Below are 67,190 nucleotides of genomic sequence, written 5' to 3'. Positions count from 1 at the left end.
CCGAGCGCAGAGCCGAGCCTCGAGCCGAGCCCCGAGCCCAGCCGAGCACAGAGCCCAGAGCCGAGCCTCGAGACGAGCCCCGAGACAATCCCCAAGCCCAGCCTAGAGCCGAGGCGAGCCGAGTCCAGAGCCGAACCCAGATCCGAGCCCCGAGCCCAGTCTAGAGCCGAGCCGAGCCCAGAGCCGAGCCCAGATACAGGCGCGATCTGAGCCTCGAGCCGAGCCAAGAGCAGAGCCGATACCTAAGCCCAACACAAAGCCGATTGCAGACAAGCCCAGAGCCGAGCCCCGAGCACAGCCTAGAGCCGAGCCGAGGCTAGAGCCCAGCCTAGAGCCGAGCCCAGAGCCGAACCTCGAATCGAGCCCCGAGCCCAGCCGAACACAGAGCCCAGAGCCGAGCCTCGAGACGAGCCCCGAGACAATCCCCAAGCCCAGCATAGAGCCGAGGCGAGCCGAGTACAGAGCCGAACACAGATCCGAGCCCCGAGCCCAGCCTAGAGGCGAGCCGAGCCAGAGCCCAGTCTAGAGCCCAGCCTAGAGCCGAGCCCAGAGCCGAACCCCGAGCCGAGCCCCGAGCCCAGCCGAGCAGAGAGCCCAGAGCCGAGCATCGAGACGAGCCCCGAGACAATCCCCAAGCCCAGCCTAGAGCCGAGGCGAGCCGAGTCCAGAGCCGAACCCAGATCCGAGCCCGAGCCCAGCCTAGAGCCGAGCCGATCCCAGAGCCCAGCCTATAGCCGAGCCTCGAGCCCAGCCTAGAGCCGAGTCCAGAGCCGAGCACAGAGCCGAGCCTCGAGCCGAGCCCCGAGCCCAGCCGAGCACAGAGCCCAGAGCCGAGCCTCGAGACGAGCCCCGAGACAATCCCCAAGCCCAGCCTAGAGCCGAGGCGAGCCGAGTCCAGAGCCGAACCCAGATCCGAGCCCCGAGCCCAGTCTAGAGCCGAGCCGAGTCCAGAGCCGATCCCAGATTCAGGCGCGATCTGAGCCTCGAGCCGAGCCAAGAGCAGAGCCGATACCTGAGCCCAACACAAAGCCGATTGCAGACAAGCCCAGAGCCGAGCCCCGAGCCCAGCCTAGAGCCGAGCCGAGGCTAGAGCCCAGCCTAGAGCCGAGCCCAGAGCCGAACCTCGAATCGAGCCCCGAGTCCAGCTGAGCACAGAGCCCAGAGCCGAGCCTCGAGACGAGCACCGAGACAATCCCCAAGCCCAGCCTAGAGCCGAGGCGAGCCGAGTCCAGAGCCGAACACAGATCCGAGCCCCGAGCCCAGCCTAGAGCCGAGCCGAGGCTAGAGCCCAGCCTAGAGCCGAGCCCATAGCCGAGCCTCGAGCCGAGCCCCGAACCCAGGCGAGCACAGAGCCCAGAGCCGAGCATCGAGACGAGCCCCGAGACAATCCCCAAGCCCAGCCTAGAGCCGAGGCGAGCCGAGTCCAGAGCCGAACCCAGATCCGAGCCCCGAGCCCAGCCTAGAGCCGAGCCGAGTCCAGAGCCGAGCCCAGAGCCGAGCCTCGAGCCGAGCCCCGAGCCCAGCCGAGCACAGAGCCCAGAGCCGAGCCTCGAGACGAGCCCCGAGACAATCCCCAAGCCCAGCCTAGAGCCGAGGCGAGCCGAGTCCAGAGCCGAACCCAGATCCGAGCCACGAGCCCAGCCTAGAGCCGAGCCGAGGCTAGAGCCCAGCCTAGAGCCGAGCCTCGAGCCGAACATCGAGCCGAGCCCCGAGCCCAGCCGAGCACAGAGCCCAGAGCCGAGCCTCGAGAAGAGCCCCGAGACAATCCCCAAGCCCAGCCTAGAGCCGAGGCGATCCGAGTCCAGAGCCGAACCCAGATCCCAGCCGCGAGCCCAGCCCAAAGCCGAGCCGAGTCCAGAGCCGAGCCCAGAGCCGAGCCTCGAGCCGAGCCCCGAGCCCAGCCGAGCACAGAGCCCAGAGCCGAGCCTCGAGACGAGCCCCGAGACAATCCCCAAGCCCAGCCTAGAGCCGAGGCGAACCGAGTCCAGAGCCGAACCCAGATCCGAGCCCCGAGCCCAGCCTAGAGCCGAGCAGAGCCCAGAGCCCAGGTTAGAGGCGAGCACAGAGCCGAGCCTCGAGCCGAGCCCCGAGCCCAGCCGAGGACAGAGCCCAGAGCCGAGCCTTGAGCCGAGCCCCGAGACAATCCCCAAGCCCAGCCTAGAGCCGAGGCGATCCGAGTCCAGAGCCGAACCCAGATCCCAGCCGCGAGCCCAGCCCAAAGCCGAGCCGAGTCCAGAGCCGAGCCCAGAGCCGAGCCTCGAGCCGAGCCCCGAGCCCAGCCGAGCACAGAGCCCAGAGCCGAGCCTCGAGACGAGCCCCGAGACAATCCCCAAGCCCAGCCTAGAGCCGAGGCGAGCCGAGTCCAGAGCCGAACCCAGATCCGAGCCCCGAGCCCAGCCTAGAGGCGAGCCGAGCCAGAGCCCAGTCTAGAGCCCAGCCTAGAGCCGAGCCCAGAGCCGAGCCTCGAGCCGAGCCCCGAGCCCAGCCGAGCACAGAGCCCAGAGCCGAGCCTCGAGAAGAGCCCCGAGAAAATCCCCAAGCCCAGCCTAGAGCCGAGGCGAGCCGAGTCCAGAGCCGAACCCAGATCCGAGCCCCGAGCCCAGCCCAAAGCCGAGCCGAGTCCAGAGCCGAGCCCAGAGCCGAGCCTCGAGCCGAGCCCCGAGCCCAGCCGAGCACAGAGCCCAGAGCCGAGCCTCGAGACGAGCCCCGAGACAATCCCCAAGCACAGCCTAGAGCCGAGGCGAGCCGAGTCCAGAGCCGAACCCAGATCCGAGCCCCGAGCCCAGCCTAGAGCCGAGCCGAGTCCAGAGCCATGCCCAGGTTCAGGCGCGATCTGAGCCTCGAGCCGAGCCAAGAGCAGAGCCGATACCTGAACCTAACCCAAAGCCGATTGCAGACAAGCCCAGAGCCGAGCCTCGAGCCCAGCCTAGAGCCGAGTCCAGAGCCGAGCACAGAGCCGAGCCTCGAGCCGAGCCCCGAGCCCAGCCGAGCACAGAGCCCAGAGCCGAGCCTCGAGACGAGCCCCGAGACAATCCCCAAGCCCAGCCTAGAGCCGAGGCGAGCCGAGTGCAGAGCCGAACCCAGATCCGAGCCCCGAGCCCAGCCCAAAGCCGAGCCGAGTCCAGAGCCGAGCCCAGAGCCGAGCCTCGAGCCGAGCCCCGAGCCCAGCCGAGCACAGAGCGCAGAGCCGAGCCTCGAGACGAGCCCCGAGACAATCCCCAAGCCCAGCCCAGAGCCGAGGCGAGCCGAGCCCAGAGCCGAACATCGAGCGGAGCCCCGAGCCCAGCCGAGCACAGAGCCCAGAGCCGATGCTCAAGACGAGCCCCGAGACAATCCCCAAGCCCAGCCTAGAGCCGAGGCGAGCCGAGTCCAGAGCCGAACCCAGATCCGAGCCCCGAGCCCAGTCTAGAGCCGAGCCGAGTCCAGAGCCGAGCCCAGATACAGGCGCGATCTGAGCCTCGAGCCGAGCCAAGAGCAGAGCCGATACCTGAGCCCAACACAAAGCCGATTGCAGACAAGCCCAGATCCGAACCCCGAGCCCAGCCTAGAGCCGAGCCGAGGCTAGAGCCCAGCCTAGTGCCGAGCCCAAAGCCGAACCTCGAATCGAGCCCCGAGCCCAGCCGAACACAGAGCACAGAGCCGAGCCTCGAGACGAGCCCCGAGACAATCCCCAAGCCCAGCATAGAGCCGAGGCGAGCCGAGTACAGAGCCGAACCCAGATCCGAGCCCCGAGCCCAGCCTAGAGGCGAGCCGAGCCAGAGCCCAGTCTAGAGCCCAGCCTAGAGCCGAGCCCAGATCCGAACCCCGAGCCGAGCCCCGAGCCCAGCCGAGCACAGAGCCCAGATCCGAGCCTCGAGACGAGCCCCGAGACAATCCCCAAGCCCAGCCTAGAGCCGAGGCGAGCCGAGTCCAGAGCCGAACCCAGATCCGAGCCCCGAGCCCAGGCTAGAGCCGAGCCGATCCCAGAGCCCAGCCTAGAGCCGAGCCCAGAGCCGAACCTCGAGCCGAGCCCCGAGCCCAGCCGAGCACAGAGCGCAGAGCCGAGCCTCGAGACGAGCCCCGAGAAAATCCCCAAGCCCAGCCTAGAGCCGAGGCGAGCCGAGTCCAGAGCCGAACCCAGATCCGAGCCCCGAGCCCAGCCCAAAGCCGAGCCGAGTCCAGAGCCGAGCACAGAGCCGAGCCTCGAGCCGAGCCCCGAGCCCAGCCGAGCACAGAGCCCAGAGCCGAGCCTCGAGACGAGCCCCGAGACAATCCCCAAGCCCAGCCTAGAGCCGAGGCGAGCCGAGTCCAGAGCCGAAACCAGATCCGAGCCCCGAGCCCAGCCTAGAGCCGAGACGAGTCCAGAGCCGAGCCAAGGTTCAGGCGCGATCTGAGCCTCCAGCCGAGCCAAGAGCAGAGCCGATACCTGAGCCTAACCCAAAGCCGATTGCAGACAAGCCCAGAGCCGAGCCTCGAGCCCAGCCTAGAGACGAGTCCAGAGACGAGCACAGAGCCGAGCCTCGAGCCGAGCCCCGAGCCCAGCCGAGCACAGAGCCCAGAGCCGAGCCTCGAGACGAGCCCCGAGACAATCCCCAAGCCCAGCCTAGAGCCGAGGCGAGCCGAGTCCAGAGCCGAACCCAGATCCGAGCCCCGAGCCCAGCCCAAAGCCGAGCCGAGTCCAGAGCCGAGCCCAGAGCCGAGCCTCGAGCCGAGCCCCGAGCCCAGCCGAGCACAGAGCGCAGAGCAGAGCCTCGAGACGAGCCCCGAGACAATCCCCAAGCCCAGCCTAGAGCCGAGGCGAGCCGAGTCCAGAGCCGAACCCAGATCCGAGCCCCGAGCCCAGTCTAGAGCCGAGCCGAGTCCAGAGCCGAGCCCAGATACAGGCGCGATCTGAGCCTCGAGCCGAGCCAAGAGCAGAGCTGATATCTGAGCCCAACACAAAGCAGATTGCAGACAAGCCCAGAGCCGAGCTCCGAGCCCAGCCTAGAGCCGAGCCGAGGCTAGACCCCAGCCTAGAGCCGAGCCCAGAGCCGAACCTCGAATCGAGCCCCGAGCCCAGCCGAACACAGAGCACAGAGCCGAGCCTCGAGCCGAGCCCCGAGCCCAGCCGAGCACAGAGCCCAGAGCCGAGCCTCGAGACGAGCCCCGAGACAATCCCCAAGCCCAGCCTAGAGCCGAGGCGAGCCGAGTCCAGAGCCGAACCCAGATCCGAGCCCCGAGCCCAGCCTAGAGCCGAGCCGAGTCCAGCGCCGAGCAAAGAGCCGAGCCTCGAGCCGAGCCCCCAGCCCAGCCGAACACAGAGCACAGAGCCGAGCCTCGAGACGAGCCCCGAGACAATCCCCAAGCCCAGCCTAGAGCCGAGGCGAGCCGAGTCCAGAGCCGAACCCAGATCCGAGCCCCGAGCCCAGCCTAGAGCCGAGCCGAGGCTAGAGCCCAGCCTAGAGCCGAGCCCTGAGCCGAACATCGAGCCGAGCCCCGAGCCCAGCCGAGCACAGAGCCCAGAGCCGAGCCTCGAGAAGAGCCCCGAGGCAATCCCCAAGCCCAGCCTTGAGCCGAGGCGAGCCGAGTCCAGAGCCGAACCCAGATCCCAGCCCCGAGCCCAGCCCAAAGCCGAGGCGAGTCCAGAGCCGAACGCAGAGCCGAGCCTCGAGCCGAGCCCCGAGCCCAGCCGAGCACAGAGCCCAGAGCCGAGCCTCGAGACGAGCCCCGAGACAATCCCCAAGCCCAGCCTAGAGCCGAGGCGAGCCGAGTCCAGAGCCGAACCCAGATCCGAGCCCCGAGCCCAGTCTAGAGCCGAGCCGAGCCCAGAGCCGAGCCCAGATACAGGCGCGATCTGAGCCTCGAGCCGAGCCAAGAGCAGAGCCGATACCTAAGCCCAACACAAAGCCGATTGCAGACAAGCCCAGAGCCGAGCCCCGAGCACAGCCTAGAGCCGAGCCGAGGCTAGAGCCCAGCCTAGAGCCGAGCCCAGAGCCGAACCTCGAATCGAGCCCCGAGCCCAGCCGAACACAGAGCCCAGAGCCGAGCCTCGAGACGAGCCCCGAGACAATCCCCAAGCCCAGCATAGAGCCGAGGCGAGCCGAGTACAGAGCCGAACACAGATCCGAGCCCCGAGCCCAGCCTAGAGGCGAGCCGAGCCAGAGCCCAGTCTAGAGCCCAGCCTAGAGCCGAGCCCAGAGCCGAACCCCGAGCCGAGCCCCGAGCCCAGCCGAGCAGAGAGCCCAGAGCCGAGCATCGAGACGAGCCCCGAGACAATCCCCAAGCCCAGCCTAGAGCCGAGGCGAGCCGAGTCCAGAGCCGAACCCAGATCCGAGCCCGAGCCCAGCCTAGAGCCGAGCCGATCCCAGAGCCCAGCCTATAGCCGAGCCTCGAGCCCAGCCTAGAGCCGAGTCCAGAGCCGAGCACAGAGCCGAGCCTCGAGCCGAGCCCCGAGCCCAGCCGAGCACAGAGCCCAGAGCCGAGCCTCGAGACGAGCCCCGAGACAATCCCCAAGCCCAGCCTAGAGCCGAGGCGAGCCGAGTCCAGAGCCGAACCCAGATCCGAGCCCCGAGCCCAGTCTAGAGCCGAGCCGAGTCCAGAGCCGATCCCAGATTCAGGCGCGATCTGAGCCTCGAGCCGAGCCAAGAGCAGAGCCGATACCTGAGCCCAACACAAAGCCGATTGCAGACAAGCCCAGAGCCGAGCCCCGAGCCCAGCCTAGAGCCGAGCCGAGGCTAGAGCCCAGCCTAGAGCCGAGCCCAGAGCCGAACCTCGAATCGAGCCCCGAGCCCAGCTGAGCACAGAGCCCAGAGCCGAGCCTCGAGACGAGCACCGAGACAATCCCCAAGCCCAGCCTAGAGCCGAGGCGAGCCGAGTCCAGAGCCGAACACAGATCCGAGCCCCGAGCCCAGCCTAGAGCCGAGCCGAGGCTAGAGCCCAGCCTAGAGCCGAGCCCATAGCCGAGCCTCGAGCCGAGCCCCGAACCCAGGCGAGCACAGAGCCCAGAGCCGAGCATCGAGACGAGCCCCGAGACAATCCCCAAGCCCAGCCTAGAGCCGAGGCGAGCCGAGTCCAGAGCCGAACCCAGATCCGAGCCCCGAGCCCAGCCTAGAGCCGAGCCGAGTCCAGAGCCGAGCCCAGAGCCGAGCCTCGAGCCGAGCCCCGAGCCCAGCCGAGCACAGAGCCCAGAGCCGAGCCTCGAGACGAGCCCCGAGACAATCCCCAAGCCCAGCCTAGAGCCGAGGCGAGCCGAGTCCAGAGCCGAACCCAGATCCGAGCCACGAGCCCAGCCTAGAGCCGAGCCGAGGCTAGAGCCCAGCCTAGAGCCGAGCCTCGAGCCGAACATCGAGCCGAGCCCCGAGCCCAGCCGAGCACAGAGCCCAGAGCCGAGCCTCGAGAAGAGCCCCGAGACAATCCCCAAGCCCAGCCTAGAGCCGAGGCGATCCGAGTCCAGAGCCGAACCCAGATCCCAGCCGCGAGCCCAGCCCAAAGCCGAGCCGAGTCCAGAGCCGAGCCCAGAGCCGAGCCTCGAGCCGAGCCCCGAGCCCAGCCGAGCACAGAGCCCAGAGCCGAGCCTCGAGACGAGCCCCGAGACAATCCCCAAGCCCAGCCTAGAGCCGAGGCGAACCGAGTCCAGAGCCGAACCCAGATCCGAGCCCCGAGCCCAGCCTAGAGCCGAGCAGAGCCCAGAGCCCAGGTTAGAGGCGAGCACAGAGCCGAGCCTCGAGCCGAGCCCCGAGCCCAGCCGAGGACAGAGCCCAGAGCCGAGCCTTGAGCCGAGCCCCGAGACAATCCCCAAGCCCAGCCTAGAGCCGAGGCGATCCGAGTCCAGAGCCGAACCCAGATCCCAGCCGCGAGCCCAGCCCAAAGCCGAGCCGAGTCCAGAGCCGAGCCCAGAGCCGAGCCTCGAGCCGAGCCCCGAGCCCAGCCGAGCACAGAGCCCAGAGCCGAGCCTCGAGACGAGCCCCGAGACAATCCCCAAGCCCAGCCTAGAGCCGAGGCGAGCCGAGTCCAGAGCCGAACCCAGATCCGAGCCCCGAGCCCAGCCTAGAGGCGAGCCGAGCCAGAGCCCAGTCTAGAGCCCAGCCTAGAGCCGAGCCCAGAGCCGAGCCTCGAGCCGAGCCCCGAGCCCAGCCGAGCACAGAGCCCAGATCCGAGCCTCGAGACGAGCCCCGAGACAATCCCCAAGCCCAGCCTAGAGCCGAGGCGAGCCGAGTCCAGATCCGAACCCAGATCCGAGCCCCGAGCCCAGCCTAGAGCCGAGCCGATCCCAGAGCCGAGCCTCCAGCCCAGACTTGATCCTTGTCCAGACCCGAGCCCAGAGCCGAGCAACGAGCAGAGCCTATAGCCGAGCCGAGGCTAGAGCCCAGCCTAGAGCCGAGCCCAGAGCCGAGCCTCGAGCCGAGCCCCGAGCCCAGCCGAGCACAGAGCCCAGAGCCGAGCCTCGAGACGAGCCCCGAGAAAATCCCCAAGCCCAGCCTAGAGCCGAGGCGAGCCGAGTCCAGAGCCGAACCCAGATCCGAGCCCCGAGCCCAGCCTAGAGCCGAGCCGAGCCCAGAGCCCAGGTTAGAGGCGAGCACAGAGCCGAGCCTCGAGCCGAGCCCCGAGCCCAGCCGAGCACAGAGCCCAGAGCCGAGCCTCGAGACGAGCCCCGAGACAAATCCCAAGCCCAGCCTAGAGCCGAGGCGAGCCGAGTCCAGAGCCGAACCCAGATCCGAGCACGAGTCCAGCCTAGAGCCGAGCCGATCCCAGAGCCGAGCCTCGAGCCCAGCCTTGATCCTTGTCCAAACCCGAGCCCAGAGCCGAGCAACGAGCAGAGCCTGTAGCCGAGCACAGAGCCCAGCCGAGCACAGAGCCCAGAGCCGAGCCTCGAGACGAGCCCCGAGACAAATCCCAAGCCCAGCCTAGAGCCGAGGCGAGCCGAGTCCAGATCCGAACCCAGATCCGAGCCCCGAGCCCAGCCCAAAGCCTAGCCGAGTCCAGAGCCGTGCCCAGAGACGAGCCTCGAGCCGAGACCCGAGCCCAGGCGAGCACAGAGCCCATAGCCGATGCTCAAGACGAGCCCCGAGATAATCCCCAAGCCCAGCCTAGAGCCGAGGCGAGCCGAGTCCAGAGCCGAACCCAGATCCGAGACCCGAGCCCAGCCTAGAGCCGAGCCGAGGCTAGAGCCCAGCCTAGAGCCGAGCCCAGAGCCGAACCTCGAGTCGAGCCCCGAGCCCAGCTGAACACAGAGCACAGAACCGAGCCTCGAGACGAGCCCCGAGACAATCCCCAAGCCCAGCCTAGAGCCGAGGTGAGCCGAGTCCAGAGCCGAACCCAGATCCGAGCCCCGAGCCCAGCCTAGAGGCGAGCCGAGCCAGAGCCCAGTCTAGAGCCCAGCCTAGAGCCGAGCCAAGAGCCGAGCCTCGAGCCGAGCCCCGAGTCCAGCCGAGCACAGAGCCCAGATCCGAGCCTCGAGACGAGCCCCGAGACAATCCCCAAGCCCAGCCTAGAGCCGAGGCGAGCCGAGTCCAGAGCCGAACCCAGATCCGAGCCCCGAGCCCAGCCTAGAGCCGAGCCGAGGCTAGCGCCCAGCCTAGAGCCGAGCCCAGAGCCGAACCTCGAGCCGAGCCCCGAGCCCAGCCGAGCACAGAGCCCAGAGCCGAGCCTCGAGACGAGCCCCGAGACAATCCCCAAGCCCAGCCTAGAGCCGAGGCTAGCCGAGTCCAGAGCCGAACCCAGATCCGAGCCCCGAGCCCAGCCCAAAGACAAGCCGAGTCCAGAGCCGAGCCCAGAGCCGAGCCTCGAGCCGAGCCCCGAGCCCAGCCGAGCACAGAGCCCAGAGCCGAGCCTCGAGACGAGCCCCGAGACAATCCCCAAGCCCAGCCTAGAGCCGAGGCGAGCCGAGTCCAGAGCCGAACCCAGATCCGAGCCCCGAGCCCAGCCTAGAGCCGAGCCGAGGCTAGAGCCCAGCCTAGAGCCGAGCCCAGAGCCGAACCTCGAGCCGAGCCCCGAGCACAGCCGACCACAGAGCACAGAACCGATCCTCGAGACGAGCCCCGAGACAATCCCCAAGCCCAGCCTAGAGCCGAGGCGAGCCGAGTCCAGAGCCGAAGCCAGATCCGAGCCCCGAGCCCAGCCTAGAGGCGAGCCGAGCCAGAGCCCAGTCTAGAGCCCAGACTAGAGCCGAGCCCAGATCCGAACCCCGAGCCGAGCCCCGAGCCCAGCCGAGCACAGAGCCCAGATCCGAGCGTCGAGACGAGCCCCGAGACAATCCCCAAGCCCAGCCTAGAGCCGAGGCGAGCCGAGTCCAGAGCCGAACCCAGATCCGAGCCCCGAGCCCAGCCTAGAGCCGAGCCGATCCCAGAGCCCAGTCTAGAGCCGAGCCCAGAGCCGAACCTCGAGCCGAGCCCCGAGCCCAGCCGAGGACAGAGCCCAGAGCCGAGCCTCGAGACGAGCCCCGAGCCCAGCCGAGCACAGAGCCCAGAGCCGAGCCTCGAGACGAGCCCCGAGACAATCCCCAAGCCCAGCCTAGAGCCGAGGCGAGACGAGTCCAGAGCCGAACCCAGATCCGAGCCCCGAGCCCAGCCTAGAGCCGAGCCGAGTCCAGAGCCGAGCCCAGAGCCGAGCCTCGAGCCGAGCCCCGAGCCCAGCCGAGCACAGAGCCCATAGCCGAGCCTCGAGACGAGCCCAGAGACAATCCCCAATCCCAGCCTAGAGCCGAGGCGAGCCGAGTCCAGAGCCGAACCCAGATCATAGCCCCAAGCGCAACCTAGAGCCGAGCCGAGTCCAGAGCAGAACCCAGAGTCGGGCGCGATCGGAGCCTCGAGCCGAGCCAAGAGCAGAGCCGATACCTGAGCCCAACCCAAAGCCGATTGCAGAAAAGCCCAGAGCCGAGCCTCGAGCCCAGCCTAGAGCCGAGTCCAGAGCAGAGCCCAGAGCCGAGCCTCGAGCCGAGCCCCGAGACAATCCCCAAGCCCAGCCTAGAGCCGAGGCGAGCCGAGTCCAGAGCCGAACCCAGATCCGAGCCCCGAGCCCAGCCTAGAGCCGAGCCGAGGCTAGAGCCCAGCCTAGAGCCGAGCCCAGAGCCGAACCTCGAGTCGAGCCCCGAGCCCAGCCGAGCACAGAGCCCAGATCCGAGCCTCGAGACGAGCCCCGAGACAATCCCCAAGCCCAGCCTAGAGCCGAGCCGAGCCGAGTCCAGAGCCGAACCCAGATCCGAGCCCCGAGCCCAGCCTAGAGGCGAGCCGATCTAGAGCCCAGTCTAGAGCCCAGCCTAGAACCGAGCCCAGAGCCGAGCCTCGAGCCGAGTCCCGAGCACAGCCGAGCACAGAGCCCAGATCCGAGCCTCGAGACGAGCCCCGAGACAATCCCCAAGCCCAGACTAGAGCCGAGGCGAGCCGAGTCCAGAGCCGAACCCAGATCCGAGCCCCGAGCCCAGCCTAGAGCCGAGCCGAGTCCAGAGCCAAGCCCAGGTTCAGGCGCGATCTGAGCCTCGAGCTGAGCCAAGAGCAGAGCCGATACCTGAGCCTAACCCAAAGCCGATTGCAGACAAGCCCAGAGCCGACCCTCGAGCCCAGCCTAGAGCCGAGTCCAGAGCCGAGCACAGAGCAGAGCCTCGAGCCGAGCCCCGAGCCCAGCCGAGCACAGAGCCCAGAGCCGAGCCTCGAGACGAGCCCCGAGACAATCCCCAAGCCCAGCCTAGAGCCGAGGCGAGCCGAGTCCAGAGCCGAACCCAGATCCGAGCCCCGAGCCCAGCCTAGAGCCGAGCCGATCCCAGAGCCCAGCCTAGAGCCGAGCCCAGAGCCGAACCTCGAGCCGATCCCCGAGCCCAGCCGAGCACAGAGCCCAGAGCCGAGCCTCGAGACGAGCACCGAGACAAACCCCAAGCCCAGCCTAGAGCCGAGGCGAGCCGAGTCCAGAGCCGAACCCAGATCCGAGCCCCGAGCCCAGCCTAGAGCCGAGCCGAGTCCAGAGCCGAGCCCAGGTTCAGGCGCGATCTGAGCCTCGAGCCGAGCCAAGAGCAGAGAAGATACCTGAGCCCAACCCAAAGCCGATTGCAGACAAGCCCAGAGCCGAGCCCAGAGCCGAGCCTCGAGCCGAGCCCCGAGCCCAGCCGAGGACAGAGCCCAGAGCCGAGCCTCAAGACGAGCCCCGAGACCAGCCGAGCACAGAGCCCAGAGCCGAGCCTCGAGACGAGCCCCGAGACAATCCCCAAGCCCAGCCTAGAGCCGAGGCGAGCCGAGTCCAGAGCCGAACCCAGATCCGAGCCCCGAGCCCAGCCTAGAGCCGAGCCGATCCCAGAGCCCAGCCTAGAGCCGAGCCCAGAGCCGAACCTCGAGCCGAGCCCCGAGCCCAGCCGAGCACAGAGCCCAGAGCCGAGCCTCGAGACGAGCCCCGAGACAATCCCCAAGGCCAGCCTAGAGCCGAGGCGAGCCGAGTCCAGAGCTGAAAACAGATCCGAGCCACGAGCCCAGCCTAGAGCCGAGCCGAGGCTAGAGCCCAGCCTAGAGCCGAGCCTCGAGCCGAACATCGAGCCAGCCCCGAGCCCAGCCGAGCACAGAGCCCAGATCCGAGCCTCGAGACGAGCCCCGAGACAATCCCCAAGCCCAGCCTAGAGCCGAGGCGAGCCGAGTCCAGAGCCGAACCCAGATCCCAGCCGCGAGCCCAGCCCAAAGCCGAGCCGAGTCCAGAGCCGAGCCCAGAGCCGAGCCTCGAGCCGAGCCCCGAGCCCAGCCGAGCACAGAGCCCAGAGCCGAGCCTCGAGACGAGCCCCGAGACAATCCCCAAGCCCAGCCTAGAGCCGAGGCGAGCCGAGTCCAGAGCCGAACCCAGATCCGAGCCCCGAGCCCAGCCTAGAGCCGAGCCGAGTCCAGAGCCGAGCCCAGGTTCAGGCGCGATCTGAGCCTCGAGCCGAGCCAAGAGCAGAGCCGATACCTGAGCCTAACACAAAGCCGATTGCAGACAAGCCCAGAGCCGACCCTCGAGCCCAGCCTAGAGCCGAGTCCATAGCCGAGCACAGAGCAGAGCCTCGAGCCGAGCCCCGAGCCCAGCCGAGCACAGAGCCCAGAGCCGAGCCTCGAGACGAGCCCCGAGACAATCCCCAAGCCCAGCCTAGAGCCGAGGCGAGCCGAGTCCAGAGCCGAACCCAGATCCGAGCCCCGAGCCCAGCCTAGAGCCGAGCCGAGGCTAGAGCCCAGCCTAGAGCCGAGCCCAGAGCCGAGGCTCGAGCCGAGCCCCGAGCCCAGCCGAGCACAGAGCCCAGAGCCGAGACTCGAGAAGAGCCCCGAGAAAATCCCCAAGCCCAGCCTAGAGCCGAGGCGAGCCGAGTCCAGAGCCGAACCCAGATCCCAGCCCCGAGCCCAGCCCAAAGCCGAGCCGAGTCCAGAGCCGAGCCCAGAGCCGAGCCTCGAGCCGAGCCCCGAGCCCAGCCGAGCACAGAGCCCAGAGCCGAGCCTCGAGACGAGCCCCGAGACAATCCACAAGCCCAGCCTAGAGCCGAGGCGAGCCGAGTCCAGAGCCGAACCAGATTCGAGCCCCGAGCCCAGCCCAAAGCCGAGCCGAGTCCAGAGCCGAGCCCAGAGCCGAGCCTCGAGCCGAGCCCCGAGCCCAGCCGAGCACAGAGCGCAGAGCCGAGCCTCGAGACGAGCCCCGAGACAATCCCCAAGCCCAGCCTAGAGCCGAGGCGAGCCGAGCCCAGAGCCGAACATCGAGCGGAGCCCCGAGCCCAGCCGAGCACAGAGCGCAGAGCCGATGCTCAAGACGAGCCCCGAGACAATCCCCAAGCCCAGCCTAGAGCCGAGGCGAGCCGAGTCCAGAGCCGAACCCAGATCCGAGCCCCGAGCCCAGTCTAGAGCCGAGCCGAGTCCAGAGCCGAGCCCAGATACAGGCGCGATCTGAGCCTCGAGCCGAGCCAAGAGCAGAGCCGATACCTGAGCCCAACACAAAGCCGATTGCAGACCATCCCAGAGCCGAGCCCCGAGCCCAGCCTAGAGCCGAGCCGAGGCTAGAGCCCAGCCTAGTGCCGAGCCCAGAGCCGAACCTCGAATCGAGCCCCGAGCCCAGCCGAACACAGAGCACAGAGCCGAGCCTCGAGACGAGCCCCGATACAATCCCCAAGCCCAGCATAGAGCCGAGGCGAGCCGAGTACAGGGCCGAACCCAGATCCGAGCCCCGAGCCCAGCCTAGAGGCGAGCCGAGCCAGAGCCCAGTCTAGAGCCCAGCCTAGAGCCGAGCCCAGATCCGAACCCCGAGCCGAGCCCCGAGCCCAGCCGAGCACAGAGCCCAGATCCGAGCTTCGAGACGACGCCCGAGACAATCCCCAAGCCCAGCCTAGAGCCGAGGCGAGCCGAGTCCAGAGCCGAACCCAGATCCGAGCCCCGAGCCCAGGCTAGAGCCGAGCCGATCCCAGAGCCCAGCCTAGAGCCGAGCCCAGAGCCGAACCTCGAGCCGAGCCCCGAGCCCAGCCGAGCACAGAGCGCAGAGCCGAGCCTCGAGACGAGCCCCGAGAAAATCCCCAAGCCCAGCCTAGAGCCGAGGCGAGCCGAGTCCAGAGCCGAACCCAGATCCGAGCCCCGAGCCCAGCCCAAAGCCGAGCCGAGTCCAGAGCCGAGCACAGAGCCGAGCCTCGAGCCGAGCCCCGAGCCCAGCCGAGCACAGAGCCCAGAGCCGAGCCTCGAGACGAGCCCAGAGACAATCCCCAATCCCAGCCTAGAGCCGAGGCGAGCCGAGTCCAGAGCCGAAACCAGATCCGAGCCCCGAGCCCAGCCTAGAGCCGAGAAGAGTCCAGAGCCGAGCCAAGGTTCAGGCGCGATCTGAGCCTCCAGCCGAGCCAAGAGCAGAGCCGATACCTGAACCTAACCCAAAGCCGATTGCAGACAAGCCCAGAGCCGAGCCTCGAGCCCAGCCTAGAGACGAGTCCAGAGACGAGCACAGAGCCGAGCCTCGAGCCGAGCCCCGAGCCCAGCCGAGCACAGAGCCCAGAGCCGAGCCTCGAGACGAGCCCCGAGACGATCCCCAAGCCCAGCCTAGAGCCGAGGCGAGCCGAGTCCAGAGCCGAACCCAGATCCGAGCCCCGAGCCCAGCCCAAAGCCGAGCCGAGTCCAGAGCCGAGCCCAGAGCCGAGCCTCGAGCCGAGCCCCGAGCCCAGCCGAGCACAGAGCGCAGAGCCGAGCCTCGAGACGAGCCCCGAGACAATCCCCAAGCCCAGCCTAGAGCCGAGGCGAGCCGAGTCCAGAGCCGAACCCAGATCCGAGCCCCGAGCCCAGCCTAGAGCCGAGCCGAGTCCAGAGCCGAGCCCAGAGCCGAGCCTCGAGACGAGCCCCGAGACAATCCCCAAGCCCAGCCTAGAGCCGAGGCTAGCCGAGTCCAGAGCCGAACCCAGATCCGAGCCCCGAGCCCAGCCTAGAGCCGAGCCGAGTCCAGAGCCGAGCCCAGAGCCGAGCCTCGAGCCGAGCCCCGAGCCCAGCCGAGCACAGAGCCCAGAGCCGAGCCTCGAGACGAGCCCCGAGACAATCCCCAAGCCCAGCCTAGAGCCGAGGCGAGCCGAGTCCAGAGCCGAACCCAGATCCGAGCCACGAGCCCAGCCTAGAGCCGAGCCGAGGCTAGAGCCCAGCCTAGAGCCGAGCCTCGAGCCGAGCCCCGAGCCCAGCCGAGCACAGAGCCCAGATCCGAGCCTCGAGAAGAGCCCCGAGACAATCCCCAAGCCCAGCCTAGAGCCGAGGCGAGCCGAGTCCAGAGCCGAACCCAGATCCCAGCCGCGAGCCCAGCCCAAAGCCGAGCCGAGTCCAGAGCCGAGCCCAGAGCCGAGCCTCGAGCCGAGCCCCGAGCCCAGCCGAGCACAGAGCCCAGAGCCGAGCCTCGAGACGAGCCCCGAGACAATCCCCAAGCCCAGCCTAGAGCCGAGGCGAGCCGAGTCCAGAGCCGAACCCAGATCCGAGCCCCGAGCCCAGCCTAGAGCCGAGCCGAGTCCAGAGCCGAGCCCAGGTTCAGGCGCGATCTGAGCCTCGAGCCGAGCCAAGAGCAGAGCCGATACCTGAGCCTAACCCAAAGCCGATTGCAGACAAGCCCAGAGCCGACCCTCGAGCCCAGCCTAGAGCCGAGTCCAGAGCCGAGCACAGAGCAGAGCCTCGAGCCGAGCCCCGAGCCCAGCCGAGCACAGAGCCCAGAGCCGAGCCTCGAGACGAGCCCCGAGACAATCCCCAAGCCCAGCCTAGAGCCGAGGCGAGCCGAGTCCAGAGCCGAACCCAGATCCGAGCCCCGAGCCCAGCCTAGAGCCGAGCCGAGGCTAGAGCCCAGCCTAGAGCCGAGCCCAGAGCCGAGGCTCGAGCCGAGCCCCGAGCCAAGCCGAGCACAGAGCCCAGAGCCGAGCCTCGAGAAGAGCCCCGAGAAAATCCCCAAGCCCAGCCTAGAGCCGAGGCGAGCCGAGTCCAGAGCCGAACCCAGATCCCAGCCCCGAGCCCAGCCCAAAGCCGAGCCGAGTCCAGAGCCGAGCCCAGAGCCGAGCCTCGAGCCGAGCCCCGAGCCCAGCCGAGCACAGAACCCAGAGCCGAGCCTCGAGACGAGCCCCGAGACAATCCCCAATCCCAGCATAGAGCCGAGGCGAGTCCAGAGCCATGCCCAGGTTCAGGCGCGATCTGAGCCTCGAGCCGAGCCAAGAGCAGAGCCGATACCTGAGCCTAACCCAAAGCCGATTGCAGACAAGCCCAGAGCCGAGCCTCGAGCCCAGCCTAGAGCCGAGTCCAGAGCCGAGCACAGATCCGAGCCCCGAGCCCAGCCTAGAGCCGAGCCGAGGCTAGAGCCCAGCCTAGAGCCGAGCCCTGAGCCGAACATCGAGCCGAGCCCCGAGCCCAGCCGAGCACAGAGCCCAGAGCCGAGCCTCGAGAAGAGCCCCGAGGCAATCCCCAAGCCCAGCCTTGAGCCGAGGCGAGCCGAGTCCAGAGCCGAACCCAGATCCCAGCCCCGAGCCCAGCCCAAAGCCGAGCCGAGTCCAGAGCCGAGCACAGAGCAGAGCCTCGAGCCGAGCCCCGAGCCCAGCCGAGCACAGAGCCCAGAGCCGAGCCTCGAGACGAGCCCCGAGACAATCCCCAAGCCCAGCCTAGAGCCGAGGCGAGCCGAGTCCAGAGCCGAACCCAGATCCGAGCCCCGAGCCCAGTCTAGAGCCGAGCCGAGTCCAGAGCCGAGCCCAGATACAGGCGCGATCTGAGCCTCCAGCCGAGCCAAGAGCAGAGTCGATACCTGAGCCCAACACAAAGCCGATTGCAGACAAGCCCAGAGCCGAGCTCCGAGCCTAGCCTAGAGCCGAGCCGAGGCTAGAGCCCAGTCTAGAGCCCAGCCTAGAGCCGAGCCAAGAGCCGAGCCTCGAGCCGAGCCCCGAGCCCAGCCGAGCACAGAGCCCAGATCCGAGCCTCGAGACGAGCCCCGAGACAATCCCCAAGCCCAGCCTAGAGCCGAGGCGAGCCGAGTCCAGAGCCGAACCCAGATCCGAGGCCCGAGCCCATCCTAGAGCCGAGCCGAGGCTAGCGCCCAGCCTAGAGCCGAGCCCAGAGCCGAACCTCGAGCCGAGCCCCGAGCCCAGCCGAGCACAGAGCCCAGAGCCGAGCCTCGAGACGAGCCCCGAGACAATCCCCAAGCCCAGCCTAGAGCCGAGGCGAGCCGAGTCCAGAGCCGAACCCAGATCCGAGCCGCGAGCCCAGCCTAGAGCCGAGCCGAGGCTAGAGCCCAGCCTAGAGCCGAGCCCAGAGCCGAACCTCGAGCCGAGCCCCGAGCCCAGCCGACCACAGAGCACAGAACCGATCCTCGAGACGAGCCCCGAGACAATCCCCAAGCCCAGCCTAGAGCCGAGGCGAGCCGAGTCCAGAGCCGAACCCAGATCCGAGCCCCGAGCCCAGCCCAAAGCCGAGCCGTGTCCAGAGCCGAGCCCAGAGCCGAGCCTCGAGCCGAGCCCCGAGCCCAGCCGAGCACAGAGCCCAGAGCCGAGCCTCGAGACGAGCCCCGAGACAATCCCCAAGGCCAGCCTAGAGCCGAGGCGAGCCGAGTCCAGAGCCGAACCCAGATCCGAGCCCCGAGCCCAGCCTAGAGCCGAGCCGAGGCTAGAGCCCAGCCTAGAGCCGAGCCTCGAGCCGAACCTCGAGCCGAGCCCCGAGCCCAGCCGAGCACAGAGCCCAGAGCCGAGCCTCGAGACGAGCCCCGAGACAATCCCCAAGCCCAGCCTAGAGCCGAGGCGAGCCGAGTCCAGAGCCGAACCCAGATCCGAGCCCCGAGCCCAGCCTAGAGCCGAGCCGAGTCCAGACCCGAGCCCAGGTTCAGGCGCGATCTGAGCCTCGAGCCGAGCCAAGAGCAGAGCCGATACCTGAGCCTAACTCAAAGCCGATTGCAGACAAGCCCAGAGCCGAGCCTCGAGCCCAGCCTAGAGCCGAGTCCAGAGCCGAGCCCAGAGCCGAGCCTCGAGCCGAGCCCCGAGCCCAGCCGAGCACAGAGCCCAGAACCGAGCCTCGATACGAGCCCCGAGACAATCCCCAAGGCCAGCCTAGAGCCGAGGCGAGCCGAGTACAGAGCCGAACCCAGATCCGAGCCCCGAGCCCAGCCTAGAGGCGAGCCGAGCCAGAGCCGAACCCAGATCCCAGCCCCGAGCCGAGCCCAAAGCCGAGCCGAGTCCAGAGCCGAGCCCAGAGCCGAGCCTCGAGCCGAGCCCCGAGCCCAGCCGAGCACAGAGCCCAGATCCGAACCTCGAGACGAGCCCCGAGACAATCCCCAAGCCCAGCCTAGAGCCGAGGCCAGCCAAGTCCAGAGCCGAACCCAGATCCGAGCCCCGAGACCAGCCTAGAGCCGAGCCGAGGTTAGCGCCCAGACTAGAGCCGAGCCCAGAGCCGAACCTCGAGCCGAGCCCCGAGCCCAGCCGAGCACAGAGCGCAGAGCCGAGCCTCGAGACGAGCCCCGAGACAATCCCCAAGCCCAGCCTAGAGCCGAGGCGAGCCGAGTCCAGAGCCGAACCCAGATCCGAGCCCCGAGCCCAGCCTAGAGCCGAGCCGAGTCCAGAGCCGAGCCCAGGTTCAGGCGCGATCTGAGCCTCGAGCCGAGCCAAGAGCAGAGGCGATACCTGAGCCTAACCCAAAGCCGATTGCAGACAAGCCCAGAGCCGAGCCTCGAGCCCAGCCTAGAGCCGAGTCCAGAGCCGAGCACAGAGCCGAGCCTCGAGCCGAGCCCCGAGCCCAGCCGAGCACAGAGCCCAGAGCCGATGCTCAAGACGAGCCCCGAGACAATCCCCAAGCCCAGCCTAGAGCCGAGGCGAGCCGAGTCCAGAGCCGAACCCAGATCCGAGCCCCGAGCCCAGTCTAGAGCCGAGCCGAGTCCAGAGCCGAGCCCAGATACAGGCGCGATCTGAGCCTCGAGCCGAGCCAAGAGCAGAGTCGATACCTGAGCCCAACACAAAGCCGATTGCAGACAAGCCCAGAGCCGAGCTCCGAGCCCAGCCTAGAGCCGAGCCGAGGCTAGAGCCCAGTCTAGAGCCCAGCCTAGAGCCGAGCCAAGAGCCGAGCCTCGAGCCGAGCCCCGAGCCCAGCCGAGCACAGAGCCCAGATCCGAGCCTCGAGACGAGCCCCGAGACAATCCCCAAGCCCAGCCTAGAGCCGAGGCGAGCCGAGTCCAGAGCCGAACCCAGATCCGAGGCCCGAGCCCATCCTAGAGCCGAGCCGAGGCTAGAGCCCAGCCTAGAGCCGAGCCCAGAGCCGAACCTCGAGCCGAGCCCCGAGCCCAGCCGAGCACAGAGCCCAGATCCGAGCCTCGAGACGAGCCCCGAGACAATCCCCAAGCCCAGCCTAGAGCCGAGGCGAGCCGAGTCCAGAGCCGAACCCAGATCCGAGCCCCGAGCCCAGCCTAGAGCCGAGCCGAGGCTAGAGCCCAGCCTAGAGCCGAGCCCAGAGCCGAACCTCGAGCCGAGCCCCGAGCCCAGCCGACCACAGAGCACAGAACCGATCCTCGAGACGAGCTCCGAGACAATCCCCAAGCCCAGCCTAGAGCCGAGGCGAGCCGAGTCCAGAGCCGAACCCAGATGCGAGCCCCGAGCCCAGCCCAAAGCCGAGCCGAGTCCAGAGCCGAGCCCAGAGCCGAGCCTCGAGCCGAGCCCCGAGCCCAGCCGAGCACAGAGCCCAGAGCCGAGCCTCGAGACGAGCCCCGAGACAATCCCCAAGGCCAGCCTAGAGCCGAGGCGAGCCGAGTCCAGAGCCGAACCCAGATCCGAGCCCCGAGCCCAGCCTAGAGCCGAGCCGAGGCTAGAGCCCAGCCTAGAGCCGAGCCCAGAGCCGAACCTCGAGCCGAGCCCCGAGCCCAGCCGAGCACAGAGCCCAGAGCCGAGCCTCGAGACGAGCCCCGAGACAATCCCCAAGCCCAGCCTAGAGCCGAGGCGAGCCGAGTCCAGAGCCGAACCCAGATCCGAGCCCCGAGCCCAGCCTAGAGCCGAGCCGAGTCCAGACCCGAGCCCAGGTTCAGGCGCGATCTGAGCCTCGAGCCGAGCCAAGAGCAGAGCCGATACCTGAGCCTAACCCAAAGCCGATTGCAGACAAGCCCAGAGCCGAGCCTCGAGCCCAGCCTAGAGCCGAGTCCAGAGCCGAGCCCAGAGCCGAGCCTCGAGTCGAGCCCCGAGCCCAGCCGAGCACAGAGCCCAGAACCGAGCCTCGAGACGAGCCCCGAGACAATCCCCAAGGCCAGCCTAGAGCCGAGGCGAGCCGAGTCCAGAGCCGAACCCAGATCCGAGCCCCGAGCCCAGCCTAGAGGCGAGCCGAGCCAGAGCCCAGTCTAGAGCCCAGACTAGAGCCGAGCCCAGATCCGAACCCCGAGCCGAGCCCCGAGCCCAGCCGAGCACAGAGCCCAGAGCCGATCCTCGAGACGAGCCCCGAGACAATCCCCAAGCACAGCCTAGAGCCGAGGCGAGCCGAGTCCAGAGCCGAACCCAGATCCCAGCCCCGAGCCGAGCCCAAAGCCGAGCCGAGTCCAGAGCCGAGCCCAGAGCCGAGCCTCGAGCCGAGCCCCGAGCCCAGCCGAGATCAGAGCCCAGATCCGAACCTCGAGACGAGCCCCGAGACAATCCCCAAGCCCAGCCTAGAGCCGAGGCCAGCCGAGTCCAGAGCCGAACCCAGATCCGAGCCCCGAGCCCAGCCTAGAGCCGAGCCGAGGTTAGCGCCCAGACTAGAGCCGAGCCCAGAGCCGAACCTCGAGCCGAGCCCCGAGCCCAGCCGAGCACAGAGCCCAGAGCCGAGCCTTGAGACGAGCCCCGAGACAATCCCCAAGCCCAGCCTAGAGCCGAGACGAGCCGAGTCCAGAGCCGAACCCAGATCCGAGCCCCGAGCCCAGCCCAAAGCCGAGCCGAGTCCAGAGCCGAGCACAGAGCCGAGCCCAGAGCCGAGGCTCGAGCCGAGCCCCGAGCCAAGCCGAGCACAGAGCCCAGAGCCGAGCCTCGAGAAGAGCCCAGAGAAAATCCCCAAGCCCAGCCTAGAGCCGAGGCGAGCCGAGTCCAGAGCCGAACCCAGATCCCAGCCCCGAGCCCAGCCCAAAGCCGAGCCGAGTCCAGAGCCGAGCCCAGAGCCGAGCCTCGAGCCGAGCCCCGAGCCCAGCCGAGCACAGAACCCAGAGCCGAGCCTCGAGACGAGCCCCGAGACAATCCCCAATCCCAGCATAGAGCCGAGGCGAGTCCAGAGCCATGCCCAGGTTCAGGCGCGATCTGAGCCTCGAGCCGAGCCAAGAGCAGAGCCGATACCTGAGCCTAACCCAAAGCCGATTGCAGACAAGCCCAGAGCCGAGCCTCGAGCCCAGCCTAGAGCCGAGTCCAGAGCCGAGCACAGATCCGAGCCCCGAGCCCAGCCTAGAGCCGAGCCGAGGCTAGAGCCCAGCCTAGAGCCGAGCCCTGAGCCGAACATCGAGCCGAGCCCCGAGCCCAGCCGAGCACAGAGCCCAGAGCCGAGCCTCGAGAAGAGCCCCGAGGCAATCCCCAAGCCCAGCCTTGAGCCGAGGCGAGCCGAGTCCAGAGCCGAACCCAGATCCCAGCCCCGAGCCCAGCCCAAAGCCGAGCCGAGTCCAGAGCCGAGCACAGAGCAGAGCCTCGAGCCGAGCCCCGAGCCCAGCCGAGCACAGAGCCCAGAGCCGAGCCTCGAGACGAGCCCCGAGACAATCCCCAAGCCCAGCCTAGAGCCGAGGCGAGCCGAGTCCAGAGCCGAACCCAGATCCGAGCCCCGAGCCCAGTCTAGAGCCGAGCCGAGTCCAGAGCCGAGCCCAGATACAGGCGCGATCTGAGCCTCCAGCCGAGCCAAGAGCAGAGTCGATACCTGAGCCCAACACAAAGCCGATTGCAGACAAGCCCAGAGCCGAGCTCCGAGCCTAGCCTAGAGCCGAGCCGAGGCTAGAGCCCAGTCTAGAGCCCAGCCTAGAGCCGAGCCAAGAGCCGAGCCTCGAGCCGAGCCCCGAGCCCAGCCGAGCACAGAGCCCAGATCCGAGCCTCGAGACGAGCCCCGAGACAATCCCCAAGCCCAGCCTAGAGCCGAGGCGAGCCGAGTCCAGAGCCGAACCCAGATCCGAGGCCCGAGCCCATCCTAGAGCCGAGCCGAGGCTAGCGCCCAGCCTAGAGCCGAGCCCAGAGCCGAACCTCGAGCCGAGCCCCGAGCCCAGCCGAGCACAGAGCCCAGAGCCGAGCCTCGAGACGAGCCCCGAGACAATCCCCAAGCCCAGCCTAGAGCCGAGGCGAGCCGAGTCCAGAGCCGAACCCAGATCCGAGCCGCGAGCCCAGCCTAGAGCCGAGCCGAGGCTAGAGCCCAGCCTAGAGCCGAGCCCAGAGCCGAACCTCGAGCCGAGCCCCGAGCCCAGCCGACCACAGAGCACAGAACCGATCCTCGAGACGAGCCCCGAGACAATCCCCAAGCCCAGCCTAGAGCCGAGGCGAGCCGAGTCCAGAGCCGAACCCAGATCCGAGCCCCGAGCCCAGCCCAAAGCCGAGCCGTGTCCAGAGCCGAGCCCAGAGCCGAGCCTCGAGCCGAGCCCCGAGCCCAGCCGAGCACAGAGCCCAGAGCCGAGCCTCGAGACGAGCCCCGAGACAATCCCCAAGGCCAGCCTAGAGCCGAGGCGAGCCGAGTCCAGAGCCGAACCCAGATCCGAGCCCCGAGCCCAGCCTAGAGCCGAGCCGAGGCTAGAGCCCAGCCTAGAGCCGAGCCTCGAGCCGAACCTCGAGCCGAGCCCCGAGCCCAGCCGAGCACAGAGCCCAGAGCCGAGCCTCGAGACGAGCCCCGAGACAATCCCCAAGCCCAGCCTAGAGCCGAGGCGAGCCGAGTCCAGAGCCGAACCCAGATCCGAGCCCCGAGCCCAGCCTAGAGCCGAGCCGAGTCCAGACCCGAGCCCAGGTTCAGGCGCGATCTGAGCCTCGAGCCGAGCCAAGAGCAGAGCCGATACCTGAGCCTAACCCAAAGCCGATTGCAGACAAGCCCAGAGCCGAGCCTCGAGCCCAGCCTAGAGCCGAGTCCAGAGCCGAGCCCAGAGCCGAGCCTCGAGCCGAGCCCCGAGCCCAGCCGAGCACAGAGCCCAGAACCGAGCCTCGATACGAGCCCCGAGACAATCCCCAAGGCCAGCCTAGAGCCGAGGCGAGCCGAGTACAGAGCCGAACCCAGATCCGAGCCCCGAGCCCAGCCTAGAGGCGAGCCGAGCCAGAGCCGAACCCAGATCCCAGCCCCGAGCCGAGCCCAAAGCCGAGCCGAGTCCAGAGCCGAGCCCAGAGCCGAGCCTCGAGCCGAGCCCCGAGCCCAGCCGAGCACAGAGCCCAGATCCGAACCTCGAGACGAGCCCCGAGACAATCCCCAAGCCCAGCCTAGAGCCGAGGCCAGCCGAGTCCAGAGCCGAACCCAGATCCGAGCCCCGAGACCAGCCTAGAGCCGAGCCGAGGTTAGCGCCCAGACTAGAGCCGAGCCCAGAGCCGAACCTCGAGCCGAGCCCCGAGCCCAGCCGAGCACAGAGCGCAGAGCCGAGCCTCGAGACGAGCCCCGAGACAATCCCCAAGCCCAGCCTAGAGCCGAGGCGAGCCGAGTCCAGAGCCGAACCCAGATCCGAGCCCCGAGCCCAGCCTAGAGCCGAGCCGAGTCCAGAGCCGAGCCCAGGTTCAGGCGCGATCTGAGCCTCGAGCCGAGCCAAGAGCAGAGGCGATACCTGAGCCTAACCCAAAGCCGATTGCAGACAAGCCCAGAGCCGAGCCTCGAGCCCAGCCTAGAGCCGAGTCCAGAGCCGAGCACAGAGCCGAGCCTCGAGCCGAGCCCCGAGCCCAGCCGAGCACAGAGCCCAGAGCCGATGCTCAAGACGAGCCCCGAGACAATCCCCAAGCCCAGCCTAGAGCCGAGGCGAGCCGAGTCCAGAGCCGAACCCAGATCCGAGCCCCGAGCCCAGTCTAGAGCCGAGCCGAGTCCAGAGCCGAGCCCAGATACAGGCGCGATCTGAGCCTCGAGCCGAGCCAAGAGCAGAGTCGATACCTGAGCCCAACACAAAGCCGATTGCAGACAAGCCCAGAGCCGAGCTCCGAGCCCAGCCTAGAGCCGAGCCGAGGCTAGAGACCAGTCTAGAGCCCAGCCTAGAGCCGAGCCAAGAGCCGAGCCTCGAGCCGAGCCCCGAGCCCAGCCGAGCACAGAGCCCAGATCCGAGCCTCGAGACGAGCCCCGAGACAATCCCCAAGCCCAGCCTAGAGCCGAGGCGAGCCGAGTCCAGAGCCGAACCCAGATCCGAGGCCCGAGCCCATCCTAGAGCCGAGCCGAGGCTAGAGCCCAGCCTAGAGCCGAGCCCAGAGCCGAACCTCGAGCCGAGCCCCGAGCCCAGCCGAGCACAGAGCCCAGATCCGAGCCTCGAGACGAGCCCCGAGACAATCCCCAAGCCCAGCCTAGAGCCGAGGCGAGCCGAGTCCAGAGCCGAACCCAGATCCGAGCCCCGAGCCCAGCCTAGAGCCGAGCCGAGGCTAGAGCCCAGCCTAGAGCCGAGCCCAGAGCCGAACCTCGAGCCGAGCCCCGAGCCCAGCCGACCACAGAGCACAGAACCGATCCTCGAGACGAGCTCCGAGACAATCCCCAAGCCCAGCCTAGAGCCGAGGCGAGCCGAGTCCAGAGCCGAACCCAGATGCGAGCCCCGAGCCCAGCCCAAAGCCGAGCCGAGTCCAGAGCCGAGCCCAGAGCCGAGCCTCGAGCCGAGCCCCGAGCCCAGCCGAGCACAGAGCCCAGAGCCGAGCCTCGAGACGAGCCCCGAGACAATCCCCAAGGCCAGCCTAGAGCCGAGGCGAGCCGAGTCCAGAGCCGAACCCAGATCCGAGCCCCGAGCCCAGCCTAGAGCCGAGCCGAGGCTAGAGCCCAGCCTAGAGCCGAGCACAGAGCCGAACCTCGAGCCGAGCCCCGAGCCCAGCCGAGCACAGAGCCCAGAGCCGAGCCTCGAGACGAGCCCCGAGACAATCCCCAAGCCCAGCCTAGAGCCGAGGCGAGCCGAGTCCAGAGCCGAACCCAGATCCGAGCCCCGAGCCCAGCCTAGAGCCGAGCCGAGTCCAGACCCGAGCCCAGGTTCAGGCGCGATCTGAGCCTCGAGCCGAGCCAAGAGCAGAGCCGATACCTGAGCCTAACCCAAAGCCGATTGCAGACAAGCCCAGAGCCGAGCCTCGAGCCCAGCCTAGAGCCGAGTCCAGAGCCGAGCCCAGAGCCGAGCCTCGAGTCGAGCCCCGAGCCCAGCCGAGCACAGAGCCCAGAACCGAGCCTCGAGACGAGCCCCGAGACAATCCCCAAGGCCAGCCTAGAGCCGAGGCGAGCCGAGTCCAGAGCCGAACCCAGATCCGAGCCCCGAGCCCAGCCTAGAGGCGAGCCGAGCCAGAGCCCAGTCTAGAGCCCAGACTAGAGCCGAGCCCAGATCCGAACCCCGAGCCGAGCCCCGAGCCCAGCCGAGCACAGAGCCCAGAGCCGATCCTCGAGACGAGCCCCGAGACAATCCCCAAGCACAGCCTAGAGCCGAGGCGAGCCGAGTCCAGAGCCGAACCCAGATCCCAGCCCCGAGCCGAGCCCAAAGCCGAGCCGAGTCCAGAGCCGAGCCCAGAGCCGAGCCTCGAGCCGAGCCCCGAGCCCAGCCGAGATCAGAGCCCAGATCCGAACCTCGAGACGAGCCCCGAGACAATCCCCAAGCCCAGCCTAGAGCCGAGGCCAGCCGAGTCCAGAGCCGAACCCAGATCCGAGCCCCGAGCCCAGCCTAGAGCCGAGCCGAGGTTAGCGCCCAGACTAGAGCCGAGCCCAGAGCCGAACCTCGAGCCGAGCCCCGAGCCCAGCCGAGCACAGAGCCCAGAGCCGAGCCTTGAGACGAGCCCCGAGACAATCCCCAAGCCCAGCCTAGAGCCGAGACGAGCCGAGTCCAGAGCCGAACCCAGATCCGAGCCCCGAGCCCAGCCCAAAGCCGAGCCGAGTCCAGAGCCGAGCACAGAGCCGAGCCTCGAGCCGAGCCCCGAGCCCAGCCGAGCACAGAGCCCAGAGCCGAGCCTCGAGACGAGCCCCGAGACAATCCCCAAGCCCAGCCTAGAGCCGAGGCGAGCCGAGTCCAGAGCCGAACCCAGATCCGAGCCCCGAGCCCAGTCTAGAGCCGAGCCGAGTCCAGAGACGATCCCAGATTCAGGCGCGATCTGAGCCTCGAGCCGAGCCAAGAGCAGAGCCGATACCTGAGCCCAACACAAAGCCGATTGCAGACAAGCCCAGAGCCGAGCCCCGAGCCCAGCCTAGAGCCGAGCCGAGGCTAGAGCCCAGCCTGGAGCCGAGCCCAGAGCCGAACCTCGAATCGAGCCCCGAGCCCAGCCGAGCACAGAGCCCAGAGCCGAGCCTCGAGACGAGCCCCGAGACAATCCCCAAGCCCAGCCTAGAGCCGAGGCGAGCCGAGTCCAGAGCCGAACACAGATCCGAGCCCCGAGCCCAGCCTAGAGCCGAGCCGATGCTAGAGCCCAGCCTAGAGCCGAGCCCATAGCCGAGCATCGAGCCGAGCCCCGAGCCCAGCCGAGCACAGAGCCCAGAGCCGACCCTCGAGACGAGCCCCGAGACAATCCCCAAGCCCAGCCTAGAGCCGAGGCGAGCCGAGTCCAGAGCCGAACCCAGATCCGAGCCCCGAGCCCAGCCTAGAGCCGAGCCGAGGCTAGAGCCCAGCCTAGAGCCGAGCCTCGAGCCGAACATCGAGCCGAGCCCCGAGCACAGCCGAGCACAGAGCCCAGAGCCGAGCCTCGCGAAGAGCCCCGAGACAATCCCCAAGCCCAGCCTAGAGCCGAGGCGAGCCGAGTCCAGAGCCGAACCCAGATCCGAGCCCCGAGCCCAGCCTAGAGCCGAGCCGAGTCCAGAGCCGAGCCCAGGTTCAGGCGCGATCTGAGCCTCGAGCCGAGCTAAGAGCAGAGCCGATACCTGAGCCTAACCCAAAGCCGATTGCAGACAAGCCCAGAGCCGACCCTCGAGCCCAGCCTAGAGCCGAGTCCAGAGCCGAGCACAGAGCAGAGCCTCGAGCCGAGCCCCGAGCCCAGCCGAGCACAGAGCCCAGAGCCGAGCCTCGAGCCGAGCCCAGAGACAATCCCCAAGCCCAGCCTAGAGCCGAGGCGAGCCGAGTCCAGAGCCGAACCCAGATCCGAGCCCCGAGCCCAGTCTAGAGCCGAGCCGAGTCCAGATACAGGCGCGATCTGAGCCTCGAGCCGAGCCAAGAGCAGAGCCGATACCTGAGCCCAACACAAAGCCGATTGCAGACAAGCCCAGAGCCGAGCCCCGAGCCCAGCCTAGAGCCGAGCCGATCCCAGAGCCCAGCCTAGAGCCGAGCCCAGACCCGAACCTCGAATCGAGCCCCGAGCCCAGCCGAACACAGAGCACAGAGCCGAGCCTCGAGACGAGCCCCGAGTCATTCCCAAGCCCAGCATAGAGCCGAGGCGAGCCGAGTACAGAGCCGAACACAGATCCGAGCCCCGAGCCCAGCCTAGAGGCGAGCCGAGCCAGAGCCCAGTCTAGAGCCCAGCCTAGAGCCGAGCCCAGATCCGAACCCCGAGCCGAGCCCCGAGCCCAGCCGAGCACAGAGCCCAGAGCCGAGCCTCGAGACGAGCCCCGAGACAATCCCCAAGCCCAGCCTAGAGCCGAGGCGAGCCGAGTCCAGACCCGAACCCAGATCCGAGTCCCGAGCCCAGCCTAGAGCCGAGCCGATCCCAGAGCCCAGCCTAGAGCCGAACCCAGAGCCGAACCTCGAGCCGATCCCCGAGCCCAGCCGAGCACAGAACCCAGAGCCGAGCCTCGAGACGAGCCCCGAGACAATCCCCAAGCCCAGCCTAGAGCCGAGGCGAGCCGAGTCCAGAGCCGAACCCAGATCCGAGCCCCGAGCCCAGCCTAGAGCCGAGACGAGTCCAGAGCCGAGCCCAGGTTCAGGCGCGATCTGAGCCTCGAGTCGAGGCAAGAGCAGAGCAGATACCTGAGCCCAACCCAAAGCCGATTGCAGACAAGCCCAGAGCCGAGCCCAGAGCCGAGCCTCGAGCCGAGCCCCGAGCCCAGCCGAGGACAGAGCCCAGAGCCGAGCCTCGAGCCGAGCCCCGAGCCCAGCCGAGCCCAGAGCCCGGAGCCGAGCCTCGAGACGAGCCCCGAGACAATCCCCAAGCCCAGCCTAGAGCCGAGGCGAGCCGAGTCCAGAGCCGAACCCAGATCCGAGCCCCGAGCCCAGCCTAGAGCCGAGCCGTGCCCAGAGCACAGCCTAGAGCCGAGCACAGAGCCGAGCCTCGAAACGAGCCCCGAGCCCAGCCGAGCACAGAGCCCAGAGCCGAGCCTCGAGACGAGCCCCGAGACAATCCTCAAGCCCAGCCTAGAGCCGAGGCGAGCCGAGTCCAGAGCCGAACCCAGATACGAGCCCCGAGCCCAGCCTAGAGCGGAGCCCAGAGCCGAGCCTCGAGCCGAGCCCCGAGCCCAGCCGAGCACAGAGCCCAGAGCCGAGCCTCGAGACGAGCCCCGAGACAATCCCCAAGCCCAGCCTAGAGCCGAGGCGAGCCGAGTCCAGAGCCGAACCCAGATCCGAGCCCCGAGGCCAGCCTAGAGCCGAGCCGAGCCCAGAGCACAGCCTAGAGCCGAGCCCAGAGCCGAACCTCGAGCCGAGCCCCGAGCCCAGCCGAGCACAGAGCCCAGAGCCGAGCCTCGAGACGAGCCGCGAGACAATCCTCAAGCCCAGCCTAGAGCCGAGGCGAGCCGAGTCCAGAGCCGAACCCAGATACGAGCCCCGAGCCCAGCCTAGAGCCGAGCCGTGCCCAGAGCACAGCCTAGAGCCGAGCCCAGAGCCGAGCCTCGAGCCGAGCCCCGAGCCCAGCCGAGCACAGAGCCCAGTGCCGAGCCTCGAGACGAGCCCCGAGACAATCCCCAAGCCCAGCCTAGAGCCGAGGCGAGCCGAGTCCAGAGCCGAACCCAGATCATAGCCCCAAGCGCAACCTAGAGCCGAGCCGAGTCCAGAGCAGAGCCCAGAGTCGGGCGCGATCGGAGCCTCGAGCCGAGCCAAGAGCAGAGCCGATACCTGAGCCAAACCCAAAGCCGATTGCAGACAAGCCCAGAGCCGAGCCTCGAGCCCAGCCCAGAGCCGAGTCCAGAGCAGAGCAGAGAGCCGAGCCTCGAGCCGAGCCCCGAGCCCAGCCGAGCACAGAGCCCATAGCCGATGCTCAAGACGAGCCCCGAGAGAATCCCCAAGCCCAGCCTAGAGCCGAGGCGAGCCGAGTCCAGAGCCGAACCCAGATCCGAGCCCCGAGCCCAGCCTAGATCCGAGCCGAGGCTAGCGCCCAGCCTAGAGCCGAGCCCAGAGCCGAACCTCGAGCCGAGTCCCTAGCCCAGCCGAGCACAGAGCCCAGAGCCGAGCCTCGAGACGAGCCCCGAGACAATCCCCAAGCCCAGCCTAGAGCCGAGGCGAGCCGAGTCAAGAGCCGAACCCAGATCCGAGCCCCGAGCCCAGCCCAAAGCCGAGCAGAGTCCAGAGCCGAGCCCAGAGCCGAGCCCCGAGATAATCCCCAAGCCCAGCCTAGAGCCGAGGCGAGCCGAGTCCAGAGCCGAACCCAGATCCGAGCCCCGAGCCCAGCCTAGAGCCGAGCCGAGGCTCGAGCCCAGCCTAGAGCCGAGCCCAGAGCCGAACCTCGAGCCGAGCCCCGAGCCCAGCCGAGCACAGAGCCCAGACCCGAGCCTCGAGACGAGCCCCGAGACAATCCCCAAGCCCAGCCTAGAGCCGAGGCGAGTCGAGTCCAGAGCCAAACCCAGATCCGAGACCCGAGCCCAGCCCAAAGCCGAGCCGAGTCCAGAGCCGAGCCCAGAGCCGAGCCTCGAGCCGAGCCCCGAGCCCAGCCGAGCCCAGAGCCCGGAGCCGAGCCTCGAGACGAGCCCCGAGACAATCCCCAAGCCCAGCCTAGAGCCGAGGCGAGCCGAGTCCAGAGCCGAACCCAGATCCGAGCCCCGAGCCCAGCCTAGAGCCGAGCCGAGGCTCGAGCCCAGCCTAGAGCCGAGCCCAGAGCCGAACCTCGAGCCGAGTCCCTAGCCCAGCCGAGCACAGAGCCCAGAGCCGAGCCTCGAGACGAGCCCCGAGACAATCCCCAAGCCCAGCCTAGAGCCGAGGCGAGTCGAGACCAGAGCCGAACCCAGATCCGAGACCCGAGCCCAGCCCAAAGCCGAGCCGAGTCCAGAGCCGAGCCCAGAGCCGAGCCTCGAGCCGAGCCCCGAGCCCAGCCGAGCCCAGAGCCCGGAGCCGAGCCTCGAGACGAGCCCCGAGACAATCCCCAAGCCCAGCCTAGAGCCGAGGCGAGTCGAGTCCAGAGCCGAACCCAGATCCGAGCCCCGAGCCCAGCCTAGATCCGAGCCGAGGCTAGCGCCCAGCCTAGAGCCGAGCCCAGAGCCGAACCTCGAGCCGAGTCCCTAGCCCAGCCGAGCACAGAGCCCAGAGCCGAGCCTCGAGACGAGCCCCGAGACAATCCCCAAGCCCAGCCTAGAGCCGAGGCGAGCCGAGTCAAGAGCCGAACCCAGATCCGAGCCCCGAGCCCAGCCCAAAGCCGAGCCGAGTCCAGAGCCGAGCCCAGAGCCGAGCCCCGAGATAATCCCCAAGCCCAGCCTAGAGCCGAGGCGAGCCGAGTCCAGAGCCGAACCCAGATCCGAGCCCCGAGCCCAGCCCAAAGCCGAGCCGAGTCCAGAGCCGAGCCCAGAGCCGAGCCTCGAGCCGAGCCCCGAGCCCAGCCGAGCCCAGAGCCCGGAGCCGAGCCTCGAGACGAGCCCCGAGACAATCCCCAAGCCCAGCCTAGAGCCGAGGCGAGCCGAGTCCAGAGCCGAACCCAGATCCGAGCCCCGAGCCCAGCCTAAAGCCGAGCCGTGCCCAGAGCACAGCCTAGAGCCGAGCACAGAGCCGAGCCTCGAAACGAGCCCCGAGCCCAGCCGAGCACAGAGCCCAGAGCCGAGCCTCGAGACGAGCCCCGAGACAATCCTCAAGCCCAGCCTAGAGCAGAGGCGAGCCGAGTCCAGAGCCGAACCCAGATACGAGCCCCGAGCCCAGCCTAGAGCGGAGCCCAGAGCCGAGCCTCGAGCCGAGCCCCGAGCCCAGCCGAGCACAGAGCCCAGAGCCGAGCCTCGAGACGAGCCCCGAGACAATCCCCAAGCCCAGCCTAGAGCCGAGGCGAGCCGAGTCCAGAGCCGAACCCAGATCCGAGCCCCGAGCCCAGCCTAGAGCCGAGCCGAGCCCAGAGCACAGCCTAGAGCCGAGCCCAGAGCCGAACCTCGAGCCGAGCCCCGAGCCCAGCCGAGCACAGAGCCCAGAGCCGAGCCTCGAGACGAGCCGCGAGACAATCCTCAAGCCCAGCCTAGAGCCGAGGCGAGCCGAGTCCAGAGCCGAACCCAGATACGAGCCCCGAGCCCAGCCTAGAGCCGAGCCCAGAGCCGAGCCTCGAGCCGAGCCCCGAGCCCAGCCGAGCACAGAGCCCAGAGCCGAGCCTCGAGACGAGCCCCGAGACAATCCCCAAGCCCAGCCTAGAGCCGAGGCGAGCCGAGTCCAGAGCCGAACCCAGATCCGAGCCCCGAGCCCAGCCTAGAGCCGAGCCGAGTCCAGAGCCGAGCCCAGAGCCGAGCCTCGAGCCGAGCCCCGAGCCCAGCCGAGCACAGAGCCCAGAGCCGAGCCTCGAGACGAGCCCCGAGACAATCCCCAATCCCAGCCTAGAGCCGAGGCGAGCCGAGTCCAGAGCCGAACCCAGATCATAGCCCCAAGCGCAACCTAGAGCCGAGCCGAGTCCAGAGCAGAGCCCAGAGTCGGGCGCGATCGGAGCCTCGAGCCGAGCCAAGAGCAGAGCCGATACCTGAGCCCAACCCAAAGCCGATTGCAGACAAGCCCAGAGCCGAGCCTCGAGCCCAGCCCAGAGCCGAGTCCAGAGCAGAGCAGAGAGCCGAGCCTCGAGCCGAGCCCCGAGCCCAGCCGAGCACAGAGCCCATAGCCGATGCTCAAGACGAGCCCCGAGACAATCCCCAAGCCCAGCCTAGAGCCGAGGCGAGCCGAGTCCAGAGCCGAACCCAGATCCGAGCCCCGAGCCCAGCCTAGAGCCGAGCCGAGGCTAGAGCCCAGCCTAGAGCTGAGCCCAGAGCCGAACCTCGAGTCGAGCCCCGAGCCCAGCTGAACACAGAGCACAGAACCGAGCCTCGAGACGAGCCCCGAGACAATCCCCAAGCCCAGCCTAGAGCCGAGGCGAGCCGAGTCCAGAGCCGAACCCAGATCCGAGCCCCGAGCCCAGCCTAGGGCGAGCCGAGCCAGAGCCCAGTCTAGAGCCCAGCCTAGAGCCGAGCCAAGAGCCGAGCCTCGAGCCGATCCCCGAGCCCAGCCGAGCACAGAGCCCAGATCCGAGCCTCGAGACGAGCCCCGAGACAATCCCCAAGCCCAGCCTAGAACCGAGGCGAGCCGAGTCCAGAGCCGAACCCAGATCCGAGCCCCGAGCCCAGCCTAGATCCGAGCCGAGGCTAGCGCCCAGCCTAGAGCCGAGCCCAGAGCCGAACCTCGAGCCGAGTCCCTAGCCCAGCCGAGCACAGAGCCCAGAGCCGAGCCTCGAGACGAGCCCCGAGACAATCCCCAAGCCCAGCCTAGAGCCGAGGCGAGCCGAGTCAAGAGCCGAACCCAGATCCGAGCCCCGAGCCCAGCCCAAAGCCGAGCCGAGTCCAGAGCCGAGCCCAGAGCCGAGCCCCGAGACAATCCCCAAGCCCAGCCTAGAGCCGAGGCGAGCCGAGTCCAGAGCCGAAACCAGATCCGAGCCCCGAGCCCAGCCTAGAGCCGAGCCGAGGCTCGAGCCCAGCCTAGAGCCGAGCCCAGAGCCGAACCTCGAGCCGAGCCCCGAGCCCAGCCGAGCACAGAGCCCAGAGCCGAGCCTCGAGACGAGCCCCGAGACAATCCCCAAGCCCAGCCTAGAGCCGAGGCGAGCCGAGTCCAGAGCCGAACCCAGATCCGAGCCCCGAGCCCAGCCCAAAGCCGAGCCGAGTCCAGAGCCGAGCCCAGAGCCGAGCCTCGAGCCGAGCCCCGAGCCCAGCCGAGCACAGAGCCCAGAGCCGAGCCTCGAGACGAGCCCCGAGACAATCCCCAAGCCCAGCCTAGAGCCGAGGCGAGCCGAGTCCAGAGCCGAACCCAGATCCGAGCCCCGAGCCCAGCCTAGAGCCGAGCCGAGGCTAGAGCCCAGCCTAGAGCCGAGCCCAGAGCCGAACCTCGAGCCGAGCCCCGAGCCCAGCCGAGCACAGAGCCCAGAGCCGAGCCTCGAGACGAGCCCCGAGACAATCCCCAAGCCCAGCCTAGAGCCGAGGCGAGCCGAGTCCAGAGCCGAACCCAGATCCGAGCCCGGAGCCCAGCCCAAAGCCGAGCCGAGTCCAGAGCCGAGCCCAGAGCCGAGCCTCGAGCCGAGCCCCGAGCCCAGCCGAGCCCAGAGCCCGGAGCCGAGCCTCGAGACGAGCCCCGAGACAATCCCCAAGCCCAGCCTAGAGCCGAGGCGAGCCGAGTCCAGAGCCGAACCCAGATCCGAGCCCCGAGCCCAGCCTAGAGCCGAGCCGAGCCCAGAGCACAGCCTAGAGCCGAGCCCAGAGCCGAGCCTCGAAACGAGCCCCGAGCCCAGCGAGCACAGAGCCCAGAGCCGAGCCTCGAGACGAGCCCCGAGACAATCAAGCCCAGCCTAGAGCCGAGGCGAGCCGAGTCCAGAGCCGAACCCAGATACGAGCCCCGAGCCCAGCCTAGAGCCGAGCCCAGAGCCGAGCCTCGAGCCGAGCCCCGAGCCCAGCCGAGCACAGAGCCCAGAGCCGAGCCTCGAGACGAGCCCCGAGACAATCCCCAAGCCCAGCCTAGAGCCGAGGCGAGCCGAGTCCAGAGCCGAACCCAGATCCGAGCCCCGAGCCCAGCCTAGAGCCGAGCCGAGTCCAGAGCCGAGCCCAGAGCCGAGCCTCGAGCCGAGCCCCGAGCCCAGCCGAGCACAGAGCCCAGAGCCGAGCCTCGAGACGAGCCCCGAGACAATCCCCAATCCCAGCCTAGAGCCGAGGCGAGCCGAGTCCAGAGCCGAACCCAGATCATAGCCCCAAGCGCAACCTAGAGCCGAGCCGAGTCCAGAGCAGAGCCCAGAGTCGGGCGTGATCGGAGCCTCGAGCCGAGCCAAGAGCAGAGCCGATACCTGAGCCCAACCCAAAGCCGATTGCAGACAAGCCCAGAGCCGAGCCTCGAGCCCAGCCCAGAGCCGAGTCCAGAGCAGAGCAGAGAGCCGAGCCTCGAGCCGAGCCCCGAGCCCAGCCGAGCACAGAGCCCAGAGCCGATGCTCAAGACGAGCCCCGAGACAATCCCCAAGCCCAGCCTAGAGCCGAGGCGAGCCGAGTCCAGAGCCGAACCCAGATCCGAGCCCCGAGCCCAGCCTAGAGCCGAGCCGAGGCTAGAGCCCAGCCTAGAGCTGAGCCCAGAGCCGAACCTCGAGTCGAGCCCCGAGCCCAGCTGAACACAGAGCACAGAACCGAGCCTCGAGACGAGCCCCGAGACAATCCCCAAGCCCAGCCTAGAGCCGAGGCGAGCCGAGTCCAGAGCCGAACCCAGATCCGAGCCCCGAGCCCAGCCTAGAGCCGAGCCGAGTCCAGAGCCGAGCCCAGAGCCGAGCCTCGAGCCGAGCCCCGAGCCCAGCCGAGCACAGAGCCCAGAGCCGAGCCTCGAGACGAGCCCCGAGACAATCCCCAATCCCAGCCTAGAGCCGAGGCGAGCCGAGTCCAGAGCCGAACCCAGATCATAGCCCCAAGCGCAACCTAGAGCCGAGCCGAGTCCAGAGCAGAGCCCAGAGTCGGGCGTGATCGGAGCCTCGAGCCGAGCCAAGAGCAGAGCCGATACCTGAGCCCAACCCAAAGCCGATTGCAGACAAGCCCAGAGGCGAGCCCCGAGCCCAGCCGAGCACAGAGCCCAGATCCGAGCCTCGAGACGAGCCCCGAGACAATCCCCAAGCCCAGCCTAGAGCCGAGGCGAGCCGAGTCCAGAGCCGAACCCAGATCCGAGCCCCGAGCCCAGCCTAGAGCCGAGCCGAGGCTAGCGCCCAGCCTAGAGCCGAGCCCAGAGCCGAACCTCGAGCCGAGCCCCGAGCCCAGCCGAGCACAGAGCCCAGAGACGAGCTCGAGACGAGCACCGAGACAATCCCCAAGCCCAGCCTAGAGCCGAGGCGAGCCGAGTCCAGAGCCGAACCCAGATCCGAGCCCCGAGCCCAGCCCAAAGCCGAGCCGAGTCCAGAGCCGAGCACAGAGCCGAGCCTCGAGCCGAGCCCCGAGCCCAGCCGAGCACAGAGCCCAGAGCCGAGCCTCGAGACGAGCCCCGAGACAATCCCCAAGCCCAGCCTAGAGCCGAGGCGAGCCGAGTCCAGAGCCGAACGCAGATCCGAGCCCCGAGCCCAGCCTAGAGCCGAGCCGAGGCTAGAGCCCAGCCTAGAGCCGAGCCCAGAGCCGAACCTCGAGCCGAGCCCCGAGCCCATCCGAACACAGAGCACAGAACCGAGCCTCGAGACGAGCCCCGAGACAATCCCCAAGCCCAGCCTAGAGCCGAGGCGAGCCGAGTCCAGAGCCGAACCCAGATCCGAGCCCCGAGCCCAGCCCAAAGCCGAGCCGAGTCCAGAGCCGAGCCCAGAGCCGAGCCTCGAGCCGAGCCCCGAGCACAGCCGAGCCCAGAGCCCGGAGCCGAGCCTCGAGACGAGCCCCGAGACAATCCCCAAGCCCAGCCTAGAGCCGAGGCGAGCCGAGTCCAGAGCCGAACCCAGATCCGAGCCCCGAGCCCAGCCTAGAGCCGAGCCGTGCCCAGAGCACAGCCTAGAGCCGAGCACAGAGCCGAGCCTCGAAACGAGCCCCGAGCCCAGCCGAGCACAGAGCCCAGAGCCGAGCCTCGAGACGAGCCCCGAGAGAATCCTCAAGCCCAGCCTAGAGCCGAGGCGAGCCGAGTCCAGAGCCGAACCCAGATACGAGCCCCGAGCCCAGCCTAGAGCGGAGCCCAGAGCCGAGCCTCGAGCCGAGCCCCGAGCCCAGCCGAGCACAGAGCCCAGAGCCGAGCCTCGAGACGAGCCCCGAGACAATCCCCAAGCCCAGCCTAGAGCCGAGGCGAGCCGAGTCCAGAGCCGAACCCAGATCCGAGCCCCGAGCCCAGCCTAGAGCCGAGCCGAGTCCAGAGCCGAGCCCAGGTTCAGGCGCGAGCCGAGCCCCGAGCCCAGCCGAGCACAGAGCCCAGAGCCGAGCCTCGAGACGAGCCCCGAGACAATCCCCAAGCCCAGCCTAGAGCCGAGGCGAGCCGAGTCCAGAGCCGAACCCAGATCCGAGCCCCGAGCCCAGCCTAGAGCCGAGCCGAGTCCAGAGCCGAGCCCAGGTTCAGGCGCGAGCCGAGCCCCGAGCCCAGCCGAGCACAGAGCCCAGAGCCGAGCCTCGAGACGAGCCCCGAGACAATCCCCAAGCCCAGCCTAGAGCCGAGGCGAGCCGAGTCCAGAGCCGAACCCAGATCCGAGCCCCGAGCCCAGCCTAGGGGCGAGCCGAGCCAGAGCCCAGTCTAGAGCCCAGCCTAGAGCCGAGCCAAGAGCCGAGCCTCGAGCCGATCCCCGAGCCCAGCCGAGCACAGAGCCCAGATCCGAGCCTCGAGACGAGCCCCGAGACAATCCCCAAGCCCAGCCTAGAGCCGAGGCGAGCCGAGTCCAGAGCCGAACCCAGATCCGAGCCCCGAGCCCAGCCTAGATCCGAGCCGAGGCTAGCGCCCAGCCTAGAGCCGAGCCCAGAGCCGAACCTCGAGCCGAGTCCCTAGCCCAGCCGAGCACAGAGCCCAGAGCCGAGCCTCGAGACGAGCCCCGAGACAATCCCCAAGCCCAGCCTAGAGCCGAGGCGAGCCGAGTCAAGAGCCGAACCCAGATCCGAGCCCCGAGCACAGCCCAAAGCCGAGCCGAGTCCAGAGCCGAGCCCAGAGCCGAGCCCCGAGACAATCCCCAAGCCCAGCCTAGAGCCGAGGCGAGCCGAGTCCAGAGCCGAACCCAGATCCGAGCCCCGAGCCCAGCCTAGAGCCGAGCCGAGGCTCGAGCCCAGCCTAGAGCCGAGCCCAGAGCCGAACCTCGAGCCGAGCCCCGAGCACAGCCGACCACAGAGCACAGAACCGATCCTCGAGACGAACCCCGAGACAATCCCCAAGCCCAGCCTAGAGCCGAGGCGAGCCGAGTCCAGAGCCGAACCCAGATCCGAGCCCCGAGCCCAGCTCAAAGCCTAGCTTAGTCCAGAGCCGAGCCCAGAGCCGAGCCTCGAGCCGAGCCCCGAGCCCAGCCGAGCACAGAGCCCAGAGCCGAGCCTCGAGACGAGCCCCGAGACAATCCCCAAGCCCAGAATAGAGCCGAGGAGAGCCGAGTCCGGAGCCGAACCCAGATCATAGCCCCAAGCGCAGCCTAGAACCGAGCCGAGTCCAGAGCAGAGCCCAGAGTCGGGCGCGATCGGAGCCTCGAGCCGACCCAAGAGCAGAACCGATACCTGAGCCCAACCCAAAGCCGATTGCAGACAAGCCCAGAGCCGAGCCTCGAGCCCAGCCTAGAGCCGAGTCCAGAGCCGAGCCTCGAGCCGAGCCCCGAGCCCAGCCGAGCACAGAGCACAGAACAGAGCCTCGAGACGAGCCCCGAGACAATCCCCAAGCCCAGACTAGAGCCGAGGCGAGCCGAGTCCAGAGCCGAACCCAGATACGAGCCCCGAGCCCAGCCTAGAGCCGAGCCAAGAGCCGAGCCTCGAGCCGAGCCCCGAGCACAGCCGAGCACAGAGCCCAGAGCCGAGCCTCGAGACGAGCCCCGAGACAATCCCCAAGCCAGAATAGAGCCGAGGCGAGCCGAGTCCAGAGCCTAACCCATATCCGAGCCCCGAGCCCAGCCCAAAGGCGAGCCGAGTCCAGAGCCGAGCCCAGAGACGAGCCTCGAGCCGAGCCCCGAGCCCAGCCGAGCACAGAGCCCAGAGCCGAGCCTCGAGACGAGCCCCGAGACAATCCCCAAGCCCAGCCTAGAGCCGAGGCGAGCCGAGTCCAGAGCCGAACCCAGATCCGAGCCCCGAGCCCAGCCTAGAGCCGAGCCGAGGCTAGAGCCCAACCTAGAGCCGAGCCCAGAGCCGAACCTCGAGCCGAGCCCCGAGCCCAGCCGAACACAGAGCACAGAACCGAGCCTCGAGACGAGCCCCGAGACAATCCCCAAGCCCAGCCTAGAGCCGAGGTGAGCCGAGTCCAGAGCCGAACCCAGATCCGAGCCCCGAGCCCAGCCCAAAGCCGAGCCGAGTCCAGAGCCGAGCCCAGAGCCGAGCCTCGAGCCGAGCCCCGAGCCCAGCCGAGCACAGAGCCCAGAGCCGAGCCTCGAGACGAGCCCCGAGACAATCCCCAAGCCCAGCCTAGAGTCGAGGCGAGCCGAGTCCAGAGCCGAACCCAGATCCGAGCCCCGAGCCCAGCCTAGAGCCGAGCCGAGTCCAGAGCCGAGCCCAGAGCCGAGCCTCGAGCCGAGCCCCGAGCCCAGCCGAGCACAGAGCGCAGAGCCGAGCCTCGAGACGAGCCCCGAGACAATCCCCAAGCCCAGCCTAGAGCCGAGGCGAGCCGAGTCCAGAGCCGAACCCAGATCATAGCCCCAAGCGCAACCTAGAGCCGAGCCGAGTCCAGAGCAGAGCCCAGAGTCGGGCGCGATCGGAGCCTCGAGCCGAGCCAAGAGCAGAGCCGATACCTGAGCCCAACCCAAAGCCGATTGCAGACAAGCCCAGAGCCGAGCCTCGAGCCCAGCCTAGAGCCGAGTCCAGAGCAGAGCACAGAGCCGAGCCTCGAGCCGAGCCCCGAGCCCAGCCGAGCACAGAGCCCATAGCCGATGCTCAAGACGAGCCCCGAGAGAATCCCCAAGCCCAGCCTAGAGCCGAGGCGAGCCGAGTCCAGAGCCGAACCCAGATCCGAGCCCCGAGCCCAGCCTAGAGCCGAGCCGAGGCTAGAGCCCAGCCTAGAGCCGAGCCCAGAGCCGAACCTCGAGTCGTGCCTCGAGCCCAGCTGAACACAGAGCACAGAACCGAGCCTCGAGACGAGCCCCGAGACAATCCCCAAGCCCAGCATAGAGCCGAGGCGAGCCGAGTCCAGAGCCGAACACAGATCAGAGCCTCGAGCCCAGCCTAGAGGCGAGCCGAGCCAGAGCCCAGTCTAGAGCCCAGCCTAGAGCCAAGCAAAGAGCCGAGCCTCGAGCCGAGCCCCGAGCCCAGCCGAGCACAGAGCCCAGATCCGAGCCTCGAGAAGAGCCCCGATACAATCCCCAAGCCCAGCCTAGAGCCGAGGCGAGCCGAGTCCAGAGCCGAACCCAGATCCGAGCCCCGAGCCCAGCCTAGAGCCGAGCCGAGGCTAGCGCCCAGCCTAGAGCCGAGCCCAGAGCCGAACCTCGAGCCGAGACCCGAGCCCAGCCGAGCAGAGCCCAGATCCGAGCCTCGAGACCAGCCCCGAGACAATCCCCAAGCCCAGCCTAGAGCCGAGGCGAGCCGAGTCCAGAGCCGAACCCAGATCCGAGCCCCGAGCCCAGCCCAAAGCCGAGCCGAGTCCAGAGCCGAGCCCAGAGCCGAGCCTCGAGCCGAGCCCCGAGCCCAGCCGAGTACAGAGCCCAGAGCCGAGCCTCGAGACGAGCCCCGAGACAATCCCCAAGCCCAGCCTAGAGCCGAGGCGAGCCGAGTCCAGAGCCGAACCCAGATCCGAGCCCCGAGCCCAGCCTAGAGCCGAGCCGAGGCTAGAGCCCAGCCTAGAGCCGAGCCCAGAGCCGAACCTCGAGTCGAGCCCCGAGCCCAGCCGAACACAGAGCACAGAGCCGAGCATCGAGACGAGCCCCGAGACAATCCGCAAGCCCAGCCTAGAGCCGAGGCGAGCCGAGTCCAGAGCCGAACCCAGATCCGAGCCCCGAGCCCAGCCTAGAGCCGAGCCGAGGCTAGAGCCCAGCCTAGAGCCGAGCCCAGAGCCGAACCTCGAGCCGAGCCCCGAGCCCAGCCGAGCACAGAGCCCAGAGCCGAGCCTCGAGACGAGCCCCGAGACAATCCCCAAGCCCAGCCTAGAGCCGAGGCGAGCCGAGTCCAGAGCCGAACCCAGATCCGAGCCGCGAGCCCAGCCTAGAGCCGAGCCGAGGCTAGAGCCCAGCCTAGAGCCGAGCCCAGAGCCGAACCTCGAGCCGAGCCCCGAGCCCAGCCGACCACAGAGCACAGAACCGATCCTCGAGACGAGCCCCGAGACAATCCCCAAGCCCAGCCTAGAGCCGAGGCGAGCCGAGTCCAGAGCCGAACCCAGATCCGAGCCCCGAGCCCAGCCCAAAGCCGAGCCGAGTCCAGAGCCGAGCCCAGAGCCGAGCCTCGAGCCGAGCCCCGAGCCCAGCCGAGCACAGAGCCCAGAGCCGAGCCTCGAGACGAGCCCCGAGACAATCCCCAAGGCCAGCCTAGAGCCGAGGCGAGCCGAGTCCAGAGCCGAACCCAGATCCGAGCCCCGAGCCCAGCCTAGAGCCGAGCCGAGGCTAGAGCCCAGCCTAGAGCCGAGCCTCGAGCCGAACCTCGAGCCGAGCCCCGAGCCCAGCCGAGCACAGAGCCCAGAGCCGAGCCTCGAGACGAGCCCCGAGACAATCCCCAAGCCCAGCCTAGAGCCGAGGCGAGCCGAGTCCAGAGCCGAACCCAGATCCGAGCCCCGAGCCCAGCCTAGAGCCGAGCCGAGTCCAGACCCGAGCCCAGGTTCAGGCGCGATCTGAGCCTCGAGCCGAGCCAAGAGCAGAGCCGATACCTGAGCCTAACCCAAAGCCGATTGCAGACAAGCCCAGAGCCGAGCCTCGAGCCCAGCCTAGAGCCGAGTCCAGAGCCGAGCCCAGAGCCGAGCCTCGAGCCGAGCCCCGAGCCCAGCCGAGCACAGAGCCCAGAACCGAGCCTCGATACGAGCCCCGAGACAATCCCCAAGGCCAGCCTAGAGCCGAGGCGAGCCGAGTACAGAGCCGAACCCAGATCCGAGCCCCGAGCCCAGCCTAGAGGCGAGCCGAGCCAGAGCCGAACCCAGATCCCAGCCCCGAGCCGAGCCCAAAGCCGAGCCGAGTCCAGAGCCGAGCCCAGAGCCGAGCCTCGAGCCGAGCCCCGAGCCCAGCCGAGCACAGAGCCCAGATCCGAACCTCGAGACGAGCCCCGAGACAATCCCCAAGCCCAGCCTAGAGCCGAGGCCAGCCGAGTCCAGAGCCGAACCCAGATCCGAGCCCCGAGACCAGCCTAGAGCCGAGCCGAGGTTAGCGCCCAGACTAGAGCCGAGCCCAGAGCCGAACCTCGAGCCGAGCCCCGAGCCCAGCCGAGCACAGAGCGCAGAGCCGAGCCTCGAGACGAGCCCCGAGACAATCCCCAAGCCCAGCCTAGAGCCGAGGCGAGCCGAGTCCAGAGCCGAACCCAGATCCGAGCCCCGAGCCCAGCCTAGAGCCGAGCCGAGTCCAGAGCCGAGCCCAGGTTCAGGCGCGATCTGAGCCTCGAGCCGAGCCAAGAGCAGAGGCGATACCTGAGCCTAACCCAAAGCCGATTGCAGACAAGCCCAGAGCCGAGCCTCGAGCCCAGCCTAGAGCCGAGTCCAGAGCCGAGCACAGAGCCGAGCCTCGAGCCGAGCCCCGAGCCCAGCCGAGCACAGAGCCCAGAGCCGATGCTCAAGACGAGCCCCGAGACAATCCCCAAGCCCAGCCTAGAGCCGAGGCGAGCCGAGTCCAGAGCCGAACCCAGATCCGAGCCCCGAGCCCAGTCTAGAGCCGAGCCGAGTCCAGAGCCGAGCCCAGATACAGGCGCGATCTGAGCCTCGAGCCGAGCCAAGAGCAGAGTCGATACCTGAGCCCAACACAAAGCCGATTGCAGACAAGCCCAGAGCCGAGCTCCGAGCCCAGCCTAGAGCCGAGCCGAGGCTAGAGCCCAGTCTAGAGCCCAGCCTAGAGCCGAGCCAAGAGCCGAGCCTCGAGCCGAGCCCCGAGCCCAGCCGAGCACAGAGCCCAGATCCGAGCCTCGAGACGAGCCCCGAGACAATCCCCAAGCCCAGCCTAGAGCCGAGGCGAGCCGAGTCCAGAGCCGAACCCAGATCCGAGGCCCGAGCCCATCCTAGAGCCGAGCCGAGGCTAGAGCCCAGCCTAGAGCCGAGCCCAGAGCCGAACCTCGAGCCGAGCCCCGAGCCCAGCCGAGCACAGAGCCCAGATCCGAGCCTCGAGACGAGCCCCGAGACAATCCCCAAGCCCAGCCTAGAGCCGAGGCGAGCCGAGTCCAGAGCCGAACCCAGATCCGAGCCCCGAGCCCAGCCTAGAGCCGAGCCGAGGCTAGAGCCCAGCCTAGAGCCGAGCCCAGAGCCGAACCTCGAGCCGAGCCCCGAGCCCAGCCGACCACAGAGCACAGAACCGATCCTCGAGACGAGCTCCGAGACAATCCCCAAGCCCAGCCTAGAGCCGAGGCGAGCCGAGTCCAGAGCCGAACCCAGATGCGAGCCCCGAGCCCAGCCCAAAGCCGAGCCGAGTCCAGAGCCGAGCCCAGAGCCGAGCCTCGAGCCGAGCCCCGAGCCCAGCCGAGCACAGAGCCCAGAGCCGAGCCTCGAGACGAGCCCCGAGACAATCCCCAAGGCCAGCCTAGAGCCGAGGCGAGCCGAGTCCAGAGCCGAACCCAGATCCGAGCCCCGAGCCCAGCCTAGAGCCGAGCCGAGGCTAGAGCCCAGCCTAGAGCCGAGCACAGAGCCGAACCTCGAGCCGAGCCCCGAGCCCAGCCGAGCACAGAGCCCAGAGCCGAGCCTCGAGACGAGCCCCGAGACAATCCCCAAGCCCAGCCTAGAGCCGAGGCGAGCCGAGTCCAGAGCCGAACCCAGATCCGAGCCCCGAGCCCAGCCTAGAGCCGAGCCGAGTCCAGACCCGAGCCCAGGTCCAGGCGCGATCTGAGCCTCGAGCCGAGCCAAGAGCAGAGCCGATACCTGAGCCTAACCCAAAGCCGATTGCAGACAAGCCCAGAGCCGAGCCTCGAGCCCAGCCTAGAGCCGAGTCCAGAGCCGAGCCCAGAGCCGAGCCTCGAGTCGAGCCCCGAGCCCAGCCGAGCACAGAGCCCAGAACCGAGCCTCGAGACGAGCCCCGAGACAATCCCCAAGGCCAGCCTAGAGCCGAGGCGAGCCGAGTCCAGAGCCGAACCCAGATCCGAGCCCCGAGCCCAGCCTAGAGGCGAGCCGAGCCAGAGCCCAGTCTAGAGCCCAGACTAGAGCCGAGCCCAGATCCGAACCCCGAGCCGAGCCCCGAGCCCCGCCGAGCACAGAGCCCAGAGCCGATCCTCGAGACGAGCCCCGAGACAATCCCCAAGCACAGCCTAGAGCCGAGGCGAGCCGAGTCCAGAGCCGAACCCAGATCCCAGCCCCGAGCCGAGCCCAAAGCCGAGCCGAGTCCAGAGCCGAGCCCAGAGCCGAGCCTCGAGCCGAGCCCCGAGCCCAGCCGAGCACAGAGCCCAGATCCGAACCTCGAGACGAGCCCCGAGACAATCCCCAAGCCCAGCCTAGAGCCGAGGCCAGCCGAGTCCAGAGCCGAACCCAGATCCGAGCCCCGAGCCCAGCCTAGAGCCGAGCCGAGGTTAGCGCCCAGACTAGAGCCGAGCCCAGAGCCGAACCTCGAGCCGAGCCCCGAGCCCAGCCGAGCACAGAGCCCAGAGCCGAGCCTTGAGACGAGCCCCGAGACAATCCCCAAGCCCAGCCTAGAGCCGAGACGAGCCGAGTCCAGAGCCGAACCCAGATCCGAGCCCCGAGCCCAGCCCAAAGCCGAGCCGAGTCCAGAGCCGAGCACAGAGCCGAGCCTCGAGCCGAGCCCCGAGCCCAGCCGAGCACAGAGCCCAGAGCCGAGCCTCGAGACGAGCCCCGAGACAATCCCCAAGCCCAGCCTAGAGCCGAGGCGAGCCGAGTCCAGAGCCGAACCCAGATCCGAGCCCCGAGCCCAGTCTAGAGCCGAGCCGAGTCCAGAGACGATCCCAGATTCAGGCGCGATCTGAGCCTCGAGCCGAGCCAAGAGCAGAGCCGATACCTGAGCCCAACACAAAGCCGATTGCAGACAAGCCCAGAGCCGAGCCCCGAGCCCAGCCTAGAGCCGAGCCGAGGCTAGAGCCCAGCCTGGAGCCGAGCCCAGAGCCGAACCTCGAATCGAGCCCCGAGCCCAGCCGAGCACAGAGCCCAGAGCCGAGCCTCGAGACGAGCCCCGAGACAATCCCCAAGCCCAGCCTAGAGCCGAGGCGAGCCGAGTCCAGAGCCGAACACAGATCCGAGCCCCGAGCCCAGCCTAGAGCCGAGCCGATGCTAGAGCCCAGCCTAGAGCCGAGCCCATAGCCGAGCCTCGAGCCGAGCCCCGAGCCCAGCCGAGCACAGAGCCCAGAGCCGACCCTCGAGACGAGCCCCGAGACAATCCCCAAGCCCAGCCTAGAGCCGAGGCGAGCCGAGTCCAGAGCCGAACCCAGATCCGAGCCCCGAGCCCAGCCTAGAGCCGAGCCGAGGCTAGAGCCCAGCCTAGAGCCGAGCCTCGAGCCGAACATCGAGCCGAGCCCCGAGCACAGCCGAGCACAGAGCCCAGAGCCGAGCCTCGCGAAGAGCCCCGAGACAATCCCCAAGCCCAGCCTAGAGCCGAGGCGAGCCGAGTCCAGAGCCGAACCCAGATCCGAGCCCCGAGCCCAGCCTAGAGCCGAGCCGAGTCCAGAGCCGAGCCCAGGTTCAGGCGCGATCTGAGCCTCGAGCCGAGCTAAGAGCAGAGCCGATACCTGAGCCTAACCCAAAGCCGATTGCAGACAAGCCCAGAGCCGACCCTCGAGCCCAGCCTAGAGCCGAGTCCAGAGCCGAGCACAGAGCAGAGCCTCGAGCCGAGCCCCGAGCCCAGCCGAGCACAGAGCCCAGAGCCGAGCCTCGAGCCGAGCCCAGAGACAATCCCCAAGCCCAGCCTAGAGCCGAGGCGAGCCGAGTCCAGAGCCGAACCCAGATCCGAGCCCCGAGCCCAGTCTAGAGCCGAGCCGAGTCCAGATACAGGCGCGATCTGAGCCTCGAGCCGAGCCAAGAGCAGAGCCGATACCTGAGCCCAACACAAAGCCGATTGCAGACAAGCCCAGAGCCGAGCCCCGAGCCCAGCCTAGAGCCGAGCCGATCCCAGAGCCCAGCCTAGAGCCGAGCCCAGACCCGAACCTCGAATCGAGCCCCGAGCCCAGCCGAACACAGAGCACAGAGCCGAGCCTCGAGACGAGCCCCGAGTCATTCCCAAGCCCAGCATAGAGCCGAGGCGAGCCGAGTACAGAGCCGAACACAGATCCGAGCCCCGAGCCCAGCCTAGAGGCGAGCCGAGCCAGAGCCCAGTCTAGAGCCCAGCCTAGAGCCGAGCCCAGATCCGAACCCCGAGCCGAGCCCCGAGCCCAGCCGAGCACAGAGCCCAGAGCCGAGCCTCGAGACGAGCCCCGAGACAATCCCCAAGCCCAGCCTAGAGCCGAGGCGAGCCGAGTCCAGACCCGAACCCAGATCCGAGTCCCGAGCCCAGCCTAGAGCCGAGCCGATCCCAGAGCCCAGCCTAGAGCCGAACCCAGAGCCGAACCTCGAGCCGATCCCCGAGCCCAGCCGAGCACAGAACCCAGAGCCGAGCCTCGAGACGAGCCCCGAGACAATCCCCAAGCCCAGCCTAGAGCCGAGGCGAGCCGAGTCCAGAGCCGAACCCAGATCCGAGCCCCGAGCCCAGCCTAGAGCCGAGACGAGTCCAGAGCCGAGCCCAGGTTCAGGCGCGATCTGAGCCTCGAGTCGAGGCAAGAGCAGAGCAGATACCTGAGCCCAACCCAAAGCCGATTGCAGACAAGCCCAGAGCCGAGCCCAGAGCCGAGCCTCGAGCCGAGCCCCGAGCCCAGCCGAGGACAGAGCCCAGAGCCGAGCCTCGAGCCGAGCCCCGAGCCCAGCCGAGCCCAGAGCCCGGAGCCGAGCCTCGAGACGAGCCCCGAGACAATCCCCAAGCCCAGCCTAGAGCCGAGGCGAGCCGAGTCCAGAGCCGAACCCAGATCCGAGCCCCGAGCCCAGCCTAGAGCCGAGCCGTGCCCAGAGCACAGCCTAGAGCCGAGCACAGAGCCGAGCCTCGAAACGAGCCCCGAGCCCAGCCGAGCACAGAGCCCAGAGCCGAGCCTCGAGACGAGCCCCGAGACAATCCTCAAGCCCAGCCTAGAGCCGAGGCGAGCCGAGTCCAGAGCCGAACCCAGATACGAGCCCCGAGCCCAGCCTAGAGCGGAGCCCAGAGCCGAGCCTCGAGCCGAGCCCCGAGCCCAGCCGAGCACAGAGCCCAGAGCCGAGCCTCGAGACGAGCCCCGAGACAATCCCCAAGCCCAGCCTAGAGCCGAGGCGAGCCGAGTCCAGAGCCGAACCCAGATCCGAGCCCCGAGGCCAGCCTAGAGCCGAGCCGAGCCCAGAGCACAGCCTAGAGCCGAGCCCAGAGCCGAACCTCGAGCCGAGCCCCGAGCCCAGCCGAGCACAGAGCCCAGAGCCGAGCCTCGAGACGAGCCGCGAGACAATCCTCAAGCCCAGCCTAGAGCCGAGGCGAGCCGAGTCCAGAGCCGAACCCAGATACGAGCCCCGAGCCCAGCCTAGAGCCGAGCCGTGCCCAGAGCACAGCCTAGAGCCGAGCCCAGAGCCGAGCCTCGAGCCGAGCCCCGAGCCCAGCCGAGCACAGAGCCCAGTGCCGAGCCTCGAGACGAGCCCCGAGACAATCCCCAAGCCCAGCCTAGAGCCGAGGCGAGCCGAGTCCAGAGCCGAACCCAGATCATAGCCCCAAGCGCAACCTAGAGCCGAGCCGAGTCCAGAGCAGAGCCCAGAGTCGGGCGCGATCGGAGCCTCGAGCCGAGCCAAGAGCAGAGCCGATACCTGAGCCAAACCCAAAGCCGATTGCAGACAAGCCCAGAGCCGAGCCTCGAGCCCAGCCCAGAGCCGAGTCCAGAGCAGAGCAGAGAGCCGAGCCTCGAGCCGAGCCCCGAGCCCAGCCGAGCACAGAGCCCATAGCCGATGCTCAAGACGAGCCCCGAGAGAATCCCCAAGCCCAGCCTAGAGCCGAGGCGAGCCGAGTCCAGAGCCGAACCCAGATCCGAGCCCCGAGCCCAGCCTAGATCCGAGCCGAGGCTAGCGCCCAGCCTAGAGCCGAGCCCAGAGCCGAACCTCGAGCCGAGTCCCTAGCCCAGCCGAGCACAGAGCCCAGAGCCGAGCCTCGAGACGAGCCCCGAGACAATCCCCAAGCCCAGCCTAGAGCCGAGGCGAGCCGAGTCAAGAGCCGAACCCAGATCCGAGCCCCGAGCCCAGCCCAAAGCCGAGCCGAGTCCAGAGCCGAGCCCAGAGCCGAGCCCCGAGATAATCCCCAAGCCCAGCCTAGAGCCGAGGCGAGCCGAGTCCAGAGCCGAACCCAGATCCGAGACCCGAGCCCAGCCTAGAGCCGAGCCGAGGCTCGAGCCCAGCCTAGAGCCGAGCCCAGAGCCGAACCTCGAGCCGAGCCCCGAGCCCAGCCGAGCACAGAGCCCAGACCCGAGCCTCGAGACGAGCCCCGAGACAATCCCCAAGCCCAGCCTAGAGCCGAGGCGAGTCGAGTCCAGAGCCGAACCCAGATCCGAGACCCGAGCCCAGCCCAAAGCCGAGCCGAGTCCAGAGCCGAGCCCAGAGCCGAGCCTCGAGCCGAGCCCCGAGCCCAGCCGAGCCCAGAGCCCGGAGCCGAGCCTCGAGACGAGCCCCGAGACAATCCCCAAGCCCAGCCTAGAGCCGAGGCGAGCCGAGTCCAGAGCCGAACCCAGATCCGAGCCCCGAGCCCAGCCTAGAGCCGAGCCGAGGCTCGAGCCCAGCCTAGAGCCGAGCCCAGAGCCAAACCTCGAGCCGAGTCCCTAGCCCAGCCGAGCACAGAGCCCAGAGCCGAGCCTCGAGACGAGCCCCGAGACAATCCCCAAGCCCAGCCTAGAGCCGAGGCGAGTCGAGACCAGAGCCGAACCCAGATCCGAGACCCGAGCCCAGCCCAAAGCCGAGCCGAGTCCAGAGCCGAGCCCAGAGCCGAGCCTCGAGCCGAGCCCCGAGCCCAGCCGAGCCCAGAGCCCGGAGCCGAGCCTCGAGACGAGCCCCGAGACAATCCCCAAGCCCAGCCTAGAGCCGAGGCGAGTCGAGTCCAGAGCCGAACCCAGATCCGAGCCCCGAGCCCAGCCTAGATCCGAGCCGAGGCTAGCGCCCAGCCTAGAGCCGAGCCCAGAGCCGAACCTCGAGCCGAGTCCCTAGCCCAGCCGAGCACAGAGCCCAGAGCCGAGCCTCGAGACGAGCCCCGAGACAATCCCCAAGCCCAGCCTAGAGCCGAGGCGAGCCGAGTCAAGAGCCGAACCCAGATCCGAGCCCCGAGCCCAGCCCAAAGCCGAGCCGAGTCCAGAGCCGAGCCCAGAGCCGAGCCCCGAGATAATCCCCAAGCCCAGCCTAGAGCCGAGGCGAGCCGAGTCCAGAGCCGAACCCAGATCCGAGCCCCGAGCCCAGCCCAAAGCCGAGCCGAGTCCAGAGCCGAGCCCAGAGCCGAGCCTCGAGCCGAGCCCCGAGCCCAGCCGAGCCCAGAGCCCGGAGCCGAGCCTCGAGACGAGCCCCGAGACAATCCCCAAGCCCAGCCTAGAGCCGAGGCGAGCCGAGTCCAGAGCCGAACCCAGATCCGAGCCCCGAGCCCAGCCTAAAACCGAGCCGTGCCCAGAGCACAGCCTAGAGCCGAGCACAGAGCCGAGCCTCGAAACGAGCCCCGAGCCCAGCCGAGCACAGAGCCCAGAGCCGAGCCTCGAGACGAGCCCCGAGACAATCCTCAAGCCCAGCCTAGAGCAGAGGCGAGCCGAGTCCAGAGCCGAACCCAGATACGAGCCCCGAGCCCAGCCTAGAGCGGAGCCCAGAGCCGAGCCTCGAGCCGAGCCCCGAGCCCAGCCGAGCACAGAGCCCAGAGCCGAGCCTCGAGACGAGCCCCGAGACAATCCCCAAGCCCAGCCTAGAGCCGAGGCGAGCCGAGTCCAGAGCCGAACCCAGATCCGAGCCCCGAGCCCAGCCTAGAGCCGAGCCGAGCCCAGAGCACAGCCTAGAGCCGAGCCCAGAGCCGAACCTCGAGCCGAGCCCCGAGCCCAGCCGAGCACAGAGCCCAGAGCCGAGCCTCGAGACGAGCCGCGAGACAATCCTCAAGCCCAGCCTAGAGCCGAGGCGAGCCGAGTCCAGAGCCGAACCCAGATACGAGCCCCGAGCCCAGCCTAGAGCCGAGCCCAGAGCCGAGTCTCGAGCCGAGCCCCGAGCCCAGCCGAGCACAGAGCCCAGAGCCGAGCCTCGAGACGAGCCCCGAGACAATCCCCAAGCCCAGCCTAGAGCCGAGGCGAGCCGAGTCCAGAGCCGAACCCAGATCCGAGCCCCGAGCCCAGCCTAGAGCCGAGCCGAGTCCAGAGCCGAGCCCAGAGCCGAGCCTCGAGCCGAGCCCCGAGCCCAGCCGAGCACAGAGCCCAGAGCCGAGCCTCGAGACGAGCCCCGAGACAATCCCCAATCCCAGCCTAGAGCCGAGGCGAGCCGAGTCCAGAGCCGAACCCAGATCATAGCCCCAAGCGCAACCTAGAGCCGAGCCGAGTCCAGAGCAGAGCCCAGAGTCGGGCGCGATCGGAGCCTCGAGCCGAGCCAAGAGCAGAGCCGATACCTGAGCCCAACCCAAAGCCGATTGCAGACAAGCCCAGAGCCGAGCCTCGAGCCCAGCCCAGAGCCGAGTCCAGAGCAGAGCAGAGAGCCGAGCCTCGAGCCGAGCCCCGAGCCCAGCCGAGCACAGAGCCCATAGCCGATGCTCAAGACGAGCCCCGAGACAATCCCCAAGCCCAGCCTAGAGCCGAGGCGAGCCGAGTCCAGAGCCGAACCCAGATCCGAGCCCCGAGCCCAGCCTAGAGCCGAGCCGAGGCTAGAGCCCAGCCTAGAGCTGAGCCCAGAGCCGAACCTCGAGTCGAGCCCCGAGCCCAGCTGAACACAGAGCACAGAACCGAGCCTCGAGACGAGCCCCGAGACAATCCCCAAGCCCAGCCTAGAGCCGAGGCGAGCCGAGTCCAGAGCCGAACCCAGATCCGAGCCCCGAGCCCAGCCTAGGGCGAGCCGAGCCAGAGCCCAGTCTAGAGCCCAGCCTAGAGCCGAGCCAAGAGCCGAGCCTCGAGCCGATCCCCGAGCCCAGCCGAGCACAGAGCCCAGATCCGAGCCTCGAGACGAGCCCCGAGACAATCCCCAAGCCCAGCCTAGAGCCGAGGCGAGCCGAGTCCAGAGCCGAACCCAGATCCGAGCCCCGAGCCCAGCCTAGATCCGAGCCGAGGCTAGCGCCCAGCCTAGAGCCGAGCCCAGAGCCGAACCTCGAGCCGAGTCCCTAGCCCAGCCGAGCACAGAGCCCAGAGCCGAGCCTCGAGACGAGCCCCGAGACAATCCCCAAGCCCAGCCTAGAGCCGAGGCGAGCCGAGTCAAGAGCCGAACCCAGATCCGAGCCCCGAGCCCAGCCCAAAGCCGAGCCGAGTCCAGAGCCGAGCCCAGAGCCGAGCCCCGAGACAATCCCCAAGCCCAGCCTAGAGCCGAGGCGAGCCGAGTCCAGAGCCGAAACCAGATCCGAGCCCCGAGCCCAGCCTAGAGCCGAGCCGAGGCTCGAGCCCAGCCTAGAGCCGAGCCCAGAGCCGAACCTCGAGCCGAGCCCCGAGCCCAGCCGAGCACAGAGCCCAGAGCCGAGCCTCGAGACGAGCCCCGAGACAATCCCCAAGCCCAGCCTAGAGCCGAGGCGAGCCGAGTCCAGAGCCGAACCCAGATCCGAGCCCCGAGCCCAGCCCAAAGCCGAGCCGAGTCCAGAGCCGAGCCCAGAGCCGAGCCTCGAGCCGAGCCCCGAGCCCAGCCGAGCACAGAGCCCAGAGCCGAGCCTCGAGACGAGCCCCGAGACAATCCCCAAGCCCAGCCTAGAGCCGAGGCGAGCCGAGTCCAGAGCCGAACCCAGATCCGAGCCCCGAGCCCAGCCTAGAGCCGAGCCGAGGCTAGAGCCCAGCCTAGAGCCGAGCCCAGAGCCGAACCTCGAGCCGAGCCCCGAGCCCAGCCGAGCACAGAGCCCAGAGCCGAGCCTCGAGACGAGCCCCGAGACAATCCCCAAGCCCAGCCTAGAGCCGAGGCGAGCCGAGTCCAGAGCCGAACCCAGATCCGAGACCCGAGCCCAGCCCAAAGCCGAGCCGAGTCCAGAGCCGAGCCCAGAGCCGAGCCTCGAGCCGAGCCCCGAGCCCAGCCGAGCCCAGAGCCCGGAGCCGAGCCTCGAGACGAGCCCCGAGACAATCCCCAAGCCCAGCCTAGAGCCGAGGCGAGTCGAGTCCAGAGCCGAACCCAGATCCGAGCCCCGAGCCCAGCCTAGATCCGAGCCGAGGCTAGCGCCCAGCCTAGAGCCGAGCCCAGAGCCGAACCTCGAGCCGAGTCCCTAGCCCAGCCGAGCACAGAGCCCAGAGCCGAGCCTCGAGACGAGCCCCGAGACAATCCCCAAGCCCAGCCTAGAGCCGAGGCGAGCCGAGTCAAGAGCCGAACCCAGATCCGAGCCCCGAGCCCAGCCCAAAGCCGAGCCGAGTCCAGAGCCGAGCCCAGAGCCGAGCCCCGAGATAATCCCCAATCCCAGCCTAGAGCCGAGGCGAGCCGAGTCCAGAGCCGAACCCAGATCCGAGCCCCGAGCCCAGCCCAAAGCCGAGCCGAGTCCAGAGCCGAGCCCAGAGCCGAGCCTCGAGCCGAGCCCCGAGCACAGCCGAGCCCAGAGCCCGGAGCCGAGCCTCGAGACGAGCCCCGAGACAATCCCCAAGCCCAGCCTAGAGCCGAGGCGAGCCGAGTCCAGAGCCGAACCCAGATCCGAGCCCCGAGCCCAGCCTAAAACCGAGCCGTGCCCAGAGCACAGCCTAGAGCCGAGCACAGAGCCGAGCCTCGAAACGAGCCCCGAGCCCAGCCGAGCACAGAGCCCAGAGCCGAGCCTCGAGACGAGCCCCGAGACAATCCTCAAGCCCAGCCTAGAGCAGAGGCGAGCCGAGTCCAGAGCCGAACCCAGATACGAGCCCCGAGCCCAGCCTAGAGCGGAGCCCAGAGCCGAGCCTCGAGCCGAGCCCCGAGCCCAGCCGAGCACAGAGCCCAGAGCCGAGCCTCGAGACGAGCCCCGAGACAATCCCCAAGCCCAGCCTAGAGCCGAGGCGAGCCGAGTCCAGAGCCGAACCCAGATCCGAGCCCCGAGCCCAGCCTAGAGCCGAGCCGAGCCCAGAGCACAGCCTAGAGCCGAGCCCAGAGCCGAACCTCGAGCCGAGCCCCGAGCCCAGCCGAGCACAGAGCCCAGAGCCGAGCCTCGAGACGAGCCGCGAGACAATCCTCAAGCCCAGCCTAGAGCCGAGGCGAGCCGAGTCCAGAGCCGAACCCAGATACGAGCCCCGAGCCCAGCCTAGAGCCGAGCCCAGAGCCGAGCCTCGAGCCGAGCCCCGAGCCCAGCCGAGCACAGAGCCCAGAGCCGAGCCTCGAGACGAGCCCCGAGACAATCCCCAAGCCCAGCCTAGAGCCGAGGCGAGCCGAGTCCAGAGCCGAACCCAGATCCGAGCCCCGAGCCCAGCCTAGAGCCGAGCCGAGTCCAGAGCCGAGCCCAGAGCCGAGCCTCGAGCCGAGCCCCGAGCCCAGCCGAGCACAGAGCCCAGAGCCGAGCCTCGAGACGAGCCCCGAGACAATCCCCAATCCCAGCCTAGAGCCGAGGCGAGCCGAGTCCAGAGCCGAACCCAGATCATAGCCCCAAGCGCAACCTAGAGCCGAGCCGAGTCCAGAGCAGAGCCCAGAGTCGGGCGCGATCGGAGCCTCGAGCCGAGCCAAGAGCAGAGCCGATACCTGAGCCCAACCCAAAGCCGATTGCAGACAAGCCCAGAGCCGAGCCTCGAGCCCAGCCCAGAGCCGAGTCCAGAGCAGAGCAGAGAGCCGAGCCTCGAGCCGAGCCCCGAGCCCAGCCGAGCACAGAGCCCATAGCCGATGCTCAAGACGAGCCCCGAGACAATCCCCAAGCCCAGCCTAGAGCCGAGGCGAGCCGAGTCCAGAGCCGAACCCAGATCCGAGCCCCGAGCCCAGCCTAGAGCCGAGCCGAGGCTAGAGCCCAGCCTAGAGCTGAGCCCAGAGCCGAACCTCGAGTCGAGCCCCGAGCCCAGCTGAACACAGAGCACAGAACCGAGCCTCGAGACGAGCCCCGAGACAATCCCCAAGCCCAGCCTAGAGCCGAGGCGAGCCGAGTCCAGAGCCGAACCCAGATCCGAGCCCCGAGCCCAGCCTAGGGCGAGCCGAGCCAGAGCCCAGTCTAGAGCCCAGCCTAGAGCCGAGCCAAGAGCCGAGCCTCGAGCCGATCCCCGAGCCCAGCCGAGCACAGAGCCCAGATCCGAGCCTCGAGACGAGCCCCGAGACAATCCCCAAGCCCAGCCTAGAGCCGAGGCGAGCCGAGTCCAGAGCCGAACCCAGATCCGAGCCCCGAGCCCAGCCTAGATCCGAGCCGAGGCTAGCGCCCAGCCTAGAGCCGAGCCCAGAGCCGAACCTCGAGCCGAGTCCCTAGCCCAGCCGAGCACAGAGCCCAGAGCCGAGCCTCGAGACGAGCCCCGAGACAATCCCCAAGCCCAGCCTAGAGCCGAGGCGAGCCGAGTCAAGAGCCGAACCCAGATCCGAGCCCCGAGCCCAGCCCAAAGCCGAGCCGAGTCCAGAGCCGAGCCCAGAGCCGAGCCCCGAGACAATCCCCAAGCCCAGCCTAGAGCCGAGGCGAGCCGAGTCCAGAGCCGAAACCAGATCCGAGCCCCGAGCCCAGCCTAGAGCCGAGCCGAGGCTCGAGCCCAGCCTAGAGCCGAGCCCAGAGCCGAACCTCGAGCCGAGCCCCGAGCCCAGCCGAGCACAGAGCCCAGAGCCGAGCCTCGAGACGAGCCCCGAGACAATCCCCAAGCCCAGCCTAGAGCCGAGGCGAGCCGAGTCCAGAGCCGAACCCAGATCCGAGCCCCGAGCCCAGCCCAAAGCCGAGCCGAGTCCAGAGCCGAGCCCAGAGCCGAGCCTCGAGCCGAGCCCCGAGCCCAGCCGAGCACAGAGCCCAGAGCCGAGCCTCGAGACGAGCCCCGAGACAATCCCCAAGCCCAGCCTAGAGCCGAGGCGAGCCGAGTCCAGAGCCGAACCCAGATCCGAGCCCCGAGCCCAGCCTAGAGCCGAGCCGAGGCTAGAGCCCAGCCTAGAGCCGAGCCCAGAGCCGAACCTCGAGCCGAGCCCCGAGCCCAGCCGAGCACAGAGCCCAGAGCCGAGCCTCGAGACGAGCCCCGAGACAATCCCCAAGCCCAGCCTAGAGCCGAGGCGAGCCGAGTCCAGAGCCGAACCCAGATCCGAGCCCGGAGCCCAGCCCAAAGCCGAGCCGAGTCCAGAGCCGAGCCCAGAGCCGAGCCTCGAGCCGAGCCCCGAGCCCAGCCGAGCCCAGAGCCCGGAGCCGAGCCTCGAGACGAGCCCCGAGACAATCCCCAAGCCCAGCCTAGAGCCGAGGCGAGCCGAGTCCAGAGCCGAACCCAGATCCGAGCCCCGAGCCCAGCCTAGAGCCGAGCCGAGCCCAGAGCACAGCCTAGAGCCGAGCCCAGAGCCGAGCCTCGAAACGAGCCCCGAGCCCAGCGAGCACAGAGCCCAGAGCCGAGCCTCGAGACGAGCCCCGAGACAATCCTCAAGCCCAGCCTAGAGCCGAGGCGAGCCGAGTCCAGAGCCGAACCCAGATACGAGCCCCGAGCCCAGCCTAGAGCCGAGCCCAGAGCCGAGCCTCGAGCCGAGCCCCGAGCCCAGCCGAGCACAGAGCCCAGAGCCGAGCCTCGAGACGAGCCCCGATACAATCCCCAAGCCCAGCCTAGAGCCAAGGCGAGCCGAGTCCAGAGCCGAACCCAGATCCGAGCCCCGAGCCCAGCCTAGAGCCGAGCCGAGTCCAGAGCCGAGCCCAGAGCCGAGCCTCGAGCCGAGCCCCGAGCCCAGCCGAGCACAGAGCCCAGAGCCGAGCCTCGAGACGAGCCCCGAGACAATCCCCAATCCCAGCCTAGAGCCGAGGCGAGCCGAGTCCAGAGCCGAACCCAGATCATAGCCCCAAGCGCAACCTAGAGCCGAGCCGAGTCCAGAGCAGAGCCCAGAGTCGGGCGTGATCGGAGCCTCGAGCCGAGCCAAGAGCAGAGCCGATACCTGAGCCCAACCCAAAGCCGATTGCAGACAAGCCCAGAGCCGAGCCTCGAGCCCAGCCCAGAGCCGAGTCCAGAGCAGAGCAGAGAGCCGAGCCTCGAGCCGAGCCCCGAGCCCAGCCGAGCACAGAGCCCATAGCCGATGCTCAAGACGAGCCCCGAGACAATCCCCAAGCCCAGCCTAGAGCCGAGGCGAGCCGAGTCCAGAGCCGAACCCAGATCCGAGCCCCGAGCCCAGCCTAGAGCCGAGCCGAGTCCAGAGCCGAGACCAGAGCCGAGCCTCGAGCCGAGCCCCGAGCCCAGCCGAGCACAGAGCGCAGAGCCGAGCCTCGAGACGAGCCCCGAGACAATCCCCAAGCCCAGCCTAGAGCCGAGGCGAGCCGAGTCCAGAGCCGAACCCAGATCCGAGCCCCGAGCCCAGCCTAGAGCCGAGCCGAGTCCAGAGCCGAGCCCAGAGCCGAGCCTCGAGCCGAGCCCCGAGCCCAGCCGAGCACAGAGCCCAGAGCCGAGCCTCGAGACGAGCCCCGAGACAATCCCCAAGCCCAGCCTAGAGCCGAGGCGAGCCGAGTCCAGAGCCGAACCCAGATCATAGCCCCAAGCGCAACCTAGAGCCGAGCCGAGTCCAGAGCAGAGCCCAGAGTCGGGCGTGATCGGAGCCTCGAGCCGAGCCAAGAGCAGAGCCGATACCTGAGCCCAACCCAAAGCCGATTGCAGACAAGCCCAGAGGCGAACCCCGAGCCCAGCCGAGCACAGAGCCCAGATCCGAGCCTCGAGACGAGCCCCGAGACAATCCCCAAGCCCAGCCTAGAGCCGAGGCGAGCCGAGTCCAGAGCCGAACCCAGATCCGAGCCCCGAGCCCAGCCTAGAGCCGAGCCGATCCCAGAGCCGAGCCTCGAGCCCAGCCTTGATCCTTGTCCAGACCCGAGCCCAGAGCCGAGCAACGAGCAGAGCCTATAGCCGAGCCGAGGCTAGAGCCCAGCCTAGAGCCGAGCCCAGAGCCGAGCCTCGAGCGGAGCCCCGAGCCCAGCCGAGCACAGAGCCCAGATCCGAGCCTCGAGACGAGCCCCGAGACAATCCCCAAGCCCAGCCTAGAGCCGAGGCGAGCCGAGTCCAGAGCCGAACCCAGATCCGAGCCCCGAGCCCAGCCTAGAGCCGAGCCGAGGCTAGCGCCCAGCCTAGAGCCGAGCCCAGAGCCGAACCTCGAGCCGAGCCCCGAGCCCAGCCGAGCACAGAGCCCAGAGACGAGCTCGAGACGAGCACCGAGACAATCCCCAAGCCCAGCCTAGAGCCGAGGCGAGCCGAGTCCAGAGCCGAACCCAGATCCGAGCCCCGAGCCCAGCCCAAAGCCGAGCCGAGTCCAGAGCCGAGCACAGAGCCGAGCCTCGAGCCGAGCCCCGAGCCCAGCCGAGCACAGAGCCCAGAGCCGAGCCTCGAGACGAGCCCCGAGACAATCCCCAAGCCCAGCCTAGAGCCGAGGCGAGCCGAGTCCAGAGCCGAACGCAGATCCGAGCCCCGAGCCCAGCCTAGAGCCGAGCCGAGGCTAGAGCCCAGCCTAGAGCCGAGCCCAGAGCCGAACCTCGAGCCGAGCCCCGAGCCCATCCGAACACAGAGCACAGAACCGAGCCTCGAGACGAGCCCCGAGACAATCCCCAAGCCCAGCCTAGAGCCGAGGCGAGCCGAGTCCAGAGCCGAACCCAGATCCGAGCCCCGAGCCCAGCCCAAAGCCGAGCCGAGTCCAGAGCCGAGCCCAGAGCCGAGCCTCGAGCCGAGCCCCGAGCACAGCCGAGCCCAGAGCCCGGAGCCGAGCCTCGAGACGAGCCCCGAGACAATCCCCAAGCCCAGCCTAGAGCCGAGGCGAGCCGAGTCCAGAGCCGAACCCAGATCCGAGCCCCGAGCCCAGCCTAGAGCCGAGCCGTGCCCAGAGCACAGCCTAGAGCCGAGCACAGAGCCGAGCCTCGAAACGAGCCCCGAGCCCAGCCGAGCACAGAGCCCAGAGCCGAGCCTCGAGACGAGCCCCGAGAGAATCCTCAAGCCCAGCCTAGAGCCGAGGCGAGCCGAGTCCAGAGCCGAACCCAGATACGAGCCCCGAGCCCAGCCTAGAGCGGAGCCCAGAGCCGAGCCTCGAGCCGAGCCCCGAGCCCAGCCGAGCACAGAGCCCAGAGCCGAGCCTCGAGACGAGCCCCGAGACAATCCCCAAGCCCAGCCTAGAGCCGAGGCGAGCCGAGTCCAGAGCCGAACCCAGATCCGAGCCCCGAGCCCAGCCTAGAGCCGAGCCGAGTCCAGAGCCGAGCCCAGGTTCAGGCGCGAGCCGAGCCCCGAGCCCAGCCGAGCACAGAGCCCAGAGCCGAGCCTCGAGACGAGCCCCGAGACAATCCCCAAGCCCAGCCTAGAGCCGAGGCGAGCCGAGTCCAGAGCCGAACCCAGATCCGAGCCCCGAGCCCAGCCTAGAGCCGAGCCGAGTCCAGAGCCGAGCCCAGGTTCAGGCGCGAGCCGAGCCCCGAGCCCAGCCGAGCACAGAGCCCAGAGCCGAGCCTCGAGACGAGCCCCGAGACAATCCCCAAGCCCAGCCTAGAGCCGAGGCGAGCCGAGTCCAGAGCCGAACCCAGATCCGAGCCCCGAGCCCAGCCTAGGGGCGAGCCGAGCCAGAGCCCAGTCTAGAGCCCAGCCTAGAGCCGAGCCAAGAGCCGAGCCTCGAGCCGATCCCCGAGCCCAGCCGAGCACAGAGCCCAGATCCGAGCCTCGAGACGAGCCCCGAGACAATCCCCAAGCCCAGCCTAGAGCCGAGGCGAGCCGAGTCCAGAGCCGAACCCAGATCCGAGCCCCGAGCCCAGCCTAGATCCGAGCCGAGGCTAGCGCCCAGCCTAGAGCCGAGCCCAGAGCCGAACCTCGAGCCGAGTCCCTAGCCCAGCCGAGCACAGAGCCCAGAGCCGAGCCTCGAGACGAGCCCCGAGACAATCCCCAAGCCCAGCCTAGAGCCGAGGCGAGCCGAGTCAAGAGCCGAACCCAGATCCGAGCCCCGAGCACAGCCCAAAGCCGAGCCGAGTCCAGAGCCGAGCCCAGAGCCGAGCCCCGAGACAATCCCCAAGCCCAGCCTAGAGCCGAGTCCAGAGCCGAGTCCAGAGCCGAACCCAGATCCGAGCCCCGAGCCCAGCCTAGAGCCGAGCCGAGGCTCGAGCCCAGCCTAGAGCCGAGCCCAGAGCCGAACCTCGAGCCGAGCCCCGAGCACAGCCGACCACAGAGCACAGAACCGATCCTCGAGACGAACCCCGAGACAATCCCCAAGCCCAGCCTAGAGCCGAGGCGAGCCGAGTCCAGAGCCGAACCCAGATCCGAGCCCCGAGCCCAGCTCAAAGCCTAGCTTAGTCCAGAGCCGAGCCCAGAGCCGAGCCTCGAGCCGAGCCCCGAGCCCAGCCGAGCACAGAGCCCAGAGCCGAGCCTCGAGACGAGCCCCGAGACAATCCCCAAGCCCAGAATAGAGCCGAGGAGAGCCGAGTCCAGAGCCGAACCCAGATCATAGCCCCAAGCGCAGCCTAGAACCGAGCCGAGTCCAGAGCAGAGCCCAGAGTCGGGCGCGATCGGAGCCTCGAGCCGAGCCAAGAGCAGAGCCGATACCTGAGCCCAACCCAAAGCCGATTGCAGACAAGCCCAGAGCCGAGCCTCGAGCCCAGCCTAGAGCCGAGTCCAGAGCCGAGCCTCGAGCCGAGCCCCGAGCCCAGCCGAGCACAGAGCACAGAACAGAGCCTCGAGACGAGCCCCGAGACAATCCCCAAGCCCAGACTAGAGCCGAGGCGAGCCGAGTCCAGAGCCGAACCCAGATACGAGCCCCGAGCCCAGCCTAGAGCCGAGCCAAGAGCCGAGCCTCGAGCCGAGCCCCGAGCACAGCCGAGCACAGAGCCCAGAGCCGAGCCTCGAGACGAGCCCCGATACAATCCCCAAGCCAGAATAGAGCCGAGGCGAGCCGAGTCCAGAGCCTAACCCATATCCGAGCCCCGAGCCCAGCCCAAAGGCGAGCCGAGTCCAGAGCCGAGCCCAGAGACGAGCCTCGAGCCGAGCCCCGAGCCCAGCCGAGCACAGAGCCCAGAGCCGAGCCTCGAGACGAGCCCCGAGACAATCCCCAAGCCCAGCCTAGAGCCGAGGCGAGCCGAGTCCAGAGCCGAACCCAGATCCGAGCCCCGAGCCCAGCCTAGAGCCGAGCCGAGGCTAGAGCCCAACCTAGAGCCGAGCCCAGAGCCGAACCTCGAGCCGAGCCCCGAGCCCAGCCGAACACAGAGCACAGAACCGAGCCTCGAGACGAGCCCCGAGACAATCCCCAAGCCCAGCCTAGAGCCGAGGTGAGCCGAGTCCAGAGCCGAACCCAGATCCGAGCCCCGAGCCCAGCCCAAAGCCGAGCCGAGTCCAGAGCCGAGCCCAGAGCCGAGCCTCGAGCCGAGCCCCGAGCCCAGCCGAGCACAGAGCCCAGAGCCGAGCCTCGAGACGAGCCCCGAGACAATCCCCAAGCCCAGCCTAGAGCCGAGGCGAGCCGAGTCCAGAGCCGAACCCAGATCCGAGCCCCGAGCCCAGCCTAGAGCCGAGCCGAGTCCAGAGCCGAGCCCAGAGCCGAGCCTCGAGCCGAGCCCCGAGCCCAGCCGAGCACAGAGCGCAGAGCCGAGCCTCGAGACGAGCCCCGAGACAATCCCCAAGCCCAGCCTAGAGCCGAGGCGAGCCGAGTCCAGAGCCGAACCCAGATCATAGCCCCAAGCGCAACCTAGAGCCGAGCCGAGTCCAGAGCAGAGCCCAGAGTCGGGCGCGATCGGAGCCTCGAGCCGAGCCAAGAGCAGAGCCGATACCTGAGCCCAACCCAAAGCCGATTGCAGACAAGCCCAGAGCCGAGCCTCGAGCCCAGCCTAGAGCCGAGTCCAGAGCAGAGCACAGAGCCGAGCCTCGAGCCGAGCCCCGAGCCCAGCCGAGCACAGAGCCCATAGCCGATGCTCAAGACGAGCCCCGAGAGAATCCCCAAGCCCAGCCTAGAGCCGAGGCGAGCCGAGTCCAGAGCCGAACCCAGATCCGAGCCCCGAGCCCAGCCTAGAGCCGAGCCGAGGCTAGAGCCCAGCCTAGAGCCGAGCCCAGAGCCGAACCTCGAGTCGTGCCCCGAGCCCAGCTGAACACAGAGCACAGAACCGAGCCTCGAGACGAGCCCCGAGACAATCCCCAAGCCCAGCATAGAGCCGAGGCGAGCCGAGTCCAGAGCCGAACACAGATCAGAGCCTCGAGCCCAGCCTAGAGGCGAGCCGAGCCAGAGCCCAGTCTAGAGCCCAGCCTAGAGCCAAGCAAAGAGCCGAGCCTCGAGCCGAGCCCCGAGCCCAGCCGAGCACAGAGCCCAGATCCGAGCCTCGAGAAGAGCCCCGATACAATCCCCAAGCCCAGCCTAGAGCCGAGGCGAGCCGAGTCCAGAGCCGAACCCAGATCCGAGCCCCGAGCCCAGCCTAGAGCCGAGCCGAGGCTAGCGCCCAGCCTAGAGCCGAGCCCAGAGCCGAACCTCGAGCCGAGACCCGAGCCCAGCCGAGCAGAGCCCAGATCCGAGCCTCGAGACCAGCCCCGAGACAATCCCCAAGCCCAGCCTAGAGCCGAGGCGAGCCGAGTCCAGAGCCGAAACAAGATCCGAGCCCCGAGCCCAGCCCAAAGCCGAGCCGAGTCCAGAGCCGAGCCCAGAGCCGAGCCTCGAGCCGAGCCCCGAGCCCAGCCGAGCACAGAGCCCAGAGCCGAGCCTCGAGACGAGCCCCGAGACAATCCCCAAGCCCAGCCTAGAGCCGAGGCGAGCCGAGTCCAGAGCCGAACCCAGATCCGAGCCCCGAGCCCAGCCTAGAGCCGAGCCGAGGCTAGAGCCCAGCCTAGAGCCGAGCCCAGAGCCGAACCTCGAGTCGAGCCCCGAGCCCAGCCGAACACAGAGCACAGAGCCGAGCATCGAGACGAGCCCCGAGACAATCCGCAAGCCCAGCCTAGAGCCGAGGCGAGCCGAGTCCAGAGCCGAACCCAGATCCGAGCCCCGAGCCCAGCCTAGAGCCGAGCCGAGGCTAGAGCCCAGCCTAGAGCCGAGCCCAGAGCCGAACCTCGAGCCGAGCCCCGAGCCCAGCCGAGCACAGAGCCCAGAGCCGAGCCTCGAGACGAGCCCCGAGACAATCCCCAAGCCCAGCCTAGAGCCGAGGCGAGCCGAGTCCAGAGCCGAACCCAGATCCGAGCCCGGAGCCCAGCCCAAAGCCGAGCCGAGTCCAGAGCCGAGCCCAGAGCCGAGCCTCGAGCCGAGCCCCGAGCCCAGCCGAGCCCAGAGCCCGGAGCCGAGCCTCGAGACGAGCCCCGAGACAATCCCCAAGCCCAGCCTAGAGCCGAGGCGAGCCGAGTCCAGAGCCGAACCCAGATCCGAGCCCCGAGCCCAGCCTAGAGCCGAGCCGAGCCCAGAGCACAGCCTAGAGCCGAGCCCAGAGCCGAGCCTCGAAACGAGCCCCGAGCCCAGCGAGCACAGAGCCCAGAGCCGAGCCTCGAGACGAGCCCCGAGACAATCCTCAAGCCCAGCCTAGAGCCGAGGCGAGCCGAGTCCAGAGCCGAACCCAGATACGAGCCCCGAGCCCAGCCTAGAGCCGAGCCCAGAGCCGAGCCTCGAGCCGAGCCCCGAGCCCAGCCGAGCACAGAGCCCAGAGCCGAGCCTCGAGACGAGCCCCGAGACAATCCCCAAGCCCAGCCTAGAGCCGAGGCGAGCCGAGTCCAGAGCCGAACCCAGATCCGAGCCCCGAGCCCAGCCTAGAGCCGAGCCGAGTCCAGAGCCGAGCCCAGAGCCGAGCCTCGAGCCGAGCCCCGAGCCCAGCCGAGCACAGAGCCCAGAGCCGAGCCTCGAGACGAGCCCCGAGACAATCCCCAATCCCAGCCTAGAGCCGAGGCGAGCCGAGTCCAGAGCCGAACCCAGATCATAGCCCCAAGCGCAACCTAGAGCCGAGCCGAGTCCAGAGCAGAGCCCAGAGTCGGGCGTGATCGGAGCCTCGAGCCGAGCCAAGAGCAGAGCCGATACCTGAGCCCAACCCAAAGCCGATTGCAGACAAGCCCAGAGCCGAGCCTCGAGCCCAGCCCAGAGCCGAGTCCAGAGCAGAGCAGAGAGCCGAGCCTCGAGCCGAGCCCCGAGCCCAGCCGAGCACAGAGCCCATAGCCGATGCTCAAGACGAGCCCCGAGACAATCCCCAAGCCCAGCCTAGAGCCGAGGCGAGCCGAGTCCAGAGCCGAACCCAGATCCGAGCCCCGAGCCCAGCCTAGAGCCGAGCCGAGGCTAGAGCCCAGCCTAGAGCTGAGCCCAGAGCCGAACCTCGAGTCGAGCCCCGAGCCCAGCTGAACACAGAGCACAGAACCGAGCCTCGAGACGAGCCCCGAGACAATCCCCAAGCCCAGCCTAGAGCCGAGGCGAGCCGAGTCCAGAGCCGAACCCAGATCCGAGCCCCGAGCCCAGCCTAGAGCCGAGCCGAGTCCAGAGCCGAGCCCAGAGCCGAGCCTCGAGCCGAGCCCCGAGCCCAGCCGAGCACAGAGCCCAGAGCCGAGCCTCGAGACGAGCCCCGAGACAATCCCCAATCCCAGCCTAGAGCCGAGGCGAGCCGAGTCCAGAGCCGAACCCAGATCCGAGCCCCGAGCCCAGCCTAGAGCCGAGCCGAGGCTAGCGCCCAGCCTAGAGCCGAGCCCAGAGCCGAACCTCGAGCCGAGCCCCGAGCCCAGCCGAGCACAGAGCCCAGAGACGAGCTCGAGACGAGCACCGAGACAATCCCCAAGCCCAGCCTAGAGCCGAGGCGAGCCGAGTCCAGAGCCGAACCCAGATCCGAGCCCCGAGCCCAGCCCAAAGCCGAGCCGAGTCCAGAGCCGAGCACAGAGCCGAGCCTCGAGCCGAGCCCCGAGCCCAGCCGAGCACAGAGCCCAGAGCCGAGCCTCGAGACGAGCCCCGAGACAATCCCCAAGCCCAGCCTAGAGCCGAGGCGAGCCGAGTCCAGAGCCGAACGCAGATCCGAGCCCCGAGCCCAGCCTAGAGCCGAGCCGAGGCTAGAGCCCAGCCTAGAGCCGAGCCCAGAGCCGAACCTCGAGCCGAGCCCCGAGCCCATCCGAACACAGAGCACAGAACCGAGCCTCGAGACGAGCCCCGAGACAATCCCCAAGCCCAGCCTAGAGCCGAGGCGAGCCGAGTCCAGAGCCGAACCCAGATCCGAGCCCCGAGCCCAGCCCAAAGCCGAGCCGAGTCCAGAGCCGAGCCCAGAGCCGAGCCTCGAGCCGAGCCCCGAGCACAGCCGAGCCCAGAGCCCGGAGCCGAGCCTCGAGACGAGCCCCGAGACAATCCCCAAGCCCAGCCTAGAGCCGAGGCGAGCCGAGTCCAGAGCCGAACCCAGATCCGAGCCCCGAGCCCAGCCTAGAGCCGAGCCGTGCCCAGAGCACAGCCTAGAGCCGAGCACAGAGCCGAGCCTCGAAACGAGCCCCGAGCCCAGCCGAGCACAGAGCCCAGAGCCGAGCCTCGAGACGAGCCCCGAGAGAATCCTCAAGCCCAGCCTAGAGCCGAGGCGAGCCGAGTCCAGAGCCGAACCCAGATACGAGCCCCGAGCCCAGCCTAGAGCGGAGCCCAGAGCCGAGCCTCGAGCCGAGCCCCGAGCCCAGCCGAGCACAGAGCCCAGAGCCGAGCCTCGAGACGAGCCCCGAGACAATCCCCAAGCCCAGCCTAGAGCCGAGGCGAGCCGAGTCCAGAGCCGAACCCAGATCCGAGCCCCGAGCCCAGCCTAGAGCCGAGCCGAGTCCAGAGCCGAGCCCAGGTTCAGGCGCGAGCCGAGCCCCGAGCCCAGCCGAGCACAGAGCCCAGAGCCGAGCCTCGAGACGAGCCCCGAGACAATCCCCAAGCCCAGCCTAGAGCCGAGGCGAGCCGAGTCCAGAGCCGAACCCAGATCCGAGCCCCGAGCCCAGCCTAGGGGCGAGCCGAGCCAGAGCCCAGTCTAGAGCCCAGCCTAGAGCCGAGCCAAGAGCCGAGCCTCGAGCCGATCCCCGAGCCCAGCCGAGCACAGAGCCCAGATCCGAGCCTCGAGACGAGCCCCGAGACAATCCCCAAGCCCAGCCTAGAGCCGAGACTAGCCGAGTCCAGAGCCGAACCCAGATCCGAGCCCCGAGCCCAGCCTAGATCCGAGCCGAGGCTAGCGCCCAGCCTAGAGCCGAGCCCAGAGCCGAACCTCGAGCCGAGTCCCTAGCCCAGCCGAGCACAGAGCCCAGAGCCGAGCCTCGAGACGAGCCCCGAGACAATCCCCAAGCCCAGCCTAGAGCCGAGGCGAACCGAGTCAAGAGCCGAACACAGATCCGAGCCCCGAGCACAGCCCAAAGTCGAGCCGAGTCCAGAGCCGAGCCCAGAGCCGAGCCCCGAGACAATCCCCAAGCCCAGCCTAGAGCCGAGGCGAGCCGAGTCCAGAGCCGAACCCAGATCCGAGCCCCGAGCCCAGCCTAGAGCCGAGCCGAGGCTCGAGCCCAGCCTAGAGCCGAGCCCAGAGCCGAACCTCGAGCCGAGCCCCGAGCACAGCCGACCACAGAGCACAGAACCGATCCTCGAGACGAACCCCGAGACAATCCCCAAGCCCAGCCTAGAGCCGAGGCGAGCCGAGTCCAGAGCCGAACCCAGATCCGAGTCCCGAGCCCAGCTCAAAGCCTAGCTTAGTCCAGAGCCGAGCCCAGAGCCGAGCCTCGAGCCGAGCCCCGAGCCCAGCCGAGCACAGAGCCCAGAGCCGAGCCTCGAGACGAGCCCCGAGACAATCCCCAAGCCCAGAATAGAGCCGAGGAGAGCCGAGTCCAGAGCCGAACCCAGATCATAGCCCCAAGCGCAGCCTAGAACCGAGCCGAGTCCAGAGCAGAGCCCAGAGTCGGGCGCGATCGGAGCCTCGAGCCGACCCAAGAGCAGAACCGATACCTGAGCCCAACCCAAAGCCGATTGCAGACAAGCCCAGAGCCGAGCCTCGAGCCCAGCCTAGAGCCGAGTCCAGAGCCGAGCCTCGAGCCGAGCCCCGAGCCCAGCCGAGCACAGAGCACAGAACAGAGCCTCGAGACGAGCCCCGAGACAATCCCCAAGCCCAGACTAGAGCCGAGGCGAGCCGAGTCCAGAGCCGAACCCAGATACGAGCCCCGAGCCCAGCCTAGAGCCGAGCCAAGAGCCGAGCCTCGAGCCGAGCCCCGAGCACAGCCGAGCACAGAGCCCAGAGCCGAGCCTCGAGACGAGCCCCGAGACAATCCCCAAGCCAGAATAGAGCCGAGGCGAGCCGAGTCCAGAGCCTAACCCATATCCGAGCCCCGAGCCCAGCCCAAAGGCGAGCCGAGTCCAGAGCCGAGCCCGGAGACGAGCCTCGAGCCGAGCCCCGAGCCCAGCCGAGCACAGAGCCCAGAGCCGAGCCTCGAGACGAGCCCCGAGACAATCCCCAAGCCCAGCCTAGAGCCGAGGCGAGCCGAGTCCAGAGCCGAACCCAGATCCGAGCCCCGAGCCCAGCCTAGAGCCGAGCCGAGGCTAGAGCCCAGCCTAGAGCCGAGCCCAGAGCCGAACCTCGAGCCGAGCCCCGAGCCCAGCCGAACACAGAGCACAGAACCGAGCCTCGAGACGAGCCCCGAGACAATCCCCAAGCCCAGCCTAGAGCCGAGGTGAGCCGAGTCCAGAGCCGAACCCAGATCCGAGCCCCGAGCCCAGCCCAAAGCCGAGCCGAGTCCAGAGCCGAGCCCAGAGCCGAGCCTCGAGCCGAGCCCCGAGCCCAGCCGAGCACAGAGCCCAGAGCCGAGCCTCGAGACGAGCCCCGAGACAATCCCCAAGCCCAGCCTAGAGTCGAGGCGAGCCGAGTCCAGAGCCGAACCCAGATCCGAGCCCCGAGCCCAGCCTAGAGCCGAGCCGAGTCCAGAGCCGAGCCCAGAGCCGAGCCTCGAGCCGAGCCCCGAGCCCAGCCGAGCACAGAGCGCAGAGCCGAGCCTCGAGACGAGCCCCGAGACAATCCCCAAGCCCAGCCTAGAGCCGAGGCGAGCCGAGTCCAGAGCCGAACCCAGATCATAGCCCCAAGCGCAACCTAGAGCCGAGCCGAGTCCAGAGCAGAGCCCAGAGTCGGGCGCGATCGGAGCCTCGAGCCGAGCCAAGAGCAGAGCCGATACCTGAGCCCAACCCAAAGCCGATTGCAGACAAGCCCAGAGCCGAGCCTCGAGCCCAGCCTAGAGCCGAGTCCAGAGCAGAGCCCAGAGCCGAGCCTCGAGCCGAGCCCCGAGCCCAGCCGAGCACAGAGCCCATAGCCGATGCTCAAGACGAGCCCCGAGAGAATCCCCAAGCCCAGCCTAGAGCCGAGGCGAGCCGAGTCCAGAGCCGAACCCAGATCCGAGCCCCGAGCCCAGCCTAGAGCCGAGCCGAGGCTAGAGCCCAGCCTAGAGCCGAGCCCAGAGCCGAACCTCGAGTCGTGCCCCGAGCCCAGCTGAACACAGAGCACAGAACCGAGCCTCGAGACGAGCCCCGAGACAATCCCCAAGCCCAGCATAGAGCCGAGGCGAGCCGAGTCCAGAGCCGAACACAGATCA

The sequence above is a fragment of the Athene noctua genome, chromosome 6, assembly GCF_965140245.1.
Source record: "Athene noctua chromosome 6, bAthNoc1.hap1.1, whole genome shotgun sequence".
Lineage (NCBI taxonomy): Eukaryota > Metazoa > Chordata > Aves > Strigiformes > Strigidae > Athene > Athene noctua.
Note: the sequence above shows the minus strand (reverse complement) of the source record.